This window comes from Pleurodeles waltl, chromosome 7, assembly GCF_031143425.1.
Source record: "Pleurodeles waltl isolate 20211129_DDA chromosome 7, aPleWal1.hap1.20221129, whole genome shotgun sequence".
NCBI lineage: Eukaryota > Metazoa > Chordata > Amphibia > Caudata > Salamandridae > Pleurodeles > Pleurodeles waltl.
In genome coordinates this window covers 55,164,094-55,236,182 of record NC_090446.1, presented here as the reverse complement: position 1 = coordinate 55,236,182, position 72,089 = coordinate 55,164,094, and the positions used below count along the sequence as shown (strand labels likewise).

The following is a 72,089-nucleotide window of genomic DNA, read 5'->3' as shown; positions in this document are numbered from 1 at the left end:
AGCTGCATCCCTTGCCTATTATTTGGGATACATTAACTCACAAGCCTAAGCGCATAAGCCTAACTTGAAATGCGTCACATTTTTGCGCCACTTTCATTTAAAAGGAAGGTTATGCAAAATTCCACCTGTGTTTAACTGGGAAAGTGCTGGCTGAATTGAACATTCCTATCAAATATACTGCAGCTGAAAAGTTTGCCTGTGAACATCTAATACAATGCATCTAAGAAAAATGCTGTAAATTAATTTATTTTTTTGCAAAAATAGATAATTTCGTTTTTTTTTGGGGCCCTATTTATATCTATTGAATGTGTTTTCTAATTTATTAAGCATTTAACTGCAGTTTTGTATATGTGCACAATTGCTCATTCTATAAATTAAAGAGCAACATATAGCTATGTTAGCACATCACAAGGTTCATTTCTGGATTTTTTTCTAAGTTTCTACTTAATATTAATTAACCAACATTTTACTTAACAAACTGAAAACATCAAGAAGACCCACAAACACACATTGAGCTCATTTCAGATATAAACAGAAAACACTCAGGACACACAATACAGCGCGCTTTAGCCATTTTTCATAAATAGCGCCGTCGCAATTTACTTACAGAACCGTTTGCAGATCCTAGTTGTAGGTCATATTCACAAGAAAAAAAAAGAAAACTTTTCTCAATTATTTCCAAGAATAGCGGACCCATACTTTATTAAACGTGATGGGGCCTACTCCGTGCTTCACATATAGTTCATAGGTTGGAGTTCCAATTGGAGGAACCGGACATGAGTCCTCCAACCGGGAGTCCCTTTTACAACCAAGACAAAACAAATTTCCAAGTCTGCTAAGACCAGGCATCTTCGCTCACTAGTCTAGCTTCAAACTTCAAAGGATTATCGTTTACGATAGTCTCGTGAATACACGAGTCCTTCGGCTTTGGTACTTGCAAGTTCCAAATCAAAGTGATCCCGAAGGGATACCAAACCAAATGTCCAACTAAGGACCAAACCAAGTGTCCAACTAAGGACTGGGAGACGCTCCACTTATACTTAACTGAAAATATCGATGACGTCACCAGAAGACTCGTCTTATTGTTTCGCTCTACCAAACATCAAGGGTCCAAATCAGGGCGATAGCCAGGGCAGCAGTCCTTCGTAGCCGTCGGGAAGCGGGGAACCTCGCAGCAAAGACTTTCGGACCACGTCGACATGCAGGGGTCGATGAAGTGGCGGCCTTCCTCCAGAATTTTCACACGAAGCTCCCCACGGACCTCAGGCTTGGACCGGTACCGCTGGTATCGCCCCACGTTGGGCGCCAACTGAGGTACTGGGTTTTTCAGAACCGGTACTGATCCGGTAACCCAGCGGTGCCAGGGTACACCCAAAGACCTCGGGTACTTTCCTGATTCAGACCACAGAAACTCAGAGTCTTTTAGGTGAAGTCAAAGATCGAATTTATTGGCTGCAACCAAATAACAAGCGTCCTAGAAGTACAACAGCACGGTTTGTATGTTCTCAGGAGACTGTGTTTCAATGCAAAGTCAGGTTTCCTTATATACAGTTTTTTAAGCTTCAGGCAAACATTCTTGACATTTTGGTTGGTCATTCACATGTTTTCACTACAAAGGAAAAAACAGTGTCATGATGAAACCTCATATTTCATGTCATCCAACCCATAATAAATTACCCCGCAAGGCCTAGTATTTTACATCAGATAAGTGTGGATGGACCCCCAATAAAAACGGGCACCTCCCCCTCGTAAAGTAAGAAGAAGAAAAGAGCAGGTGCAGGTGTGAGCAAGATTAGGCAGGGTGTGTGAGCGATAATAAGGGTTTTATGGCATGGTGTGCCTTGATGCTATCTGATTCGGCCACTGGGAGAGGGACTGACCAAACAGGTTTGGCCTGAGGCAATGGTTCCAGCTTGCCCAGGTCAGAGAAAAGTCAATCAAGGTGTACGTGTCCTTGGAATCAAATCTGACAGTATTATAAGCCTATGTGAGGGCAACTTTTAAAAATGGCTGCCGTGTATAAAATGGGAGCCACGAGTGCAGGACGAAAATGGCGATTTCGAGGTGAAAACGCTGCTGGAATTGAGCGAAAATGCTCATGCTTAGTGTACTAGTCATTATCGGTATTTTGATACTAAAATCGTACTGCTGTGGCAAAGTAAATTACATGGGTCCAGAATTTTTAGAACCACACCAGGGCCCCAGTGCTCTTAAGTGTGCCTGACTGTGTTACCTGTGTATATGACTAACTGTCTCACTGAGGCTCTGCTATCCAGAACCTCAGCGGTTATGCTCTCTCATTTCTTTCCAAATTGTCACTAACAGGCTAGTGACCAATTTTACCAATTCACATTGGCATACTGGAACACCCTTATAATTCCCTAGTATATGGTACTGAGGTACCCAGGGTATTGGGGTTCCAGAAGATCCCTATGGGCTGCAGCATTTCTTTTGCCACCCATAGGGAGCTCTGACAATTCTTACACAGGCCTGCCACTGCAGCCTGAGTGAAATAATGCACACATTATTTCACAGCCATTTTCACTGCACTTATGTAACTTATAAGTCACCTATATGTCTAACCTTTACCTATTAAAGGTGGGGTGCTAAGTTACTTAGTGTGTGGGCACCCTGGCACTAGCCAGAGTGCTCCCACATCGTTCAGGGCAAATTCCCCGGACTTTGTGAGTGCGGGGACACCATTACACGCGTGCACTACACATAGGTCACTACCTATGTGTAGCTTCACAATGGTAACTCCGAATATGGCCATGTAACATGTCTAAGATCATGGAATTGCCCCCTCTATGCCATCCTGGCATTGTTGGTACAATCCCATGATCCCACGGGTCTGTAGCTCAGACCCGGGTACTGCCAAACTGCCTTTTCAGGGGTTTCACTGCAGCTGCTGCTGCTGCCAACCCCTCAGACAGGTTTCTGCCCTCCTGGGGTCCAGCCAGGCTTGTCCCAGGATGGCAGAACAAAGGACTTCCCCTGAGAGAGGGTGTTACACCCTCTCCCTTTGGAAAATGGTGTGAAGGCAGGGGAGAAGTAGCCTCCCCCAGCCTCTGGAAATGCTTTCATGGGCACATTTGGTGCCCATTTCTGCATAAGCCAGTCTACACCGGTTCAGGGACCCCTTAGCCCTGCTCTGGCGCGAAACTGGACAAAGGAAAGGGTAGTGACCACTCCCCTGACCTGCACTTCCCCTGGGAGGTGTCCAGAGCTCCTCCAGTGTGCTCCAGACCTCTGCCATCTTGGAAACAGAGGTGCTGCTGGCACACTGGACTGCTCTGAGTGGCCAGTGCCACCAGGTGACGTCAGAGACTCCTTCTGATAGGCTCCTTCAGGTGTTGCTAGCCTATCCTCTCTCCTAGGTAGCCAAACCCTCTTTTCTGGCTATTTAGGGTCTCTGTCTCTTGGGAATCCTTAGATAACGAATGCAAGAGCTCATCAGAGTTCCTCTGCATCTCTCTCTTCACCTTCTGCCAAGGAATCGACTGCTGACCGCGTTGGAAGCCTGCAAAACTGCAACAAAGTAGCAAAGACGACTACTGCAACTCTGTAACGCTGATCCTGCCGCCTTCTCGACTGTTTTCCTGGTGGTGCATGCTGTGGGGGTAGTCTGCCTCCTCTCTGCACTAGAAGCTCCGAAGAAATCTCCCGTGGGTCGACGGAATCTTCCCCCTGCAACCGCAGGCACCAAAGAACTGCATTACCAGTACTCTGGGTCTCCTCTCAGCACGACGAGCGAGGTCCCTTGATTCCAGCAACTCTGTCCAAGTGACTCCCACAGTCCAGTGACTCTTCAGTCCAAGTTTGGTGGAGGTAAGTCCTTGCCTCCCTACGCCAGACTGCATTGCTGGGAACCGCGACTTTTGCAGCTACTCCGGCCTCTGTGCACTTCCGGCGGAAATCCTTTGTGCACAGCCAAGCCTGGGTTCACAGCACTCTAACCTGCATTGCACGACTTTCTAAGTTGTCCTCCGGCGGCGTGGGACTCCTTTGTGCAACTTCGGGTGAGCACCGTTTCACTCTTCTTCGAAGTGCCTGTTCCGGCACTTCTGCGTGTGCTGCCTGCTTCTGAGAGGGCTCCTTGTCTTGCTCGACGCCCCCTCTGTCCCCAGACGCAATTGGCGACATCCTGGTCCCTCCTGGGCCACAGCAGCACGCAAAAACCCTTACCGTACGATTTGCAGCTAGCAAGGCCTGTTGGCTGTATTTCCACAGGAAAACACTTCTGCACGACTCTCCACGGCGTGCTGGATCCATCCTCCAAAGGAGAAGTTTCTAGCCCTTGTCATTCCTGCAGAATCCTAAGCTTCTACTGTCCAGTAGCAGCTTCTTTGCACCCACCGTTGGCATTTCTTGGGCATCTGCCCATCTCCGACTTGCTTGTGACTTTTGGACTTGGTCCCCTTGTTCCACAGGTACCCTTGTTTGGAAATCCATTGTTGTTGCATTGCTGGTTTGTGTCTTTCCTGCAGAATTCCCCTATCACGACTTCTTTGTCCTTTGGGGAACTTTAGTGCACTTTGCACTCATCTTGGGGTGGGCTATTTTTCTAACCCTAACTATTTTCTAATAGTCCCAGCGACCCTCTACAAGGTCACATAGGTTTGGGGTCCATTCGTGGTTCGCATTCCACTTTTGGAGTATATGGTTTGTGTTGCCCCTATCCCTATGTGTCCCCATTGCATCCTATTGTAACTATACATTGTTTGCACTGTTTTCTAAGACTATACTGCATATTTTTGGTATTGTGTACATATATCTTGTGTATATTTGCTATCCTCATACTGAGGGTACACTCTGAGATACTTTGGCATATTGTCATAAAAATAAAGTACCTTTATTTTGAGTATATCTGTGTATTGTGTTTTCTTATGATATTGTGCAAGTGACACTAGTGGTACTGTAGGAGCTTCACTCGTCTCCTAGTTCAGCCTAAGCTGCTCTGCTAAGCTACCATTATCTATCAGCCTATGCTGCTAGACACCCTATACACTAATAAGGGATAACTGGGCCTGGTGCAAGGTGCAAGTACCCCTTGGTACTCACTACAAGCCAGTCCAGCCTCCTACAGGTGTCATGGTGGAACTGCCGGCTTTCGGCAAAGTATCAGGGTTTAACTAACCTTACTAAATCTTCCATATTGAATCTTACCACTCCGGAGGCTGAGAGGATCTCCCTAGAGGCCGCCCTCCCCTTCATGTGGGCTACACAAGGGATCACATACTTGGTTTACGTATCCTCCCCACAATAGCGGCCACAATAGACAGTAACTACAACTAGATATTAGACACTACCCTTTCCAACTTAACAAAATGGAAGTCACATGGCCTCTCTTGGATGAGGCGTCTAGCAGCAGTAAAGATGACACTCCTGCCTAAGATACTCTACCTCATGCAGACCCTACCACTGCATCCATCCCCTGACCTCCTAGACAAAATGCAAACACTCATCTGGGAATTCATCTGGGGCGGAAAGAGGGCCAGAATGTCAAGACCTCAAGCATATCTACCCCAGTCTGAAGGCGTGCTGGGAGTTCCACACCTATTGAGATACTAACAAGCTGCACTGCTGCCCTATATGGTTGAATGGCACCGACCCATGACAGAGAAATACTGGTGCTTTATTGACCAAGTGGTGGCAGGGGTCCACATCTAGAAGGTGCCATGGTTGCAGAAGAAACACAGACCACCTGGGGTATATGTCTCACCGATTCTGAGGGCCACGATGAATGCATGGGACAGGGTGCAGGTTATGAAAAAAATCTCCACACCAGTGTCCCCACAGACACTGATCAATGGCAACCCGGACATCCCCCCAGCACTTGACGAACCTGCCTTCTTGCGAATTGCAAAGAGGATAGGCGACCTCTTTGCTGAGGACAGTGTCATGGACTTCAACAGCCTCCAAAAGGGGTACGGCCTTCGATCTCTGCCTACTGGCAATTCGTGGCCATTCATCACTGGGTGACCTCGCCCACGATACGTCCACATGCCGGCCGATCCCTTACGAGATTTGAGCAATGGTTACTGACAAGCAGCTCTTGTCTGACATTCATACCTTCTTGACTACAACACCCACACTCTCCATGACACCGGCAAGACGTAGATGGGAGAGAGAATGCGAGCACACTTTTACGGATCAGGAGTGATGAGATGTCCTTCAGTGAGCGTTGGTCACAGCACAAGCTATGAACACCACAGAAATGTTTCTGAAAATAGCCCACTACATGTTCTACACACCCGCATGGGTGGCCCAGTGGAGGGCACACAGTGATTGTGAGTGCTGGCGTCAGTGTGGACAGAAAGGTACACTCACCCATATATTATGGCATTGCCCAGGGATCGCGTCCTTTTGGCAATCCGTCCTCACCGCAATTAATGACATGTATAACACAGCCATACCGCGCTTTCCAAGTTATGTATTGCTGGGCCTTCCCAATCCTCAAACATACCCACTCCGCACACCTAAGGGTAGAGCTATTACCCTGGTGCTGGGGGCTGCTAAACAACTACTGCTTTCCCATTGGGGTACTGCGACCATTCCCACTCACAACGACTGGCTGCATAGGCTATGGGCTCTTATGGGCATTGGAAAAACTGACAGCCGCAGTGACCGGCTCGCTGCCCCCCTTTGATGAAACATGGGGACCATGTACACAGTACCTGCCAGACGAATTTCGGGAACTAACCTGCCCTTCCTAGCTGCGCATCCTTCGACTGACAATCTCTCCCCAGGGCTCCCACTAACTAGGCTGACTGTTGAGACTCTAGGTATTTTTCATCCGCATTGAACGTCTTGAGTCTGTACACTGAGTGCGGTACCTTCTGCAATATAGGTTCAACACTCCTCCCCCCCACCTCCCCTCTTTCTCCTGTTATGTTTCCCCCCCCCCCACTGGCCAGTGGTTGTAGGTGGGCGTACTGTATTGTTCTTGCCTTACAAAATCAATAAATCAATAAAAGAGATTTAAACCATAATATGAATCAGATGCAAAATTTCCAGCAGATCCAGCAAATGCAAGTGCCTAGGACACAGATAACACAGTTACAACCAGTGCAACCGCAGGTTCCTATGCTACCAAGACAGCAAATGCAGATACTTCAAGCCCCGATGGAACAGCAACAGATAATACTTCCTCCACAGGCCACAGGTCAGAGACAAGACTGAAATAGTGGCACAGTACACCAGTTCCCGTTACACAGTGAGAATGAAATAAACGGAAAATGGATGAGTGATAGTTCAGATGAGGAGACATGCGTGCTTGCAGCTTCCTTAGAAGTAGATCAGCGAGGTCTGTATGTGAAGGGAAAAGTAATGGGCTACAAGGTTTTATTCTTAGTGGATACAGGAGCTACATGATCAACTGTCAAAAGTGCCGAATTTACCTCTTTCAGGAAGGACGGCCCAGGTGATAAGGGTAGCAAATAAGCAACTGATCAATCTAATTACAGATCCAGTACAAGTTGAAATTGGCAATTTCCAGGAATTACACAAGTTCGTGATTTGTGACCCGAGTCCGTAATCCCTACTGGGAAGGGACTTTTTGTGTAAAACACGGTGTTCAATTTCCTGTTCAACGGATGGAATTGAAATTCAGACAAATAGTGAGGATGAGGAAGACAGAACTCCTGAAACGGATTGTGAAATTACAAATGAAGAGTATCCATTAATTGAGTTTTTCCCCATGTTCACAGTGAAAGAACTACATGCAGACTTACAGGGAACAGTGCAGGAAAATGTGTGGGATCTGACAGGTGAGGAAGTGGGTTTGATCAAGGAGTAGAGCCGATTAAAATCACTCTGAAGTCAAATGTAGTGTTCCTGCAGCTTCTCCAGTACAACATGACACAAGATGTTATGATGAAAGAGGCACAGATAATGGGAGACTTCATAAAGCAGGGAGTTTTAAAAGAAGTGTTGAGCAGCCCATGTATTTCACCGATAATGGGTTTAAAGAAGCCATGTGGGAAAGTCTGAATTGTTCAGGACTTGAGGAAAGTGAATGACATGGTGGTCAAGTGCTGTCCCATAGTGCCAAATCCAGCAGTAACAATGTTTCAAATACCATGCGATGCAGAGTGGTTCACAGTGATTGCTTTGTCACAAGCTTTTTTTTCTGTGCCTCTTCACAAGGATAGTCAGTTTCTTTTCAGTTTCAAATTCCTAGACAGTCTACAGTTGGTGCAGGCTTCCTCAAGGGTACACAGAGTTACCATCCTTGTTTAATCAGATCCTGAAAAAGAATCTGGAGTCATTGGAATTACCATATCAATCAACCCTGGTACAATATATTGATGATTTATTGATTGCTTCAAAGACAAGGGACGAGTGTAAGTACGACTCGATTGCCCTGTTGAATCATATGGGAAAGTTTGGCCATAAGGTGTCACCATTGAAATTGTAGTACTGTCAGAAAATGGTAAAATACTTGGGTCACCAGATTGAGAAGGGGTCAAGGAACAAATCCAGAGAGAGGATTACAATGATACTGCAGAGAACTCCTCCGACTTCACAAAGAAATGTCAGGATGTTCCAGGAAATGGTAGGTTACTGTCGACAGTGGATTCCAAATTTTGCTGAAATCTCAAAGCCATTGCAGAAGTTGACACACAAGGATGTTACTGATCCCATAACCTTAGATGAACAGATGAGAGCTTTCACTGATTCGAGAGAGAGTATGTGCAGAGCTCCGGCTTTAGGTATGCCTGATTACACAAAGCCATTCATATTGTTTTGTCATGAGCATGATGCATGTTCTTTGTCTGTTCTGACTCTGGTCCATGGAGGTGCTCATCGCCCAGTAGCATATTTTTCAGATACCTTGTACCCGGTTGCAGCAGCCTTACCAGGTTGTTTGCGTCCAGTAGCCGCAGTTGGTCAAAGCCTTTCACAATGTGAGGGAGTAGTGATGGGACATCCCCTTACGGTAATGGTCCCTCACTCAATAGAGATTTTACTGACAAGGACGAAAATGCAGTTCTTGACTGGTGCCAGACTGACAAGGTATGAGACAAGCATTTTAGGTGGTCTAAATGTAACATTGAAAAGATGTACAGTTTTGAACCCGTCAACTTTACTTCCAAGTGATACTGCTGAAATTGAAAAAGAGGAAGACATTGATCATAATTGTCTTGAGGTGACTGAGTTGTTGTTTTAAACCGAGACCTGACATTAGAGATACTCGATTGGAAGAAAATGACCAAATTGTCTTTGTTGATGGTTCTTGTCTCAGGGATGGTACAGGAACTTTGAGAGCAGAATATGCCGTGTGCACAATTACAGGGACTTTAGAAGCCTCCTGGTTTCGAGGAGTGTATTCTGCACAAGTAGAGTTGGTAGCTCTTACTAGAGCATGCCATGTTTCTGCGAGGCTGAGAGTCACAATCTATACTGATAGCCAATATGGATTTGGAATTGTTCATGATTTTGGTCAATTGTGGTCACAGAGAGGTTTCCTGACCTCTACTGGTTTGTCAGTAAGAAATGGTGAGAAAAATAAAAGAGTTGCTGTATGCAATACAGTTGCCTGAAGAAATTGCCATGGTGAAATGCAGTGCACATCTAAAATCACAGGACTACATCTCACTGGGAAATGGATATGCGGATCAAGTCACAACGTTTTGCACACTGAACTGTATAACATTCAAGGACAAGTGGGAACTAATGCTGGAAGAAGATAATAGATGTACAAGTTTTGCATTGAGAGTGATCGATACTCTAGAAGAGTTGAAAACCTTTCAGAGTAATGTCGACAAGGAAGAGAAACGACTCTGGTCTGAATTAAAATGTGTTCAAAGGCCAGATGAGATATGGGTATCCGAAGAGGGTCAGATGGTTCTGCCAAATAGTTTACTGTCGCAAATGGCAAGGTACTACCATGGTCAGACACACATTGGGAGGGGATGCCATGGTTCGGTTATTCAAAATTGACTGGTTCAATCCTAAATTCAGGCAGGCAGCAGAAGCAGTATGCCATCGCTGTGTAATTTGTCAGCAGCTTAATGCAGGAAAAGACTGTGGTGAATTTGAGCCACGTTGGAAAAGTAGTAGGACCATTCAGCAGAATGCAATTGGATTTCATTGAAATGCCTGTGCGTGGAGATTTGAAGTATGTGTTGGTGATTGTGTGCATTTTTAGTCACTGGATTGAGGCGTACCCTACACAAAGAAATGATAGTCTCATAGTAGCAAAGCTGTTGCTTAGAGAGTTGATACAACTTTTCAGATTTCTGATCGCTTTAGAATCAGGTAGGCGAACGCACTTCATTAACGAGGTGATCAAACTTTTGTGTGCAGCGCTAAACATTGAGCAGAAGTTGCATTGTAGCTACTGCCCTGAAGCATCAGGACTAGTGGAGCAGATGAATGGTAGTTTAAAATCAATAATTGCCACGAGGTGTGCAGCAACGAATCTGAAATGGCCAAATGCATTGACTTTGGTGTTGATGCCAATGAGAAATACACCTGACAGGAAGACAGGATTGTCTCCCCATGAAATTCTTATGGGCAGAGCAATGAGATTGCCAGCAGTTCCAGCCAATGCACTTGTAAATATTACGGATGATATGGTGTTTGACTACTGCAAGGGTCTAGCTGATGTGGTTCGCTCTTTCTCTCAGCAGGTGGAAGCCACCACACTGCCACCAATTCACTATCCAGGACAACCTGAGAGCCGGCGACTGGATCGTCATCTGAAAACATGTTCGCAAGACCTGTTTAGAGCCACTTTGGAGAGGGCCATATCAGGTGATTCTAACAACTACGACAGCTGTGAATTGTGCGGGAATCCCGAATTGGATTAATGCCAGTCATACAAAGAAAGTGGCATGTCCACTGGATCATGAAGAAGCATTATTGAGGGCTCCAGTGATTGTGAAGCAAATTGCAGCTCCAGAACCAGAGATGGAACAAAGAGAGCCTGAAGTCGAACCAGAGCAGGTGGAAGAGGGTTCTATCAACCTTGTAAGAGGCAAAAGTGAAGAGCTACAGGAGGGTTCTGGAGAACCTATCACGACTGACACAGCAGGAGAATCCCTCATAGCTGACCCAGCTGGATAGCCTAGCTCAGTGGGAGCTCTCCCAGAAGCAGAAGGATCCAAGAAACGGGCAGAACAAGGAGTAGACCCAGAGGGTGAAGGAATTGAGGTGGATCAAAGTCAAAGTGATTCAACTCTTCCTGAACCTATTGCAGGTCCATCAAGAGAAAACACCATAGACAAAGAAGGGGAGAAGAGTCCAATCCTGAAAAAAATATTGTCTGAAGGAACAAGAAAAGGAGACAAGTGGCCAGAATCACAAATAGGGAAAAAGAAAGAGCTAGTTATAAATAAGACAATAGAGGAAGAAGTAGACACAACCAGAAAAGAAGAACTGGGTGAAGGAGAATTAAGTGGTGATCGCAAGTTGAAAAGAAAGAAAATAGCAAATTGCAGATATGCAGGTCCTGAATGGGCGTACACAAATGAATGGCAACACGAGTTTATGTCTTTTTGCTTCGATAGGGATGTTCCGAGTCAGTATTTTGATGTAACATGAGCATTGGTTTGCCAAGTATGTGTGAGATTTTGTTTATTGTGGTGATTGTGGGAATGTCTGTTCTTGATATGAAAGGAGCCAACCATAATATTACTTCGGAGACTACTACAATGTCTGCCTTAGAGAATTTTAAACTCGATGAAAAGTATTTCCATGATTATGCTAATGCTCAAGGAGAACTTTCTTCTAACGTTTTCTATCGCTTGCTGAGTATGTTGAGACAATGGATGCGAAAGATTGTCTTGTGTACACGCAAATTCCTTCATCAGTGGAAGAAGAAGTTACTTACCATAGCTTGCCTCTAACTTATGGGATCATTTGTAGTCTGCTACTAACAAGGTTTTATGATCAGGAACATATACAGTATTTTTATTCTAATCATGACGTGGTGTTTTCATTTGTTCCTATTATTAGGTATTTGAGTAGAGTAACCATGAATCATGACAGAGTACTGGTTAGAGGATTCTTTGAGCCCACACTAAAGTTTTGGGACTGCTTCTGCAGTGGTGGGTGATATATTTGGTGCGGTGATTCCTTCACTGGGAGTCATCCTGCATTCGATCATGATTCAAAAGTTGTCTACTATTGTGGATAACATGCTGACACATTTTACAGGGGCAATACTCCTGATTGATACTGAATTAGCTGCGGATAGAGATGTAGACATCCTTCTAGTGAAGGGGCGACAGGGTCTGTAAAATGATTAACTCTAGGCATTGCTGTTTGTATATACCTTACAATAGTAAAGAGATAAGAGACTTCCTTACTAACCTGACTAACATGAGTAGTGATTTGAAGGAATTGAAGGAACCAGGGGTTTTGGAAAAGGTTGGAAAGGGATTTGCTTCAGTGGGAAATTGGCTTAGTCAAATATGGAATGGGGTATTATTAAAAATTATACAGGGAATATTGCTTGTAATTGCTTGTTTATTAGGCTTATGGGGATTATGCAAATTGTGTCAAAAGATAAAATTAAAGAGGTCTAAAAATAATCAGAGGAGGGAAGAACGAAATAGGGAAAGAATTTACAGAGAAGATCTGAGAAGAAGACAAAATGCTGAGGAAATAGATTTATAAAACTAACAGGGCAAAAGTAGTGTGATGACATATTTAATCATCAGAGGAGGGATTGTTGGAACAAATTTATTAAATTGAAATATTAATGAGTGGTTAAAATGAAATGAGTAGAAAAATGAATAACGTAGCAAATAATGTGCACGTTTGAAATTGTGACGAAGGGGAGTGGCCGTCAATGTTGACAAAAATATTAAAAAGAAGACTAATGTATAAGTAAATGATGAAAATATAACCAAAATATGTAGTAATGTGACATATTGAAAGATATAAGCTATGCTTTATTAATTATGTGCCTTAACTTAGCAATTGTCTGGGCCTAGTCTTACCAGGCCTCATCGCAGAAGCTGTTTTTCTAATGGTAAAAAGTAAAACGTTGGTGAAAGCTGAACTAACCATGAACTGCCTATTGTTTAACAAAATCTGCTTATCAAGGGGCCTTCTTGTGAACCGACGGACAGGAGCTGGTAGAGGTAGAATTGTAGCAAATGTTGTGTAAGTCGCACAAGGTGTACTTTCCCAGGACTTGAACAATGGAGACACTGACTGGAGAAGACGATGCAACATTTTCGATACCTGATGAGCCGGATGATGAGGACATCGCAAGAAGAACCAATCAACAGTCTGAGAATCATGAAATACTAGAATCTATAGATTTGGTGTGTTTTATCCATTGGCTATTTAAATAACATGTGGCTAATTGACCAATTAGGAATTAGGGGACAGGGTGACTTTGATATAGCATTGTGACAGAGGGAAAAGACTTCAGATGGATAGGGAGAGGGGAGCAGATTCTATCGCATTTGCAGCAGTGACTCGAGATTCTGTCATTGGGCTCGACTCTCTGACTGAGAGCCTGATGTGATGCTGATCGACTGATGACCGGAGGACGAAGACTGACTGTTGCTGACCCATACTGAGGATAGGTAGACATGACAATGTGACTCTATTGGATTGATTTTCCTTTCTAGGTACTAACTGCGCTGTCTATCTAGCATTCCTTAGTTAGATGTTTTATTCAAATTTGAGTTCTAAATTGTTTTCGCATGACACCCCACATGCTAATGCTGATCTGATTTAGTTAAGGTTTCTCTATATGACGATACTGGACATGACGTTTGAGAATTGATTGACGGGCAAATTCTGCTGAATGTATGCCACTAACTGGGTTGTTGGGATTGATCTTCTTGTTGAACTATGCTGCGAATGCTCTAGAATGTATCTTGATGCAAGTTTTGATTAGATTATGATCATGGCATCTTTTGATTGATTAGTCGTGTTTTATTGAGTTGAATAAAGTTTGAATTAACTTCATGACTTAGAATTGTAACCAAAGGGCAATAAAACTACTAAACGTATATTTTGAGGTGTGGTTATTCATGACTGCAAGGTCATAGTGCATCAATTAATTGGTATTTTCGATTAATTTGTTAATGCTTGGATTAATGTTATTGAGACTGCGCATTGATTATTGAGTACACTTGTCACAGTGTGGCTAGGATACTCCATGCGAATCAAAAGGTTCATCGACCTAAACGCGTCACCTTGTAAGTTTACGTATTAAGGACCGACGCGCTAACAACACCCTAAGTCAACACATATCATAAATATCATCAAAATAAACAATGAAAACTCCTTGGAATCAGTACCTTCCACACATCATGACCCATTTGGTCATGAATGACCACACCTTTAGTATAGGTTAGAAAATGTGTTTCTCTAGATTACTGATGCTAGTATCACGTAAATTAGTCTCAAAACCACATGGGGGGATGTGTGTGTGTTTTTATATATATATATATATATATATATATATATATATATATATATATATATATATATATATATATATATATATAAAAACAACACTGGTTGAGCAAATCTTCTAAAGATTTTCAAATTGATTCAAGCATTAACAACTAACCCCTCTAAACCCAGAGTACAAATCAACAATAGTAGTAATAGTGCAATGGAAATGACATACATTTGAATTTCAGCAACTGAGTAACATCAATAACAGATTAGTTTGATGGAAGAAGCCTCACTATCTTCAGATTAGAATCATCATATTTGGGCTTCATGCAAAACGTTTAGTCAACATGAATTGGGAAAATATCAAACTATGGCTCTATCAAAAGCAGCTGTTTGTACCTAAAAACAAAAGACAAATTAACAACAAAAACATTAGCGTTTGTTACACCTGTCCTCATGGAACAGCAAGATGTAATTATCTTCGTCAGACGGACATCAGTTCGATTAACATCAGCAACAGGACAGTGAAAGGGAAATGGTTAAGAATCGGGGACTCTAAGCTCGCTGAACCATTAGAAAGCAACGTCTAAGGAAAAACAGCATTTAGCATCAGAAGTCTAAGCAAATTAAAGTTAAAGATCAAAATTCTCTAATTAAGAGAATCAAAGGCGAGTAACCTCATCAGCAGTGTAGGAAATTGAGAATGGGCAAATAATAAGCTCACACCTCTCAGTGCGGTCAAGTTAAATTAAAGTTGTCTCATTGTCATTGGTCAAGTAAATGTACGATAGCCATTAGTCCAATAAAATGAGTATTTAGAAACTAAGATATAACTTAACAGTCTTTTAAATGTTGATGATTAGCGCCTCTTCTGCGCACATCATCCGACTCATCAGGAAACATTTTAGTATCCATCCGTCGTTCCGTCAGTGCATCCATTGTTAGTTCCTGGGAACATCACTTTCTCACACTTCAAGTTAACATTTATAACAGTTTAAAACATCAGATTTCTACAAGCACTTCCTCAATGAGAAAACATTTGTTACTGTTAAGATTTGGTCAACCTTCAATTAGAACAATACGTCTTTATTTTTCTCTAAACATGAGATCATACGTTTATTCTGACATTGCATTTTAAAATAAGGCTATGCAATATTCAGGCCCAGCCCTTGGAAACTTAAGGCCTATAGTTAATTTAAGCACATACGTAGCATTTAAATGTAAATATGACACACTACTGCAAATTTTACATTCATATACTTTCTGAATAAACATTAATATGCTTTTTGTAAAATATTACATATTAGATGGCGGCCATATTTTCAAGTCGCACATTATTTTCTATAATTCCTTTTCTATGCAGATTCAAAATACAGAAAAATATGAAATATTTCTTAGTAATAAATTCAGAGCTCACACTGTCATAACTCTAAGGGCCATATGTACGAAAGCTTTTTCCCATAGACACAGAATGGGTAAAATCCTTTCGTACATCTGGCCCTAAGTTCTTTAAGAGCCTCAGAACTGTGCTTTGAGCACAGAATACAAAGGCAGAATTAACCAACAATAGAATCAAATGTTGCATTTGACATTTGAATTTCACAGGTCAGCATCTTATTCGATTCTGTGTTCCTGGTGCACACGGCTTCTCACAGCCCCATGTGCTGCTAGGAGCAGTATTAGGAATGGGCAGTTTTTGTCTTTTTGTCTGTTAATCACCAGCTGCAGCAAAGAAAAAGCAGATTTAATTTCAGAATTGGAGGATGTGGGCTCTGGTGCACCTGTAACTCCCCGACAAGCAGTTTAAAGTTCACAGCAAAGTGGTACAGGCCTGCTCTTGAGTTCAGTACATCTGCATGCTTAACAAAGGCCCCAGGGTGATGCAGAAGTCCAGCCACACATGGCTCAAGACAACAACTGTGTTGCTGAGAATGAAGTTTTCACATAGCAAATGGAGGGGATTGCAGCACAACAGGGGTCTTAATCTGGCATCAATGCCACTCGCGAGGGAAACCTCTGTTCAGGGTGGCCCACACTTTGCAGGCTTCCAGTTAGAGTTCACTGAATAACTTCCGTCCTCGTCAAGACAACACTCAAATATAAAATGTGCACTGGGCTGTAGAAGGCTGATCCTCCAGAAAGCTGTCCTGCTCCTGATCTATTCCAGCTGCAGTAGCAAAGGACGTCATGCAGCCCTGGGAGTAATTCATTCAGTCCACAAAGACAGGTACCCAAAGATTTACCTCTGGCTCCAGCCTTCATCTACTTTGGGGTACACAGCATCTTGAAGCAAAAAGGTGAACACTAAGTAAACTAAGTGGTCAGCTCAGAACAGGGATTGTGAGAGTTATATTCCAATTTACCACTCACATTCAAAGCTGGCCCCAAACTTTAATGCAGGCCCAATTGTGGGATTGTATTATCTTTTAGGGGAGCCACATCTTCAGGACAAAGAGCCACAGGGGGGTCATCACATTCAGATGTGTTAGTCTCTTTCATGCAACCTTGGGCAAATCAGGTGCTGCGTCAATATTCTCATCCCAGTAGAGCATGAAAAAGGATGCAGGGGATGGGTAGACAACCCCATCGAGTGTAGGGAATGTCCGCAGTGCTTTGGCAATATTCTCAGACCACAAGATGATTTACCCCTGGGGGCTTCACTCAGTACCAATGACCACATAAGGGCCTTCCTTTTCCACTTACTGGATGTAAATCCAAACCCCGGTATACACATTTGGTTTTTACGAAAATTCCACATGGAGAGGGGAGCCATACGCAACCACATGGAGAGGGGAGCAAAGATGACAGAGTGAGTATTGTCGTGAGTAGACAAGCAGATGCCAGCAAAATATTTCCTCATTCAGAATTTTGGTTTTGACACTGGAAAAATGGTGATCCCAAAAAAAGAATACATCAAACTAAAGGTTTTGCTATTACACCATTGATCAGCAGTTCTTAACCTTTTGACTTCTGTAGACCCCCACTTGCACATTATTAGAATCCGGGGACCACCAGAGAGTGATCATTGGAATCCCGTGACCCCACTGTGTCCTCACTAGAAGCTGGGGACCCCGGTCTAAGCAATTTAGGTGATTTAAACTGTAAAAATACTGAAACAAGCATTCAAACACATGCACAAATAATGGAATATTCAATTTAATTCACAAATATAAAAAAAAAAATCCCAATTTTTATTTGATTGTAATGGGAAGTTTGGGGCTTTTCTAACCTTAATTGAGGCCACAAATTGTCCTTACTATATTCTAGTTGAGGGACTTGCACAGCTCCAATAACTCAATCAGGACTGAGGGAACCAACCTACATTTTAACCTCCAATTTCAAATTCCTTCACACTTACAGCGTGTTTTAAAATTTTGCAGTTTATATTTTGCCTCCTTATTTATCTGAACTTTAATAACCTTTATTATTTAACTTTCAAGCAGTTGTGGGACTAGCATGAGAGTTCCAGAGGTGGTTTCAGACTGCAGGTTTGGAATCACTGCCCTTACTAGATTAAACAATCTTTTAAGTTAAGGTGTATGCAAATTTTGTTAGGGGTACATTTTTAATATGCTTGAATTATCAAAATGTCAGGGCACAATCCCATTATTGTTTACAAAACTTGTGTTTAAAAATGTTTTTGGTAAAAACCTAGAATAATTAAAACAGAAACAAAATTAAACAGAAAAAAATATATATATATCTTTATTGAAACATTGGAATGTTGGGAGCTCCACTGAAGACGATGAAGTGCCTAGGGCTTATAATAGTTGGCAGAAGCCGTATGCTCCAACACCCCAGTGTTTGTCTTTATGTTTCTCCCTCTTTAATTTAGATCATTCCACCCTCAGTGAGATGAATGTTCTGATAGCCTTACAGTCCCTATGCCTCAGGCTATACCGGTCGACAAAGGACCTCTCTGAGGCCATATATCTTTGATTCAGGGCATTCAACAACTGCTGTAGCCCTCAGTAGTGGACTATAAGGGTACTTTATGGGCTTAAATAATAGAGAAACTGTAACCTCTGAAATTCATCCTTACCAATTCCTGGGATTTCCTGTGAAAGTGATGGAAAGCACACAGGTTTGATACGTTGAGTGACTCTTTATTTGAAAATATAACATGTAAACAAGAGAAACAGCACACTTATTTCGACTTTATTGAGTCTCATCAGAACAGTGCAACTTGTGAGAAATCAAACTGCTCTCCAAAGGAAGCTTCTGGGATGGAGAGAGTCACAAATAACTGCAGATAAGTGTGTGTTATATATTCTCTCAATGACACTAACGAAAGGGCTGTAAGATTAAGGATCTTTTGTTGCGCTTTCGTCCATATGCGGACACTTGGGTGCAGATCCACTTGCGTTTGCCATAACATTCTGCACTCTTGACTCTCCCGTGATTCAGGTAGGCGCATTCCGAGTAGTCTTCCACCACAAACCTACACTATAAAGAAAACAATCTGGATTTTCTGCAACTTTCCATTTGGTACATATGCGATGCTGCGTGAAGGCTTAGACACTGATACACATTTGATATACAATATAATACAGAAAAAAACAATATACAAGCGCAAAGAATGGGAGCCTGGCAGGACAGGCACTGGTCAGTGATGGAGAGAACTGGATGTACTGCTGGGTAATATAAGTGACGTGATCTTCAAGGGAACAAGGTCTCAGCCTAGTGAGCCTCCAGCCCCTCTTATGTAACACTGTGCAGCAGTGGGCAAGAACTGCACGGCTACTTAATGGAGCAAGCGTTGGCAAAGCCAACAGGTCTTGCCTACGCGAGCTGTTGTCTTTGGTAATGATTTCTAGCCAGGTTGTAATGCAGAGTGCATAAAAAATAATAAAAGTGGAAGAGGCTGTGGCCACTGAGCGACAACGGAGTCTGGGTGTAAGGGAATGGTGCAGCAAGTGGACAACAGAACACAGGCAGATGGATGGGAGAGAAAGTGAAAGAAGGGCAGGCAGGATGGGCTAGGGAAGTAAACTGACAACATGTGGAACGGGAGGAGCTAGGGAAGCCAGCTGTCAATGGAGGAAAGGCATGGCTGAGGCAGCAAGATGACAAAGGAGGGTGGACCTGGAAAGCCAGGTCACAAAGAAGGGTGGGCGGAAGGGATTGGAAAGCAAACAGACAAGAGGATCATTAGGAACCAAGAATTTCAACTGAGAAGGGGCAAGAAAGAGGAAATTGGGTGAGATCTTAAAAAATATATAAAATTTTAACCATGGCAACTTGTGAACCCAGATAAGTGAAAACTAAATGAAAAAAAATGGGTGTCAGGTTTAAAATCATGCTGTTAAGTAGACAACAAGCATCATTTAGGTTCAAAACTTTTAGATTAAAACACAAATCCCTGACTCGGGACAGTCTTAGCTTCAATTTTGCCACTCACCTGTCACAAAGTGATGAGGATGAGAACGGATTATGGGGCCCATTAGGAGTCTGGCAGATAGAAAAACCCGTCAGTCAAATTCCAGATGGAGTGGTTGCCGTCCTGCTGGTGTCCTCACGCTGGCCCCATTGCGACTTTCTGACTGGAAGAAACCAAGGTTTCCGACGGTCAGCCCAGTGGGACAGGTGCGGCAGCATTGTCGCAGACTCATAACTGAGCTGGCAGCAATGCTGCCACATGCAGGGGGGCACCAGCACCCTTAAAAAGCGCACTATCTGCACAGCAATCAGTGCACGTTTCAAGGGTGCTGGGCAGGGGGACCCTGCAGGGGCCCCCCTGAGGTCCCTGCACCTGTTCTCTGACAGCCTTTTTACGGCATGGCAGAGAACAGGATTGTAATCAGCAGGGCAGTGCTGCGTTCAGCATTGCCCTGGCTGATTACAACCTGCACTGCTGTCAGCCCGTCTGGATCCCCGAGATCCTGGTGGGGACGCGGTAGGTGGGGGGGGTGGCTGCCCGCCAACCTCATAATGAGGAGGTCAGACACCCACAGCCACGGTGGTCGGTCCCTAGTAATAAGCCCCTGTGTTACATTTCTACGTGTATGGAAACCTGTTTCATAGCAGTCAGACGTGAAACCTTTCCATACGTGTACGAAACCTCAGTATTGGGATTCAATCTGCAAAGGATTTATGTCAATATGGATCTCTGGTAATCCTCCCAATCAGGGATTTAAATGGGCCGGGTCCGGCTGGTGCTAAGCCCCCACAGTTCTAAAAAGTAGGTGCTGAGACGGGTCCCTATCAGGCTCTACAATTTGACCTCACCCTCATAGAGAAAAAAAATCTTAACTCTGCAGCAGTATCACCCTTCAGCGCCTTTGATGCAACTTCAAAGAGACTTGGTATAGTTCTTTCACAATCTCATCATTTCAGAACGGATACATTTTCAATGCCATATACAATAACGCATTTATTGCTTTTTTATCTTATGCAACCAACAACTGTTGACAAAACTAGCTAAGATTCCAATGTTGAATTTTTGATGTTATTGATTAAATTGTTTTATTGATGAGATGTTTTGTGACCAAACCCTTTCTCGTTATCCAAGTCCAAAGACGCATATGACCTCTTGAAGGTAATGGTTGTTTACCTTAACCTGTCCCCTTATAAAATTTAGGATGGTTTTAACTTCTAGGAGGGTTTTAGTCTTCTCCTGGTAGGGGGTAGGTTTTGCCATCTGGAAATTTTTAAATTTGGTTTTGAACTGTTCGATTGGAGATGTTATCAGCGTTCCTAGAGTGATTTTGTGATTGGATTAGGGTCTGCGCTTGCACAGCTTAAGCAAATTGCAGGTGAATTGTGATAATTGCGGAGTTGGTATACTCCAATGTAGTTTGTATGGGAGTGTGCGTATTCCAGAGGGTGTGTGTAGAGAAGTCGTTGAACGTCAATTGTGTGTGGTGCTTTGTGGTAAATAATTCCCCACGTGGTTGTTGATATACGGACCCTGCGAAGTATAAGACTCCAGAGTATTGGTACAAGTATGTGATATACTTGGTTGTTGTTGTAAATTGTCTGTTTTAGTGGGTCAATTGGGCATGGTTGACAAAATTGATAGAGTGTGTGTTAAAAGGAGTGTTAGTTTGAACAAGGAGGATCTAGTATTAGTCAAGGGTAAAATTTGCTGGTCGAATTTTACATGAGTCAGAGAAAGCTGAAGAATAAGTAGTTGTTAGAGCTAAATGCCGCAATCGAAAATTCTGTGAGACTTCTGAAGTGATTGTGTTCCCTACTTATAGCAAGAAGACAAATTGGTGTGCTGATTTTTTCATTAGTGCCCACAATACTTTGCATTAGTTTTGTGAGATTTTTAGTTACGGGAGGATAAGCCACAAGACTTTGACAGCCTGTATGTGAGAGTGTGAAGTCACATAGGTCCGCGCCAGGATAGGTCGGTTGGTGAAAGGGAGCCGCGAATGGATTGGTGATCAACTGTAAAGGGCAATTGGTCAAGAGAAGCATGCAAAATGGATTTTGGGATTGAATTACTTCCCGTTTTAAATGTAAATCGCAGTTTTGACTCAGATTTGAGTAAAAATGAACTTTTTCAAAGCGTTAAAGAGTGATTAGATTATAGCGTTAAGAGAGCTGATTATATTCCAGCTAGAGTAGGAGAAATTTGCCCGCCTGAAAGTACTCCAGCATATATGCTTATTGATGAGAGAGGTACCGGGCATGTATTTGGTTAAAACACTGGTGCAAAATTACAGAAAAGGAAGAAAGTTCAGCATTTCCTGTCCATGGAACTTGTAACATAATAATTTTAGAGAATTTGAGAAAAGTGCTGTATGATTTAAAACATCCTCCAAGACCAGGACAATTTCAAGCTTTTGGATATTAGTGGACAGACAGCAAGAGAAATTAAAATTTGAGAGTAGAAATAGAAAGGCAGAGAAGACATTAGCAGAAGATAGATGGGACAATGAGTTAAAATTTTAGAGAACTGAAACTTTACAGGGAATTAAAATGTTTCCAGCAATTACACAAGAGAAGGAGAGCAGTGTCAAACAAAAGATTAAAAGGAAAAATAAAGACTCTTCTGAAGATGAGTCGAAGTCAGCTGAAGCGAAAAAATCATTGACTTATGATGAAGAATCAGATGATGAGAAATTCATACTACAATTATTGAGAAGTCATCCTCCACCATATGCAGCACAGGAGCCTATTCCAAGTACTAGTGCCAGTCCAAGTGCCCCAATACCAGTTGCAATTACACAGAAGTACAGGTCGCAACTAATGTTCCTGCTGTCACAGTTACACAAACACCCATGATTCAGACAGTCGAACAGCCTGGGATTTATCCTACTATTCCTGTTGTGTTTTCCTCACCGAGTGTTACAGTACCTGTGGTACAACCACAAGTCTATCAGAAACCAGTGATGGTCTAAATGGAGTCTACACCTAGCCTGGTGTCTCCAGTACAGGTTCAGAATATTCAGGGGTACACACCTGTTATGAGTTTACAGTTAAATTCTTCAATGGTGACTGGTCAGAATTCAGGAGTAATTTACTAGAAAAATCAAAATGTTCTGACAAGTCCAGAAGCTTTAACAGTACTGTTACTATTAGTCCTGTTGTTCCGTTGATTATCGAGGGAAATATTGAGAATAGTGGGCAGAATATTTTCAATTCAAATGCAGAAATGGAGAGACTAAGGCCCTCATTTCAACCTCAGGGTCCTTTTCAAAGACCGCCGAGGTTCTGCCAGGCCAAAGACCGCCAGTGTTGGTGGTCTTCCGCCAACCATATTATGACTGCTGGCGACCCTCCGTCCTTTTTTGGACGGAGAGCCACCAGCAGCCATATGGGCGGTCGGCAGTGTAGTGGAGGCTGCGCCACGGTCACCGCCACATCATCAGAACACCGCCCACCGAATTACATCCCAGTATTTGGCGTGGCGGTGTTCTGGCGACGGGGTGCTGGCAGTGGAGCAGCCCGATGGATCCCTTTCCCTTCCAGAGGATCACCAAAACAGGTAAGGTGATCGTCCATTAGGGGTGGGGGTGTTGTGTGGTGTGTGCGTGCATGGGGGTGTGCATGTGAGTGTGTAGAGGGGGTGTGTGTGAGTGCGTGTATGTATGCAGGAGGTGTAGTGTGTAGGGGAAATGCTCTGTGTATTATATGTGCGTGTGTGCATGTATGTGTGCGTGTATGTGTGTGAATGGTGTGAGCGTGCATGAAGGGGATGTGGTGGGTATGTTTGGGGGGATCTATGGGAGTTGGGGGGTCCTACTACCTTTGGGGGGGTGGTAGGGGGTCGTGGGTGTTGGGGTGGACTCAGGGGAGGGAGAGGGAGAGACCCCAATCAGTGCCAGAGAACAATTTCTCTGGCACTGATGGTGCCTACTGCCATGGATTTCATGGCGGTTCAAAACCCCACAAAGTCCATGGCGGTATGCGGGGTCCTGATACCGCTGGTGGACTAGTGACGGCCGCCAGGCTGGAGACCTTTGTCTCCAGCCTGGCAGATGTTACCGCCGTGGCGGACGGTGTGGTATATTGGTGGTTTGGCATATGCCAAACAGCCAATGTCATAATGGGCGGTAATGACCGCCAGCCTGTTTGCGGTCCTACCGCCATCATTGCACCGTCCGCCAGGGTCGTAATGAGAGCCTAAATGTTCATACTGGAGTTATGTCTCCAAATAACCTGTCGTTTAACAAGACGGGTCCACTGATTGATTTCAGTCATTCCAGGACTTCACAGACTTCAGAAACATCAAAAATCACACCACAGAACATGTACAGTGTAAATAATAATAATGTTTCATTACAAGGTTTGACTGCTCAGCAGTTAACGGATTAGTTAGAAAAGATGAGTTGAACGAAGACAAATACAAATACTGAGAGGGGGAACTCTTTGAACATGGCAATGCTTAAATTAGAAATAAATGAAATGAATGAAGGAGTAATTGATGTACAAAGAATTGACTTGTATAATGAAGAGGAGTTATGCTTTACATGTAAAATAGTTACACACAGAGCAGGACTGATTCCCCAGAAATTAGCAGATCTTGCAAAGAAGTTCAAATTAGACATTGAGAAAATAAAGCAGCTGAGGAGAAATACAAATTAGAATTTGATTCAAAAGATTTTGAGAACATAAGAATACCAGGAATGAAAATTCACATTAGGGAATTCATTCAAAGTGTCCAATTATGGGGAGCATTAGATACATGGGAAGGCAAATGGGTGAAGAAAAGAGATCACATGAAAAAGGAGCCTATGCATATGAATACAAATTCGAAAGCAAATGTGCAGCAGACTGATGGTAGTTCAGTAAAAGTATTTCCAATGAGAGATTCCTGGAGGGATTTTGTACATGTCCCTTGGAGCAGAAGTAATATTTTATCATTTACAAATGATTACCGGAGATTGAAAGAGAAACCAGTGGAATGGTACCAGCAAATAGATAGGTTTGTGAAGCTTGCAAAATGACTGTGGGAGGACTTAAATACTTTGTTAGAAACAGTGGTTCCAGCTCATTAATGGACTGAATGCAAAAGAAGTGTAGACTGGCCAATGAGAGAGCCTCCACGAGATCCAGTCACAAGTGCACTGTCTCCTAAAGTAATGAAAATCAATTATAAAGTGATTGAGTTCCTGAAAGCAAGCATTTCCCCTAAAAGTATTGATTGGCAGAGAATTGATAGAACAGCACAGGAAGTGAAATAATCAATACACGCATACTTTGAGAGATTGCTTCAGGCGTTCAAACATTGCTATGGGACTGAAGCAATTGAGCCGAAAGGCACGATTCATTTTGTGTTCACATTTGTCAAAGGTTTGAGACCTGAAATTGGACAGATGGTTAAGAGTAATTTGATTTGCTGGCAAGCAAAATCGGTTGATGAGGTGCTTCAATTTGCTAAATATTGTAGTGACGAGATTGAAATGAAGCAGAAGAAATTGAAGGAAAAGGCAATGGTGATGCAGATTAAATGTGGCATAATCAGGGATGCGGGGAACTTTTCCTCTGCAACAGGGAATCTTTCCACAGCAGCAGGGAAACATGTTGTTTCAAAATCAGGCAAGAGGTAGAGGTTGTGGTAACCGCTTTGATTTGAATATGGTGTCATAATCCAGGTGATATGCAGGCAATGAAAAGGATGTTACCTTGTCACAACTGTGGGAATTTCGGGCATTGGAAGCGGGAATGTCCGATGATGATGCAGGAGGGCATGGTTAAACAGATGAATGAAAACAATCTTTTCCCAAATTCAAAAGGTCCAAGAATGAGGGGTCCTAATCTAAATGTCCAAAATATTCAGATGCAGATTCCTCAACATATGCAAAGTGCCCAACCAATGCAATAAATGCAAATGCCACATTTTCAGATGCCACAGACACAGTTAATGCAGCCTTAGGTACAAATGGTACTGAAGCAGCAACAAATGCAAATAACTCAAGCTCCAATGGTCCAGCAGCAGATGATGCTTCCTCAGCAGAACATGGGTCAAAAGTTAAATCACAATAATCATACAGTACAACAGTTTACACTTCACAGTGAGGATGAGTAGAATTATGAAATGATGAGTGAGAGTTCTGATGGAGAAGAATGTGTGTTGGCAGCTTCATTAGAGGTGGATCAGAAAGGTCTTTATGTAAATGGTAAAGTAACGAGTCATAATGTCTCATTTCTAGTCGATACAGGAGCTAGACACTCTACAATAAGAACAGCAGATGTCCCGAATGTACCACTTTCTGGGAAAGCAGTCCAGATTGTAGGAGTTGCAAATTAGTACCTGACAGAACCAATTACTGAACCAGTTCCTATTAAAATTGGAAACTTTGAAGGACTACACAAATTCATAATTTGTGACTCAAGTCCAGTTTTCTTGCTAGGAAGAGATCTATTGTGCAAGACAAAATTTTTGATTACCTGTACAAATTATGGAATTGCTATTCCGATGAATAGTGAGGATGACGATGATGATTCAGGCATATAAACTGAACATTAATGAAGAATATCCTCTGGTTAGTTTCTACCCTACATTCACAATACAAGACCTGCCAACTGATTTACAGGGCACAGCTAATTTGAAAGTTTGGGACTTATCAGGAAAAGATACTGGTCTGATCAAAGGAGTTGAACCGGTCAAAGTCACAATAAAGGCCAGTGTAGATTTTCCACAGACACAGCAATATCACATGGCACCAGATACAATTGAAGGAGTCACTCCTGTAATTGCAGATTTTGTGAAGCAGGGAGTTTTAAAAGAAGTGCTGAGCAGCCCGTGTAATTCGCCTATTATGGATTTGTGAACACCAAGTGGGAAATTTAGAATTGTCCTGGATTTGAGACAAATCAATGAAATAGTGGTGAAATGTTGTCCAGTGGTACCAAATCCAGCAGTGATTTTGTTTCAGATCCCATGTAATGCAGAATGGTTCACGGTGGTGGATCTTTCACAAACATTTTTTACTGTGTCTCTTCACGAGGATAGTCATTCTTTTCTGTTTTAAATTTTGTAATAAAGTCTACAGTTGGTGCAAAATTCCACGAGGTTTTTCAGAATCACCATCAATCTTTAACCAGGTGTTGAAAAAGAACTTGGAATCATTGGTAATGCCTTTCCAAACCACATTAGTTCAGTACATTGATGATCTTGTGGTTGCTTCAAAGACAAGGGAAGCATGCAGGCAAGACACGATTGCTTTGTTGAATCATTTGGGAGAGAATGAACATAAAGTGTCCCCAGCAAATTACAGAACTATCAGAAAGAAGTGAAATATTAGGGACACCAAATAGAGAAAGGTGCGAGAGGGTTACAGCTATTTTGCAGATGAATCCTCTAGTCATACAAAGATGTCAGGATGTTTCTGGAAACTGTGAGCTATTGTCGCCAGTGGATTCCAAATTTTTCAGTAATTTCAAAGCCATTGCAGAGACTGACCCACAAGGACGTTACAGAACCTGTCCCTTTTGATGAAGCTTGCATGAAAGCTTTTACTGAGTTGAGAGAAAGTTTGTGCAGAGCACCAGCTTTGGGAATGCCTAACTACACAAAACCATTTATGTTGTTCTGTGATGAGTGATTTCTGTGCTCTTTCTGTCTTGACACAGGTAGAAGGTGGTGTTAATTGCCCTGTAGAAAATGTTCCTGTTACTTTGGAGCCAGTCACACAGCTCTACCTGGCTGGTTGTGAGCTGTGTCAGAGGTTGGTTTATCACTAGCTCAATGTGAAGCCACTGTGATGGGATATCCTTTAACTGTTTAAGTCCTTCACTCTGTTGAAGTTTTGTTGACCTGTACAAAAACGCAATACCTGACAAATGCGAGATTGACACGTTATGAAACTCTAATTTTGGGTTCTCCAAATGTTACCCTGAAAAGATGTACAGTGCTTAACTCAGCAACCTTATTCCCAATATCGAAATTGAAAAATTGAAAGAAGTTGAACATGATTGTCTAGAGGTTTCTTGAATTGTGCACGAAACCCAGACCCGATATTCAAGATACTGCGTTAGAGGAAAATAACCAGATTGTTTTTGTTGATGGTTCCGGTTTAAGAGCTAACACGGGAACACTGAAAGCTGGATATGCTGTGTGCACAATTACTGGTATACTCGAAGCTTTATGGCTTCAAAGAGTATTTTCTGCTCAAGTTGCTGAATTAGTTGCCCTCACTAGAGCCTGCCGGATTAGTGTACAGCTTAAAGTCACAATGTTTACAGACAGTCAATACAGATTTGGAATTGTCCATGACTTTGGCCAGCTGTTGTCACAGAGAGGTTTCATGACCTCTTCTGGTTCACCAATCAGAAATGGTGAAAGAATTCATGATTTGTTACAAGCCCTACAATTACCTGAGAAAATTGCTGTGGTTAAATGCAGTGCAGATCAGAGATTCAATTATTTAGTTTCAAGAGGAAATGCTTATGCACACCAAGTCGCAAGATATTGCGCATTGAATTGTATCACAATTAATGAAGAATGTCAGAAAGTTGAAATTGATTAAACAAATTCAAATTACTTGTTACCTGCTGTTGATACATGGGATGAGATCAAATATCTGCAAGGGAATGTATCTGACAAAGAGAAGAAAACCTGGGAGAAATCTAAATGTGTTCAAAGAGATGTAGATGATCTTTGGGTCTCAACTGAAGGACAGGTATTGCCAAACTGTCTACTGACACAAATGGCGAGACATTAACATGGTCAAGCACACATTGGCAGGGATGCAATGATTCGAACATTTAAACAGTTCTGGGTTAATCCAAAATTTAGGCAGGTTGCCAAAGCAATTTGTCACAGGTGTATTACATGCCAACAAAATAATGTGGGAAAAAACAGCTGTCAATTTGAGTCACATTGGAAGAGCAAGAGGGCAGTTCAGCAGAATGAAAATGGATTTCATTGAGATGCCTGTGTGTGGTGGTTTGAGATATGTGCTGGTGATTGTTTGTATTTTCAGTCACTGGATTGACGGTTACCCTACACGTAGAAATGATAGTCTCACAGTAGCAGAGCTCCTACTTAGAGAGTTGATAACACAGTTTGGAATCGCAGCCTCTGTAGAATCAGATAGAGGAAGTAACTTCAATAACAAAGTAATAAAATTATGTTCAGCATTAAGCATTGAGCAGAATCTGCACTGTAGCTATCGGCAAGAAGCATCTGGATTGCGAGAGCAAACGAATGGTACTTTGAAAGCACAACTGGCAAAAATGTGTGCATCTACGAATTTGAAATGGCCAGATGCCTTGCCTTTGGTTTTGATGAGCATGAGAAACACACCTGATAGAAAGACAGGACTTTCTCCCAATGGAAACCTCATGGGCAGAGCAATGAGATTACCAGCTGTTACTGCAAATGCTCTTGTGAATATAAGAGATGTATGGTGCTGGATTACTGCAAGAATCTAGCTGAGGTGGTTCGCTCTATTGCTCACCAGGTGGAAGCGACAAGCGTGCCACCATCCCAAGACCCGTGCCACAGTCTGCAGGCTGGTGATTGAGTGATGATCAAGAAGCACATCAGAAAAATGTGTCTGGAACCTAGGGGGAAGGGTCCCCACCAAGCGGTGCTCGTCACGCCAACTGCTGTGAAGTGCACTGGGATCCCGAACTGGATTCATGCCAGCCACATGGGGAAAAAGCCCTATCCGCTGGTAGAAAATGAGGATGAGTTGTTGAGAGTACTGACAACTAATATGCAGTCTCAAGAAGCAAGAAGAGAGACTGTAGAGGTAGAAGCAGAAGCAGAGACGGTGCAAACTGTTAAAGATCCAGGTACACCTCAGAGAGATGAGATAGAGTTTCCTGAGGGTGCTCATGCATCAGCAAATGAAACAGGAGATGTTAAGTCTAAGGAGAACTCTCCCAGAAGCAGATGAGTGGGAAGATCAGTTAAAACTAGTTATGTTTCCGGAAGTGGCAGCTGATGAAGGAGTTGAGTTGAATAGAAGTCATGCAGATTTGACTTCTCCTGATTTGACGAGTGGTGCAGGAACATCAAGTCAATGTGAAAATCCTGCTGAGAAGAAAGACCCATTTTGCAAAATTTGTCCAAAAAAAAAAACCTCTGAAAGGAGAGAAATGCCCTAAATTTCAGGCAAAATGAAAGGTTCCATTTGTACTGCAGACAATAACTGAAGAGCCAGACACCACAACAAGAGCAGTCACAGATGACGATCTGAGTGAATGAGAAATAATTGCAAATCAGAGAACGAAAGGAAAACAAATTGCAAGTCGGAGATACTCTGGTCCTGAATGGGCGTACTGTAAGGCAAATGAGTGGCAACGTGAATCTGTGTCTTTTGTTTTGATTGTGGTCTTCCAGATCAATATTATGGAACTTGAACTTTCTTTTGAAGTAAAGCTTGAGATTAAAGTACCAGTTGATAAAGAGGGGCATTACATTCTACAAGTGCAAATGAAAACTGATGTTTAAGAGACTGTGATTAACTGTAAGAGACTTTGAAATCTGATTTTTGACAAGGTGAACCTGATTTTGACAAGCTGCTAAAGCGATTTTGACAACAAGTTCTGTAGAAGAGACTGAAAGCTGAAAATATATTGCAAATAAGATTATTTTTATTTTTGCTGCATAGTATAATAATTTTTCTTTTTCTTATTACTTCTACTTTCTCATTCTTTACAGGATGGATAGCAATCATAATAGAGCACAACCCAATAGGTGCGGTAAGTGCATATGTATTGCTTTGGGAATTGTGTGTTAGTGTGTTTGTTAAAGATTAGAAGTATGAGTGTTTATCACACACCCGATAATAGCTATATTAGTCCTTTAGATACTACTACACTTTCAAAGCTGGAAAAGTTTAACAGGGATGAAAAATACTTACACTTAGACAACTCACAAGGAGATCTTTCCTTTAATGTTTCTATTGCATGCTGTCTGAATATGTTGAAACAATGAATGTAAGAAAGTGTTATGTTTGTACGCAAATTCCTTCATCAGTGCAAGAAGGAGTACCTTATCACAGCTTACCACTAACATATGGAATTAGTTGCAGTCTTTTACTAACAATGCTTTATAACCAGGAATACATCTAATATTTTTACTCAAATGTGGATGTTGTGTTTTCTTTTGTTCCAATTAACCAGCACTTGAGTAACATTGGAAAAGAAAGAAACATTGATATTGTGGGAGGTTTCTATGCAGGAATAACCTGACATGCTTGCTTCCACCAGCAGAAAAGTCCTTCTTAGATCAAAATGATAACAGGAGAAAAGCATTGAAGGAGAAGATGGAGAAAGGGTTAGGGAAAAGGACATACAAGAATGATTACGCTTTTAGTGAAACTAAAACACAAGGGAAGCTTGCTCTAGATGCCACATATGTAGCAGAGCTGTGTGTGTATAGACCATAAGCTAAGTCTGACACTAACTTTGTGGGAACTAGTTAATGCAGACGTATTTATTTTCAGGAATACGTCAGACTTTATGCTGAATAGCAAGGATCCCACGATTACTGGAATTTATTACACCTGTGGAAAGAATGCTTATCATTGTCTCACAAGGGGATGGTATGTGACTTATTTGGGAGTTGTATTCCTGAAAATATACCAAGTTGACAAAAGATGACACACCAAATTGGAATGAATTGTTGAAACCAAGATCAAAAAGAGAAACATATACTAAAATAACTGGGGATATATTTGGGGCAATTATTCCTTCTGTAGTAGTTGTCCTGAATGCTCTGAAAATTAGAAAGTTGTCTAATATTGTGGATAACATGTTAACTGATTTTTCTGAAGCTGTATTATTTATGGATACTGAAATGGCTGCGGTACGTTTAATGGTTCTTCAGAAACTCCTTGTGTTAGACATCCTTTCAGCAAAGGAAGGTGGAGTCTGTCAAATGTTAAAATCAAGGCATTGCTGTACTTTCATACCAGATAATAGTAAAGGATTTAGAAATGTCATCAAGAACCTGACCAATTTGAATTCAGGTTTAAAAGATCTGAAAAAGCCAATGGTTTGGGAAAATGTTTGCAAAGGTGTTGCAAAAGTGAAACATTGGCTGGGTAGTCTTGGAAATGAGATTGTGGGATAAGTGCTCAAACCATTAATAATCATAATTGCTTGTGTCATCTGTACTATCGGACTTTACTAACTGTATAAACTGATTAAAAGAAAATGGATGAAACATGACCAGGGGAGGGAGGAGATTAGGCTTGGGAAACTGAGAAGCAGACATTTTTGTGATCTCAGATAAACTGATAAATGGAAAAATAAAAAATAGATTTATTAGGGAAACTAAATTTTGAACTAATGAGAATGAATACAAGTATTAATTATTATATTTTGCGATGACACATAGCCAGAGAAGGGATTGATAGAGAATAATTATTACAAATGAATTGAGTGCCTAATCAAAGAAATAATGTGCGTTTAAAAGCACTTAGACATATACTTTTGAAAATGTGGCCTTCTTTAGAGTGAATTATGAATGTAACTTAAAAGTAATAATAAATGACTGTCTAACGAGATAATTACACTTTGCTAATTAAGAACAACAAAGAAATAATGATTTTATGTAATAAAGATGTTTTGTTTAAGTTTTATGAAATGTTGTACATTGCATATTTTATTAATGTGTGTTTTTGAACAAGGCCTATGTCAAGCTAGCTAATTCACAAAATACAATGCTTAGAAATTGCTGATGTTTAAGGAAAATTACTGTCTTGTCCTTTCCTGAAGCATCCTGTTAACACCAGGGGAAATGTTGCAACACTGCAATAAAGTTTGTAGCTTCCTGGGAGACAGAGAGCTAGGTAGAGAACAATGGGGTTTTAATCTGCATTCATACTTTGCTACTGTTAGCACCCTGCAATGGAACTGGTGAAAAGGAAGTTGAAAACAGATACAAGATGGAACATGCTTCAGTTTTAATTGGTTCTAACCATAACCACCCCACTTACTGACCAATGGCAATCTTCCTAGTTACTTTTTGGGATTTTAATTATGTAATGTTAGCTCAGTCTTGCTCAGAACTCTTTTTGCTGCGGTCGTTGTTAAACCTACTCTGATGGTGTTCAGGCTCTTTAATAAATGTCTTTAGTTTTCTGTCATTGACAGATCAGATGCATTAAGGCCAAACTTTACTGAACTGTATCCCTTATGTCACTGTCCTCTCAAGCGGACCATAAAGATGCTCAACTGATGAAGAACTTTGCTGCCTGCTGAATATATTAAGGAGAGGTATAAATGTGTGCATTTGTGTTTTTTGCAGTTTTTTTATGTTTTTCTCTTCTAGAAACTAAACTGCTGATTTTTGTAAGCTCTTTAACAAGATGTCTACCAAACTAATTTTTGTCTTTTTCTTTTTGCATGACGTCCAACATGCTTAATCTAATTAGGGCATTGGCTAGAATGTCACATACTGAATTTGACTGCTCCATGAACTGATTGTGAATAATTTGTCTGCAATAACTCAATGTATACTATCTCAATCATACACCTGCTATTGTTATCCTACATAGTAATTCTCAGGTGTCTAATAATTCATTTTCTGTCAAAGCTGAGATTCTTTAGAAGATTCAGTCAACCAGTGTTATTCTTATATATGTATCACTTTGTTTAGCGTTTGATTTACGAGATCTTAGCCTTTTTAATCTAAGGGCAATAAATGTTTAAACTTTAGTAAACTGGTGAGGTGATTCATGGCCACATAGGTCATGGTGTCTTCAATTACTGACTCCAATGTTGAATTAATGATGTTATTGATTAAATGTGTTTATTGATGAGTTGTTTGTGACCAAACCCTTTCTCGTTATCTAAGTCCAAAGATCCACATGACCTCTTGATGGTAATGGTTGGATACATTAATGTGTCCCCTTATAAAAAAAACTATCAAAGAAAATATAAGGTTTAAAGGACGTGCCCACAGATGCAGTGACAGAAAGAAACAGCACTATGATAAGCACCCATTTTTTTAGCTTCCGTATTTTAAGCCCTTAATTACATCAACTACGCCCCCTTCAGAGACCCCACAGTTTTTCATCCCACTTTAAGCCTGGCTCCCTATCGCCCCAGAGAATCCCGCTGCGGCTCAATTCTGTGAATGAAAGCAATAGTGTGGAAACACTTGACTCCAGCTGTCTGAGAGGCGTCCTCTATATACTCCTTAACAAGATCTTCAGTGCTTAACTATTATGGAACATTATTTAAGTCTACTAACTCACCGCAGAAAGCCAACCAGAGCTGGAGTGAGTAAATGGGGTACAAAAGGATCCATAAGAGATCTCCCATCCTTTCCCAGCTTCCAACTCCCCCGCCGCAGCACCTTAGCGAATGGATACAAGAATACAGGCAAAGGCAGCATACATCAGCAGATTCTACACGAGCACTGGAATGGAAAACTGAAAACAATACGGATACTATGGCCTCAGAAACACACCTTCTTCTATCTCCAGCACCTTAGTGAACATTATCTTTTCAATAATTTTCAGCTGTTCTAATGGAGCATCAGTTTGGTCACAGGTACACATCAAGGAAACACAAACATTGGCATAACTAATAGGTTTTATCTTTGTGAACTATTGGCTTTGTCAATGTTTTTTAGCCATGCTGCACAGATCCCCAGGCTGTGCAGAATGGCTAAAGTTAAAGGGGAAAAAAAAAAACTGTTGACACCTCTTCCCGTGTCATTTTGTAGCCATGTGCATCACGCAAGAAAAAAGTAAAACCTGTTAAAATTTAAAGATCTAGTTTGCTATTATATCTGGCAAAGGCGAACCAAGCAGCTCACCATCACTCCTCAGCTGGAATAAATCTGGGTATTTTTGAAGCAAGCTTTGAAGATCCATCCACCTGTGGAGGAAGTCCTATGAGAGCCTGAACACACCCATCTGTCCCAATACTCAGCTGAACAGACGGCCTGGGCTCTGAAGTTTACGATTATTTCGGGAGGTCACATTTATGAAATCCGACAACTCAGGGTGGGTTTTCATAATAGTAAATAGTTTAAAACTCAAGTCTTGAAAAGAGAGGCAAATAATGCATACATGTACATAAATGAGACACTATAACAGAAATGAACACAATGAAGGAGACTACATTACTAGGCTTAAGATGGCTATTGTAATTAACTAATCACAGCAAAGAGCTGGGAAGGCAGGAGTAAAGTTACAAAATATGTGCACAAAAACAGATTGGTTAATACACAGAACAGGGTCACAACAAAACGGACTAAAACGTAAAAGAGTAAATTAAATGGACAGATCACCTGTTCATCCAAGGAACAGCTAGAGACTATTATGGGGCTTATATCAAGGGAAGGCAGGAATTTAGCAGAAGTGCCAAAGAATTCCAGATCTTCTTTTTGTCAGAGCTTCCTTACTGATTCCTGAACCTTCTAGATACTGAAATATAATGAGGTAACCCTGTGTCTCTCAGAACCTGTGTACTAGATCCTATGACCCTACGATGGGACCACTCTGCTAAAGGAAATATTGCATGCTTTATCTGTATAACTCAGACATAAATAAATGATCCCCAAACACACAACAGTCTACCGTTGTATAACACCAGTCATATAGTGAGGGTTACAGAAAAATAATTTCAGCAAGACTATTTTAAGAGTGACATAAAGTTCTCACACTGTGCTTTTGCCTGTGGGCAAGGGCATTTGCTCCATGGATCTACATAGATTAACGTAGTAGGCAAGAGTTTTGTTGATTCACCCAAACAAACTGCAGATAGAAGATATGTACCACAGATATGTACGTTAAGCTCTCTTAAGAGAGATAGTATTTTGCTTTGCTAACTGTAATTTTTTATACACTTGCAATTGTATGACTGTACCTGAGGGTTCCCTTGAGAGAAGCTTACACTACTAAACGGGGCTTCAGATGGGCATGGAGACAAGTCTATGAGAATAACTACATATCTGATTGTTTATTAACAAAAAGTTATGATAAATGCAGATGGCCTGTCATACTTGTGTGTGAAAAACGTATGTATGTTGAAATCAAAAGGCATTTTAGTGTGAATTAGGTTTACTCTAAATTAAACCCTACAGATAGTTTTTTTGTTAAGTGGAATCTCAGATTACACCTACTGCAGATTTTGGAGTTTGTTACTCCCTCTGACAAACCATGATTATAAAAGGTTTGCGCCAACTGTAAATTTGTTACCATTTGCAATTTTATAGCCGAACTCCTGATGGTTGCCTTGTGGGAAAGCATACACGCAGTACAGGAGGCCTGAGTTGGTTATGGTGACAAGGTAATGATAACAGCTATAGGCTTGACTGGTGTGCAGGGAAATGTTATGCCTGTTGCCATAGGGCTGGCCTGTTTATTATGAAAAGTGATACCCAAGGTAGTAGGCCAGGCCTGTTTATTGTGAAAAGCATATGGTGATGCAAATAGGACTCTAACAGTGGACTATTGCCATGTTACATTAAAGGCCCTAGGAAGGTATTTGGTTACATGTAATCTCACAGATTGCCATTATACGTGAGGCTGTGATGTTGGTCACTCCCTCTGACAAACCCTGGGAGCAGAATGTCACTGTGATGATTCATGTTAGGCCCTAATGAGAGGGGCTGGATTTTGTTTTGCCAACTGTAACTTTGTACATAGTCATAATTGTATTAATGTATGCCAGATGGTTGCCAGCATCTGCGCACTTCAGTAGGCCTGGGTTGGATATAGGATCAAGCCAGTGGTAAAGGTTACCGGCCCAGTAAGTTCAATAGGAAACGTTAGGTTGGATTCCTTAGGTGTGATCTGTGTATAATTTCAAAAATTACCAAAGCAACTAGGCCTTTCTTATGAAAAGCATGTGTTAAAGCCAATAGGCATTTAGTGATGGATTGTTATTACACTGTGCAAAAGCATGTAGGCAGGTGGTCTGATACATGGAATCCCTCAGATTACTGTAATAGGCACAGGTTTTGGTGACCCACCTGAATGAACCATGTGGTAAACTATTTGAACAATTGTAATCCTTATTATTATGCTCTATTGGTAGGGACTTTATATTGTTTCTGAGAACAGTGTTTAGTACATATTTGTAATATTCTTACGGTATACCTGATGGCTGCCTTGTGAGAATGTTTATGACCAAACACAGTAGGTCTGACTTGGTTATGGTGGCAAGTCAGTGAAAAGCTCATAGGGCTGATTGGTTATAAAGAATAGTTATAGTAATACCATATTTGTGAAAAGTATTTGTTAAAGTCAATGGGCATTTATTGTTCTAATCTGTTTCAAGTTTACAGAGCAGGAGTAATACAAACAGTAAGCCCCTGATTAACGTGTTGCTCGAGGGGTCAGTTGTGCAATGATAAGCATTTGAGAAATAACAATTACAGTAAATTACAGTAAATAAACAATAACCCGATATTCTGCTCCCTCCCTATAACTCCCCCATCCTTGTAGGTTCTCTAGTAATGTGCACCTGACATTCCCTTCCCTGGTTGACCACTAGTCCCTCCTGATGTGCCAGTGTCAGCTGCGTGGATATCAGCGGTCGGGGCAGTCAGGTGCACCTGACGGAAGAATTTAGGGCACATTGTTTGCGAAACGCTGCGGAGAGCAGTATTATGTATGTGGCCAACAACTTCCTGTATGCTTCTGACTTAAGTGTTGACGTCACAGTTATCTTTTCCATACTCAGGATGCGCCAGAGTCTATGCAGCCAAACTGTGGCGTAGATACCTTGTCTGGGCTGCAGGACGGGGATCATCTGGAGTGCCGTGCCAAGTGCCAGACTGATGTGCTGACCTTGTCTGGATTTCAGAGGAAAAGCTAGAGGATTGGGGAGCCCCAAAATATAGGCTGGGTGGCACAGGACTTGCGTGCCGGGATAGGCGTCTATGTCTGACAGTGCTATGTCCTAAGATTGCATCAGTTCTGGACAAGCCAACGATGGGTGGAGCAGTGTCCCAGGTGCACCACAACCCTTCCAGCAGCCTTCGGTGTGAGCGGGTTTGCCCCTGTGGAGCCTGAAGGGGGTGAGATACCAGTAAGTTGCTATCTTGGTGGCGGTTTCCACACACTCTGTGTTACAAGGCGCATGGTGAGCCCTGTGGTAAATGTCCTCCAATTCTTTGTGTACCAGTGGACGTCCCAGCTCCTGTTCCCACCTTTTCTGACCTGGGGTCTTCTCCTCAGTGTGAGGTTGGAGCCGCAGGGCATATAATTCAGTGATGATACGCTTTTCTTGGTCCTTGATGAGGAGCCATTTCTGAAAGGGGGTGAGTACTCTGCACACCAGGGAGGGTAACCCAGTGCTTGAACTGTAGATACCGGAGGCATTCCTTGTCAGGAACCCCGTAGTCAGTTTTCAAGTGGTCGAATAGGGAGGGCCAGTCCATGTAAAAAAAGTGTTTGATGAACCTGCATCTGGCTTGATGACACTCAAAAAAACTGTGGGATGAAGGCCTGGAGCAAAGTCTGGTTTACCCAATATGGGCGTAAGCAGTGAGGAGTAGGGAGATCAGCCTATTCCGAATGGCCAGTCTATCGCAGACCACCAGTGAGGTTCTAGTTACTGGGGAGGAGTAGAAGCCCCAGGCCCTATGCTTCTGCTGAATATATGGATTTTTCCTGGGCTAGTAGTAGCAATCTGCACTCCGAGGTACATTATCGAGGAAGCAGCCCATGTTAAAGGGCATTAGGCAGCCAGCTGCTCCTGCAAGGAAGGTGCGAGTGGCAAGCTGAAAGCCTGTGACTTCTGGAGGTTAATGCGCAAACTGGATGCCTTCATGAATTGCTTCAATTCGCCCAGGAATGCTGGCAGTAAGTGCAAGGGGTCTTCTAGTGCAACAAGATCATCCAAGTAGAGGTTGATGGTATGTACGTCCCCTCAAACCGCAACCCTGTGATCATCTGTTTCTTTGTACCTTGGGGTCCATCGAGAGATACTGGTGTCCACATGGACAGTGTTAGAATACAGATCTTCTGAAGAGTGTGTTATCTAGTGTGTACTGTATTTTGCTTCGTGCGTGTGCATTAATTCTATTTGTTATAAAGGCAAATATTTGGTTGCACATTCAATTATTGAGGTTACTAAACGTATGTTAAATTGTGAGCCTGTGTTCACCCTAAACCTACCTCCTCCTCAAGAAGCCTTGAACCGCTCGACCGCACTACCATTGACAATCAAGTGCTGAAGAGGTACTTAGCCCAGTAGCTCAGAACCCATAATTAGTCCCGGGGCTCGACATTATGAATAAAAGGTCCCAAACATCACGGTTGGGCCCTGGAACTTCTGCTTTCCCAGTGGCCCTCTGAAAGGGGTTCTGGCAATGACACAAGATGTACATGATTTTGCCATATGCTAATTGGTCTTGGGCACTAGGTGACACAAAAGGGTGCTTCGGGGCACAAGGGTCACTGATTACCTCTGCCTTCTCCCCAGTCTTTATTAAGTCAATTTTGGAAACAAATGGAACCCTAGTCTCTTAATTCTAGACTGCTACCGGTCTCTTTCTTGCAGAGAGTCCACCTATAACTGGTGACCCCGCCATCAGAAAGCTTGTGATTTGAGTTCTCTAATAGCCCAACAAAAATATGTTTCTGTGATAAATTCATCGTGTGGATTAGTGACAAACATGTCAGCAGTGAGTTAAGGAAAAGAATATGGACTTGCCAGTTGCTAAATTTGGTGCCATTGACCCATTTCCATTGTTGATCAGTTTCCCTCTGCAGACCAATCCAGTGATCGCGCATCCCTTTGTAGCGAAACATGAAATCCTGGAAACACAACAAAGTAAAGGGACATTCAGAAATGCACAGATTAGGGTTGCGCACAAGGGTTCGTGGAGCTGCAGAGTGCGGACTGACAGATTTCCAAAATGCAATAAGAATATATTTAGGAGATAGCTGTGACCAACAAAGATAAAAACAAGAATGCAATCTGAAGTAGAACATTCATTGTTTGATGCACTCATTTGGCCAACTTGTTAATTTGTTGCTGAAAAACTAGCTCACTTGATTCACATAAGTGTTCTACTTTCTTCTGCAAAAGACTGATCATATCATTTGAAATACATTTGCAATAAGAGAACTGTGGAGAGCAGAGGGTAAATATCAAAGTTAATTTCTACAAAACTGTCGGACAGCCACTTTGTTACGTAGAGGTAGCAACTTATTACCACAAACAAACATTTGCAGTTCAATAGGTCTCACATTTGGGAGAGTTAGAGCCATTGGTGTTATAAATGCTTGCGCTCTGCCTTGCTTGACCTTAAAAAGTAAAGGGCTGTGTAAAAAAATATTGGCGATTCATGCTGCAGCCGCCACCCACCAAAAGAAAGTGTCCTAGATTGAAGTATTTAAAAAAAAACAGTACCCGATATCCATCACCCCACCATTAATCACCATAGATTAATCTAGAAGTGAATAATGCTTCTATCAAAAGCGCTTGGAACCAGATCAGGCTGTCAACAGTTCCAGCTTCACTGTGAACTACAAAACCTGCACCTCGAATTCCTTGTTCTAGTGGGTAGTGTTGATGGCATTATTGTAATGGGAACGGCGCAGATGTTTAGCCTGGATCTCACCTGTGAGCTGTGTCTGAGAAGTGAAGAAACCCTGAGGTGTCCCCCCTTGAGCCCAGGGCTCACATTCCCTATGAGGGGGGCCTGTCTTCTGCCCAGTGCCAGTGTGTGCAGAGTGTAACGCCCTCCCCCACGGCGGTGTCAAGGGGTCCTGCCTTCTGTCCAGTGCCAGTGTGTGCAGAGTGTAACGCCCTCCCCCGCGGCGGTGTCAAGGGGGCCTGCCTTCTGCCCCAGTGCCAGTGTGTGCAAAGTGTAACGCCCTCCCCCGCGGCGGTGTCAAGAGTGGTACAATGTTCATGAGGATGATTCCTGTGCCATTTAACTCTCGCCATGCGTTTTCTGTGGCAGCGCTAGTTTGGCATCTACTGGCAAGAAAGGGTGCCCCGTGAAGTAAAAAAGATGCAAAATTCCTCTCAGAAGTAGATGACCACTTTCCATATTTGGAGGTGCTACGCATCCTACTTTTTCAACTTTTCTTTCTCTGTCATGAAATATTCCGGCCCCAAAGCGAGTGATGGGTACAGAATGCTCGCGTTGCTTCCAGCCCACCATCGCCTGCTAGGATGTTCCTGTATCATGCTGACCTGTTGGCAGCGTATCAGATGAACAAGTGCCAAGAATTAGGAGAGCCTTTGGAGGGATACCAACGGCTACAGTGCCTCCTTTCAAACCAACACAGTTAAGTGTGAACTTTTAAGTGAAAACAATATGTTAATTAATTACAACTTGAAGGTTGGGACCACATCCCATACAGTGCTTTGAAGACTTTGAAAAAGCTTTCTGTGAACATGACTACAGAAATAAATTAGCAAGGTATTAAGAATAAACACGCAAGCTTCCAGTTGTGGCAAAAGGCTGAGAAAAGCCCAACTTAAATGAAAATACCTCCAATCGAGTGTGCGCTATATGAAACTTGAAGGCGTCATGGCCGCCATGGAGAGTGAAGGGGACAGTCAAAAGGAAAAAGTAGTGCGCCCACACTAAAGTATATGGCCGATCGTGCAATAACCCGTGTAACATGGTAAGTCTGCACAGTGTAAACAAACAGCCTAAAGGTGGGACAAACGTAAAGCATTTACCAACTAAATGAAAGGATTTTTGAAAGGCAGGGCCAGGAACGTATGAAAGTGTTGGGCGTGAGATGGGCGTGGTTAAAGCCCACAGAATAGATTACAATATGTTGAAAAGAGCAGCTCTTGTGAACTGATATGTTTGACCTAAAAAATTATGCGAATGGAATCCTAGAAAGAAGCCACCAGGGGCTTTTATATGATCACTGCATCACTGTGCTGTCTGGACTGATTTTTTTTTTTTTTTTTTTAAACAGGAAAAAAAAATAAAAAAAAGCTGTAGTTATCTAAGGTAGAGACCTCAAATAGAGTTAGTCTGACCAGCATTTCGTTTTTATTTTATTTATGAAGGTGACAATTTCGGGGTAATTAAATTAAACAATAAAAATCAAAAATGAAGTGAGGCTTACAGGCTAGGATTACAGAAAATTAAAATATACACTAAAAGCATGTAGTAAAAAAAAAAACCAGCATTTGCAATGCAATGGGTCTTGCGTTTGCCGAGCTAGAGCTATTATTGTTGTAAATTAGTAACTGGACTTTTCTTGCCACATAAACTGACAATTAAAAGTAAAACAGTTGTCAGAAGCGAGTCGATTCAAAGATTCAAAGCACCATCGCCGCCATGAGCGCGAGAGTTATTGGCTCTCTGCGTGAATGTCTACAAAGGATTGTGGCTGGGATGGAAGGCAAATCGAACCCGGAGAAGGGGCCATCACACGCTGAAACAGGACGAAGCGTGATGTAGTATGATGGCCAAAATTAAAATGTTCACTTAGCTAAAACGCCTGAGAAAGGAACTCGCACACAAAGGAGGGGCATTTCGTAAACTTCACCAATAAAAATGAAGCATCTAAGACAAGCACAACAAAGAATGAATAGCAAGAGTGGGCGTGGTTAAAAGCCCATGGAGAGAATACAGCAGGCCAGAGCGCTTGTGCGCTCAACCCTAAAAAGAGGGGTGGTACAATGGGGAAATCCCCTGTTAACTACACTAAATTGGATAGATAGAAAACCAAGAGCTGTGAAATGCAACATTGAAGGAAAAAACACAGGCAGGGAAATGAAGAAGGTTACTCCCATGAAGTAATTAAATAAAAAAATGAATACAACTAAAGTATGTTGTGCACCACAATGAACTAGCATTGGCTAAGCCAACAGATCTTTCTGGCGTGCATTCATGATTGTAAGCCAAACCTGCTGTGCTCACCAAGGCTTGTGGAAAAGGCCTACGTGAGCGCACTTGTGAAAGTAAAACAAACAGCACCTTACATGGACAGAAAGGAAAACGAATGAGCAATGGTGATCAGGTAACAGCACTAAAAGTATAAATCAGCAGTTTAAATGTCAACCTGTCAGGAAAAGAAACAGATTTAGGAACCGACAGCGACTCTCAAGTCGGTTCCAAGCTACATGCCATGCCACATCAGTAGCCTAACAAAAGGCCTATCTGGAGCTGCATCACCAAAAATTAATACAACTAAAATATGTTGTGCACCACATTGAACTAGCATTGGCTAGGCCAGCAGATCTTGTTGTAAACCCTCCATGCCGCTCTGGTTGATGCGATGAAGCTGTGATTTAGTGGCAGGACCAGAGTTGGTAGAGATTTGATTTCCCCGCAGGGCCTACTATACCGGAGGAGGCCTTCAGAAGAGGAATTGACTGTTCAAACTATGATTGACAGAGAAGATGTTTTTGTTTTCTAGACCCGAAAGTTCATGTTGGCTTTCTTCAGAAGTGTGTGTATTGCAGTCACAAATCGTATCAACATCCAGCATCTTCTAATAACACTTAAAACTGGAGCTCCATTAATGGTTGTTGTTTACAAGGGGAATGCGAGATAGGACAGAAGCCTGCTATTCTGCATTGTTTCGATGCCTGCCTTAATTCGTTATCACACGCGTCTATCAACAAGGAAAGCATCTCTGGTTTCAGCAGGTGATCTGAATACTTCCTTTGAACCATCAAATGACTATAGAATGGTCAGAGAAGAAAAGTATCTGGCATCAGGTGTCCCTGGCTTACAAGAGAAGGATATCACACACTAAGCAAGAGGGATCCAGCTGGCTAATTTAACCCTAGAACATGGCCCATGAGCCTGCACTGGCAGAATGAAATCAGACCCCACTAGTCATTACACCTTTGATAGTGGTCTCTGTAAGAGGATCATAGATTAGATCCTGATTGATCTTTCTAGTTGGCACCTTGGTGTTGATAGGACAGTGTCAGGGCGCTCAGGAACCTACCATCACCATTTAGTTCTCCAGCTGTTACTCCAAGCTTTTACCTTGCTTTCCGGGAAACCCGAGGGTCAGACATATATACGGAACTGGAGAAAAATAAAATGGGGCCAGGAATCTATCGCCAATCCAATAAACGCATGATCTCTAATACTATGGGATCAGGATTCCTGCCTCTACCTAACCCTGAGCAAAGTTTGAAACTCATTAATCTGTTTTCAATAACATATATGATCAATTCTCTAAACCCATTGTTCATTGCTCGACCGCCAGTAGTGGATGACAGGCTTGGTGTTACAAAGACTGCAAACATGCAAATGAATCTTTACTTATGGTCTTAACAAAAGCTAAGGTAGATCAGGAACTGTAGATATCAGATCTAGCTTTACGGATTGATTGAATGGCAACAATCGGCATGGGATCATTCCACACGGCAATATCTCGAGGAGGCCGACTCGAATGCTATGCAAACATTTTTGCACATTATTGCCCATCGCAGAAAACCATTTGGAAAAGCCCGAAGTTCAGAGCTCTAAAGACTGCAGGTTTGGTAACTTTGCAGGGCTCAACCTTGATTGGGCAGCAACTCCAGGGAAGGGGCTGTACCCTGGAGCTGTTTTGGAGAGGTCTGTAAAAATTGACCCTTTAACACTCAAAGAAATACTGGCAGCAATTAATAAACAAGACAAGGCTCTATGTTTCAAACAATTCCAGCTGATTTATGTAAATCAAATCTCATCTTCTTTTTGTTAAATTCCATATTAACGGGGGCTCCAATATCACCATCCTAGATTGGTGCCGAAATAGAACAACTCATTTAAGTAGAGAGATAGATGTGATCCCATTAATTACTGTATTAATAGTCTTCTGGATATTCTACACAAAAAAAATGTGCCTCTCTACTATTGTCCACACTCTGGCTGTGTGTGTTGAGTCCAGCTCTATCCTGTCAATAAACTGGGCAAGTTTCAGGAAAAAGATAGGAACCATTGTGTCTTCTGGATGCATTTAATTTTGGAATTAGTTTGTAAACTGAAAATAGTTGCTTTATGTGTCATTTTTGTGATTCTTCGAACCACTTTTTATAGCACCCTGAGACACTATTATGAAACTCTATAGGAGAGAGTCACCCCCACAGACATTTTAAACAGCTCGATTTGCCTACATGAAAGGAATTTGGATACAGTTAGACCATGAACCGCAAGGGGAATTACACACTCCGTTCTGGTGACTAAACGCTGCTTACTGGTTCCCCCACCCCCCCCCTTTTCCTTGTACATAAAACAAGTGGTTCAGTTTAGCCGGTGTATTAATGATGCTCCCAGCCACGATGGAGCAAAGATCACCACTTCATTATTTGCTGGTGACATTCTCTTGGTTTCCAGGTGCCCTAATGGCTTAGGTTCTTTTCAACATAAACTGCAGATTTCTGTAGCACAAAAGGTCCACTAGTTAATATCAACAAAACGAAACTAAAGATCTTCACACCAGGAGTAAGAAACAATTTCGCCCTGATAATTCCAGCCTGGTACAGGTCAATGTGTTCCCCTGACTAGGGATTAACAGATCATCCCTTTATTTCCTGCCACATCTCTCCAGAATGTTGAACGCATTGGGCACAGAGGGCAGGAGCCATGGCCCGCTTCACAACAGTAACCCATGGACCCCTGCCTTTGAAGAATACAAAGCACAGTGAGAGAATGCTTCTTTTGATAGAGCAAAACTTTGGGGTCATTCAAACCTTGCCAGATTGTCTATCTGCGAGATAATGTTTTTAATGTTCGAGGAGACTTCTCTTTAGTTCACCAACACGTCTCTTGCATTTAGATTTGGGGAATCACCAATACAACCTTCCAGGACCAAACTAAGACCCACCCAATATTGGTTAAAAGTTGGGGGCACACCAGAGCTCAGCCATGTCAAGGTTGCGCTTGATTGTGTAGTGGGTTACTAAGACAGTATAGTCTTGGGGTGTCTCAGATATATTAAGAACATGTTAGGATAAATTGGTCTTGGACATCATTGGGACTGCCCCAATATAGACTGTACACCAGATGGGCTCGACAATATTCCAGGGAGTACTTTTGATTTTCACCTGCTGGGATTTGACAGTAAAAATACCTCAGAACACCTAGGTGTCCCTTTATTACAGGTGTTCCTGTTATGATTAAAAGTGATCCTCCAAAGGGAGTGTCTATGGAGATAATGATCCTACACCCTATATAAAAGTAGACATGTTTCGGCCCTAAAGTGGGATGGTCATAAGGTCCGGGGCTTTCATCAGGGCTAGATCCCCCATCGGCGAGGAGTTGGAGCCCCCAAGTAAGTGCAACAGGAGACCTGACACCCTTGATTAATGTGTGACTATAGGGGCTTGTCTACCACTTCTCTCATGTAGCATATCTGTCCCAACAGTACAGGGATCCAGAAAAGATGGTCATTTGAGAAAGAAAGCCTCTCTATTCATTGCTAAAATGTATCCAATCGCCTTCCCAGATACCCCACATGAACTGAAATGTTCTACCCTTTTTATTTAACCCACTTTAAGACATCACTACCCTCTTGGATCATGGCGGGGCTCATACATAAAGTCAGATGGATCACCTATCCTACTCCAGAAATGCTTTGTTCTTTAGAGTGGTTGATGCTCTGGCTGTCTGGTACCTCCTCACTCTAGAGCCCTGACGGTTCCACTTTCCTCTGGTTCTCCATCACCATGACTGTTGCAGGTTCTGCAGGCTCGTTGGCTTCTCCCTCATTCTCCTGTTCAAGTCTGTTTTCCTAGCTGTCTCTGGTTTCCTGGTGGGCATCTTCTGTTTTCATATTGCCTCTTGTGTCACCTTCCTACGTGCCTTCATTTCCATTTTCCTACTCTAATGCCCTCTTTCTCTTAACAAGTGCCATGACAGTTCATGATGGATGCAGATGTCTTCTGGAACTGTCGTACTCCGGTAAGTAAGGGTCCTTCATGCAACATACCTCCTCATCTAGTTTCTTCCATTTTTAAAATTTGTTTAAATGGAACCGTGATAAAAAAGCCCATACTTCCTTGCTCTTTTCCTTTTTAGTTTCAAAACTAAGATTGCAGTAAAAAGGAACCACCAACTTGAATACAGAAATGTGTACCCTAGTTCAGAGCCAACCATGATATGGGTATGAGGTCTGTATGTAGAATTAACCACCTTCCTTACAAATAATAGTTGAATTTGTCAATGGTGCATCTGATTGCCGAGCATTACTTTTGTATTACTGCTTATCTTTCCTCTCCAGGAAACAGTTATCTGCTAATGAACCGGACAGGTACATCTTCCCAATTTTTGTTGATCTTAGACAATAGAGCACCAATATATAGGTTTGAAGCATCATTTTACAAGATTAAGGGCCTATCAAGTTTCAGTGATTGTATTATTAGTTTAGAAGCCAATTACATCTCAATATTTTTAATTACTCTACTGCCAGATCTTTGGGGTCCTTTCACACCTAACGTGAAGAACTCTGCCTTAGCAAATCAGTCAGTTGGAGAATCAATTTGTGAGTAGTCTGGGATACATTTCCTATAATAGCTCAGTGTTCTCAAAATGTATTATATGTATGTAAATTGCGTTTGGTGACTGGAAAGGGTATAGCTTGAATTTCTTCAATCTTTCCTTCTTGTTGCTGTATTGTCATATCTCCTAATCAAAACTCAAGTCATTTAATTTGCTCAGTGGCAAGTTTATTTTATTTTGTGGACTGATGTGCAACCCTGCTTTTCCTGAGTGAGTTAGTGCAGCCATTAGATGTTTTGGTTTTCAGTCCAGGACATACCAAAAGACAACAATGTTACTGCCGAATGGGGGAAACAAAAGGTGGTTTTAGGGCGTCACTGGTTCTGTATGTCTTTGATGATACAGTAACTCTGTTCTATCTCAGGATTCTGAAAACAGATGAGAGAAACAGAAAGAACAGTCATCAATTCCTACCTTTCTTCCGTGAACTAACTCCTTAACTACTATTTTGTTTAAGGTAGAGACGGGCTTCTCCATTAGGTGGGCAGCCAGTACGTTCTGGGGAACCAAACCTTCCCCTTTTTCAGATGATTTACATGGAAGATTTCTTCTTCCTTTTTCTTTAACACCTTGATCCAATAGGTAATTTAATTAAACGTCTCTAAAAGTAAGGTAAGGCCCATGACAGAGAGATAACAGTTTTCAGTGATTACCAGCTAAGAACAGTAACACCCGGACTCCCTTCTGATTTTCCTTTACATTAGTGACCCTGTGGTATTGCCTCTTTCTTATGCTCTGGCAAATATCTTACCCATTAAATGTTACTGTTTCCCAATTCAGGACCTTAACAGTGTAACATAACCTAAATAGGGGTTTCTTTTGAGTCTCAATCCTAGCGTCCTCAATCAATCCATCATGTTGTATTTGGAGAGCGTTGCTTGTTACACACGAGGGTATCCAGGTGCTTGCTGCAGATGTCAGTCGAAGAGCCAGGTCTTGAGCCCTTTCCTGAAGTGGGACAGTGGGGGTGCGTGTGGAGGTGGGGTAGGAGGGCGCTCCAGGCTTTGGCAGCGAGGTGGGAGAAGGAGAGTCCCATGGCGCGGCAGCGGCGTATGCGCGGTATCTGTGCAAGAGCATGGTGTGAGGAACGGAGGCTCCTGGGAGGTCGGTGGAAGTGCAGACGGTGGTTCAAGTAGACGGGTCCTTGGTCGTGGAGGGCTTTGTTGGCTTGGTTCAGGAGTTTGAAATGGCATCTTTTCTGGAGGGGGAGCCAGTGGAGGTCCTTCAAGATCTGGGTGATGTTGTTTCTCTTGGGCAGGCTGAGGACCAATCTGGCAGCTGCATTGTTGATCGTCTGGAGTCTTTGCAAGTGTTCGGTGGTGATGGCTGTAGAGTGTGTTGCTGTAGTCCAGTCGGCTGGTGATAAGGGCCTGCGTCACTGTCTTCCTGATGCAGATGGGGAGCCACTTGAAAACTCTGCGGAGCATGTGGAAGCAGACTGAGGAGACAGCATTGATCTGACATTTCATGGAGAGTTCGATGTCGAGGATGATGCCGAGATTGCAGGTGTGATCTTTTGGCGTCTGGGTAGGTCCAAGTTCTGGCAGCCACCAGGAGTCATTCCAGAGGGCTGTGTGTGTGCAAAGATCAGAACTTTAGTCTTCTCTGTTTTAAGCCACTGGCAGTTGTCCCTCCTACGGGCTGATATGTTCTTCATGCAGTTTTGGAATTTGGTCTCCATCAAGGTGGGGTCTGCTGAGAGTGAGAGGACGAGCTGCGTGTCATCGGAGATGTTGCTGTTGTGCAATCTGGTGATGTCTGCTAGTGGTGTCAGGTAGATGTTGAAGAGGGATGGGCTCGGGAAGAGCCGTGGGGGATTCAGCAGATGGTGTGTTTGGCCTGCAAGGTGAAGCCTACTCTAGTCATTTCCAGCAGTATCTTGGGTTCCTTTTTGCACAAAAGTTTAAGGGGTGAAAAGCAATGGCTTTCTTGGACCCAACCCCAGATGGTACAAAAGGCTAAAATCAATAGCTTATCCAAATACCGGCCTTCATTGCCCAGCATTATGTTCATTAAAGGGAGCTTCAATGTGCCAATATAGTGTTTTTGGATGCAGTCTGTCTGGGGGGGATAGGCTGATGTTCTCTATTGTTGGATCCTTAATTGAAAACAAAGTTGAACCATTTATTTAGAAATAAAAGGTGCTCCTTTAGGATTTCATTTGGAAAACCTGCCTATGAAAATATATCCACCATGGCAGAGGCTATTTGATATATCTTGATCTCGAAGGGGTATTGCCTCCAGGTATTTATACCGGCTACTGGTAAAGGTCCCTCTATATCCATGCCCACCCCTTGAACTGGGACCCCTACTAAGGGAATGCTCTGCAGGAGGAATTGGTGGTACAGGGATTGTATGTATTTTTAGTTTGCCATACGTGGCATTCCCAACAATCTCTTTACCTGGATATAAATTCTGGGACAAAAAAAAAAACCCTACTCAAGAATCCTCCGACTCTATTTTTCCTGCTCCAAAGTGCCCCCCTCTCCCCCCAGTAGATAACTATGAGGTAAAACAGGCTTGCTGTTTAGCGGGTTCTAGAACTAACTGAGGCTGTTACCCTCTCCCTCCCACTACACAATAACGTGTTCGGATAAAGTACTGAGGACCTACCCAGGTTTCCAGTTTCCCTTTTAAACTTGTTTCCAGGCATTTTGCAGAGTAGGGCCTTCTGACTGTAAGGCTATGAGGTTTCTGCCCCCTTTGCCATATTTCATGGGAGACTAAATCAGGTTTCAGGGTCAACCCTATGCTGGTCTCCTGTTTATGTGCTCTTGTTATGTATAACCTTCATAAACCTAAATCAGGAATCCTTTAAGTAAAAAGGGGGTTTTAGCTAACTATCCCTTTGACTTCATTCAGGGACCTTTCGCTAAAGAAACGTAAGCCATAGGATATTCTTTCTGATACCCATGGAAATTTTTAATGGGAACTATCTCTGGAAGGACTTGTGGGGCTGTTCAAGATTTTGATGAATAACTGACCGCGTATACTCCGAACCTAAAACTCACCTGTACAGGTCAAGAAGGGTGTCCCTGAATATGTGTTATAATATCGTGGTCTTTGAACATACCTGAAATCCATGGCTTCCTCTTCTTTCCTACAGGCATAATCTTGCCATGTGTCCCAGCTTTCTATATTCAAAGCATTGGGTTTTTATTGCCTACATCAGGGTTGGGAATGGACGTGAGCGTTAAAGGCCCTACCTTGATAGAACTCGATCTCTGATAGGAGTGGGCAGGAATCAGATCACTGGGGTATAGCTTGAGACCTGTGGCACAGTGAACATGGGGCCCATGTCTGGGCATAGCAGCTGTACTTGGGTCATTGACTGCAACAATAGTAAAATGGGACCTCAATATAGTATTCACCCGAAAAAGAGTTTCCACCTAAAATATTTGGATTAAAGCCAGGGATGTTCAGTATGTGAAAATAATGTCTCTCGATTTCACATATCCTGAGCATCCCTGAGTTTAGTCTCACTTCATGTACTTGTTTTGGACATTAAAAAAACTTGAAGCATTAGTGTCTATTTCTCTATGGTATATGTTATAAAGCACAAGAGGCCTGTAATGGACATCATAGTTCAAGGTTCATTGACATAAGCCCAAGTGACTGGCAGTAGGAGGATCCATAGGAAGAGACAGCAGCAAGGCTACAGGATGTGACATGAGGAGCTGTAGCTGTACACTCAGCATGTGACAGAAGCATCACAGAGTGTATCACACCGACAGGAGGCACAACAGAAAGTGTGCAGACATCTGACTAGACAGAAGCGCTGACAAACTGACTCACTAACCCACCTCTATACACAACTCCGGAGGCTCAAGCACCTGCTCCAGTGAGCTGTGTATCCTACATGCCGCTCATACTGTGACTGTACGTGTTCTGTGAGTGGCTGAAGCTTGCACTTCCACTCCTGCAGTGGTGATCTGTTCTGCAGGGAAGAGAAGCTTGCACTGCAGTTACCTGTCCGTGTGAGAGGAAAGCTTGGTTTGCTGCTGCCATTCTATAAAGACTGGGCTATTCCACTGCTGTTTCCTTGTCAGGTGAGGGGGAAGCTTGCACTGCTGCTCCTCATGCTGTACCAATGTAGTTATATAAAGAAGTAACCTTTTCCGTTTCCTCACCTTCGGTGCCTGTTATGAGGGAGAGATGTGTGCACTGTGTGCCCTCCAGTTGTGCATATTCTGTAAGGAGAGGAAGCTTGCACTGCTGCTCCCCAAGCTGTCCCCCTTTGGTGAGAGAGGGATGCTTGAACTGCTGTACATGTTAGATAAAGAAGTAACCTATTCCCTGCCATCGCCTTCGGTGCCTGTTATGAGGGAGAGATGTGTCACTGTATATGGTCCAGTTGTGCATATACTGTAAGGAAAGGAAGCTTGCACTGTTCCTACATGTTCTGGGTGTAAAAAACGTGAGCCGCTCCTCTTGCTGCTCACACCTATTATTTATTTAATGTTAGTGTCCTGTGTACTATTGAAGATCGTGGTAAAATGTTTCGGTTAACAAATAAACAAAAAAAAAAAAGCGAAAATGATTGGCATTGCAGGGGCTTGTTTAATGCATGACAATATGCGAACCAAGCTTACTTCAGGTTTTGCGGGGGAAACCAGCAGATTTTTTCCAGTGGGCTAGAGAACGTGTAAAATTTCAAAGCAGGGCTACCTAGAGTCATGTGTGACACCTTCAGCCAGTTCTAGGAAAGACCGACCACAAGTCCAACACAGCCACTTGCTTTTGCAAAAAAGCCAAGTTGGGCTGGTGGCCTCGGGTCATGGAGCAGCTTGGCACCCTAGAGAAAAGGGAAATAAACTTCAGTTGTGAATTGCTGCATTTATTTCTAGTAGGCAATGAAGGGTTAAACAGCCCAGTGGGGGAGAGGGCAGAGGTTGTGTTTCGAGTGCAGATGAGAACATCCACTGCCAATGGGCTGCGAGTAACACTGTCTAGAAACGGAGGGGGAGAGAAACAGTCTAAATGGGTACAAGGAAGTGACGTGTGCAATACGCATAGATCCCTTTTCCGTAACTGTGGGAAGCTTGCAAAAATATATCGGGCGCTATTTTAATTTCCTGCTTCCATCATTTTGGATTTAATGCATTTCATTTTTTTTGCTAGATTTCTCTTGAAAATAAACACGAGCCACACAGATCTTGTGTCACTCGCTCGGAGTAGGCGATGCCCCACTCCCCTCACCCATGTTCTGTTCTCCATCCTGTCCCTGCTGCCCCTCTATGCCTCTTCCCCTTCACAACCGCACAGTACCCTGGATACACTCCAATGGACGCACATTACCTGCTCTTCCCACTCCCACCAGCCGCCTCCAAAAAACTCCTTCCACCAAGTTAACAATGGATTACTGGATAAAAGAAAGTATAAGAGACATTGAGAGTTTTGCAACTCTTACCAGTTCCTCCTGGGTGTCAATCAGAGCCAGGGAGGAGTTCAGAGCAGCACAGGAGTCTCTGGCCTCTGTCCAGTCTCCGTAGCCTTCAGAGAAATAGAAACACTTATTCCAGTACCAGATCCAGCTATCACCACAAGGGGGCAGCACGCGACCGTCCTTTCCAATATCTGCAGCGCGGCTCTGTGCAGACTCCTTCATGATTTGAGGCTCAGAAAACTGACGTTTCTTTAGAACTGGTAAAGCGGGTATGGAACGAAAAAAAGAAAAAACAATGTTCCTTGGGCAATTTGTGATTACATTTATAATTTTCGTGCTAAAAAAAATAAACATTATTTGCAACAAGCTTAAATCCACACAGTCTTCCAGACCTTGCAAAACACTTATAAAGCATCTTTACAAGTTTAAAACTTGCTCTGACCTGTTGTAATCTTTATGGGCATTTAACCACACACACATCACTCACTATCACTGGTTCATGGGCTTGCCTGACAAACACCCTTTGCTTTCATTGGTAAATGCTTTACGTTTGTCCCTCCTTGGGCTGGTTTTGTTACGCCTTGCACACTGTCCCTGTTACATGGATAATTGCACATTTGCCTATTTGTTTGACTGCGAGCGAACTTCTTTTTCTTTTTGTGTCTCACCTTTGGGCTCATGCTTAAGGTGGCCATGGCACGTTGAATCGGCTCGCTTATGTGAACTGTTATCCTTTTCATTTGCAATTTAAGTGTCAAGGAAAGTCCGGTTAGATAGTTACAACGCTAATAGCTCTAACTCGAGCAAACCCGAGACCCGTTGCATTGTAAATGCTTGTTTGACTGTACGATTGGCTAATAGTGGACACTGATTGTGATCACCGGAACTGTTTTCCTTCCGAGTACGACCATGGATATATGAGAAAGTCTTTCACCTCGTGTAGCTGCGCTGGGTGAAAACAGAAGGGACAGGCTGCTTCTGGGTCACACCTGGGCAAGGATGGCTCGCTTCCGGGGTGGTACTCTAAGGACAGAAGCGTAGGCCGATACCACACCTGAGCAGGGTACCACAGGGAGGTTCTCCCTCTCTGGACATAAAGGCAGGCTAGTGCTATGTGACAGAACACAGGGGCAGGCACTAGGGGGTGGGGGTGTAATCTCTCATGGCAAGGGCAAGCACTGGGGGTAATATCTCACAACACAAGGCACGCTCTGCTTGGGTAATCTATCATGACACAAGGGCAGGCTCTGTGGGGATAATCTCTCACACAGGCAGGCACATAGGTGGCAGGAGGGGAGGATAAATCTCCCTTGACCCATGGGCCGAGTTTTCCAGGTTAATCTCTCATGACACAAGGAAGGGGTAATCTCATGGCCCATGGGCAAGCCACACACACTCATGCATCAAGTGGAGGGCAGTGAAACAAGTAGGTAGCTGGACAGGGTGCATTAGCAAGGGTCCAGTCACAGGTATACATTTAATTTCAGGACGTGAACTTTTCCCAAACGCAGCAGATAAGAGAGTTCAGGGAGATGGGCTCCTAAACCAAAGATGTTTGGAGATTGCATGAAGCATTAGACTCAAAGCTGGCACAGTATTCAGGCCTTTCAAGTCTGCTAAAATAGGTGCTTTGAATCGTCTCGCTTACGGCAACTGTTTCACTTTTCATTTTCAATTTATGTGGCAAGGACATTCCAGTAATTAATTAACAACTCTAATAGCTCTAACTCGAGCAAACGCGAGACCCATTGCATTGCAAATGCTTGTTTAAGTTACTATGGCCCATATTTATGGAGAGTTAGTGTCACCTTAACGTCGAAAATTTTGACGCTAAAGCAATGCTAACTTAATTCCATATTTATATTTTTACGCTAGACCCGTCTAGCGTCAAACTATTGGAGTTAGCGCCATTCCTAGGAAGTGCCAACCCACCTTGCGTCAATGAGCTGCATGGTAGGCGTTCCCTTCCTAAAAATGGCGCTAGGCCCCCAGCACCATATTTAACACCCAACGCTGAAACGACGCACAAGTGGGAGGCGGACCTAAATAATGGCGCTTAGCACCATTATTTAACGCCTGGTCAGGCCAGGCATTAATGTGCAGGTAGGCTCATTTCCATGGTGAAATACCATGGAATGGGCACAAAGATGCCCACCCCAACCCCCAGGATCACCACCACCCACACCACAGGGACACTACAAGGGTAGGGAGCCCATCCCAGGTAAGTGTATGTGTATGTGTGCCACTGGGGGCCCCTTACATGGGGCCCCCTGGCTGGCATTAGGTGTTTTGGGCTTGCCCTGGGGACACTGGTCCCCTGTGGTGGGGTGGTGGGAAGGACTCCTGTCTATACTTAGACAGTAGTCATTTTTTGGCTTCTTGTGCATCAAAAAATGAAGCTATGCTGAGTAGCAGCAGATTTTGTTCAGCTAACCAGCCTAACGTCATTTTTTACTCACTAGCGCCATTTCCCCCAACACCATCCCTCACCGGCTAGAGTGTTTTTTTGATGACGTTAGCCGTTCCTTAGCACCATTGTGCATCATTTCTTAAATATGGCGCATGGTTGGCCTTAGGGAATGACGTTAGGTCGTGTTAAAAAAAAAAATTACACACAACTGTGCTAGCACAGTTGTGAGCAATTTTTCATACATATGGGCCTATTTGTTCAAACAACAATATTTTTCGAATTATCTGAATGGTTGACTCCAGAGGCAGCCCAACAAAATTGGGTTTGATGCACAAACCAGAGCTGTCACCATATCTGCGGCAGGGGTGTGACGCACACATCTGCTGGGGCAGGAATCCGTCAGGGGGCCCCAAACCCTTCAGAGGGGACCCATTCAAACCAATGCTAATGAATATCTGTGAGACATTGGAGACCTAGGGGCTCCTCTACACATTCTGAGGTGGTGGAGGGGCATCATTCTGCGTTACGTCACTGATCCGCAGTTATGGCCGCGGTCATGTTTTAAATTGTATGTCAGGACCGGAGGGTCTGATTATGCTTCTGTTTCTATGCTTTATTTTTTACAGTAGCCAATTAGAAATAACTTTTTAAAAATACTACATAACCCATGAACCCATGTATATCACATGACCAACCATAGAAACAAGCCCTATAAAACCCGAGGATAACAACATACTTCCTCTTCCTTTGCTGCTTCTCAGCCAGTTAAGGGCTTTCGTTTTCATGATTGTCTAATTACGTGTTTGTTTCGGCATTGTGTTCGTGTGGCGAGCGCATTTGTGGTTGAGACATTGCCTGTGGGAACGTTTTTATACCTCCCGGGGGCAGCCGGTCGGCTCGCTTCCCCTGTCAGTGGAGTGGGAGCAGGGGAGTGGGGACGCGCGGCGCTGCCGCACAGTCCTCTTTTTATTGCCACAGCTTTTACTCAGTGAGTATGCGCAAAGCTGAATGCTTCTGAACACGCTGAGCCACATGTGTTTAATCTCCTCACCTTTGCTGGCTGTGTTCTCTCCGATTTACACCCCAAGTGCGATATTCTTGGGGTTGCAATAATTTTTATACAGGCTGGGCCTGTTTTCTGTTTGGGCAAAGCTCCCTCCACATCCTAACTAATTATATATATATATATATATATATATATATATATATACACCCTTTTCAGGGCTGATATTCTGCCCCATTTGGTCCAAATAACCTATTTTTTAATTGTTCTGCTCCTCTGGAGTCTTGTATCTTATCAGCATGGATGCTTATGATGACCAAGGAGGTGATGAATGTTATGTGGATGATCCTGCTGGATCTTTTGAGCATGACCTTGTCTACGCTTTAGATGCTGGGGTGCATCATACAGTCAATCAAGCCTTGGCTCAGGCTATCAGGCCCATTAACCACCACCTTATTGGTTTTGCCTAGCAGCAAGGATGGGTGGCTCCCTCAGGGGCTCAGGCGCTCAGAGAGCCTTCCTTGTCTGGCAGTTCACAAGCCCCCAAGCAGGGTGACAATCCGCAGGCGGCGGATATTGAGAGCCTTATCAGGTCAATGGCCAGGGATCATGACTATAATGCTGCTTCCTCCCAGAAGTGTAAGTCCAAGGAAGATTTAGCTTCTTTCTCATCGGACCACTCCTCTGATCAAGGGGATGATCCCTCCCTGAAAGCGCAAAAAGAAGCCATGCCACCAGGTAGAGCCTATTCCTGCACCAAAAGTCCTTACTTTTGAACCAGAGGACATTGTTCATCCTCGATCTTCCTTATGGTTGCCTCCAGCTGAAGTGGCAGACTATGTGGAATCCCATATTAGGCATGGATTTGAGAAGGAGGTTCGCTCCAGATTGCATTCTGAATGTCTGAGACCTGATTTTCCCTCTAAAGTGACTGAAACCCCTGAACGGGATCCTACTCTAGTCACTTATTTTAAAAAGTTTTCTAAAGACCCGAAGAAGGGCATAGATCGTACCTGGTGTGGTTGCCAGGACAAGCTTTTGGACGCAACTGGCCCCTTGACCAAGATTTTGGAGTTGGGTTTTCAGGCCAAGGATTCTGGTGAGACCATTCACCCCGATGTTCTGGTGGGTTGGGCTCAAAGGGCACTGTGCTTTCTGGGGAACGCTAATTGTGTCATTTCCAATTAACGTCGTTGTTCCTTTTTGATCAAGAAGGATCCTAAATTGGCGGACCTTGCTTCATCTGAGTAAGGTCCTTTGGCTCAGTGCTTGCTTTTTAGCTTTTCTTTCCTTAAGGAACTTTCAAAATTTGCAGCAACTTATGCCAATTTAGACAAGGCCCAAGGGTCTATCAAAAGAGTTCTTCGTCCACTTGTTTGTGGGGCCGTACGCTACAGAGGGTGTGCTTTCGGCCATTTCAGCCCACAAGGCCCTCAACGGGGTTACTATCATCAAGGAAGAGGTGGCTTCCAAGACTACGACTCCTCCACCTCACCCTTCTACCCCTCCTGTCCCAGAGCAGGCCATTCCAGGTTCCGCAGAGGGAGATCTAGAGGTTCACAATCCTACTCCCAGGAACTACAGGGGAGCCTGCTTGTGAGTTCAGAGGTTGTTTGGGGGGCAGGACAGAGGGTTTTCTGCAAGCGTGGCACAAGATCACTTGTGATGCTTGGGTCCTGAAGACCATTCAGGGCTTTAAGCTCGAATTTTATGAGTCCCCCTCTCAGTCGTTACCTCCCCATCTGACATATTTTTCCCTTCAAGAGCGCAGTTTCATTTCCGCAGAAATATCATCGCTTTTGAAAAAAAGCGCTATTGTTGAGGTTTTAAAGCATCCTGTACGATTTCTCAGCTCAGTGTTTTTAGTGGACAAGAAAGGGGGTGGTTCCCGTCTTGTTTTGAATCTCAAAGAGTTCAACGGATGCTTGCTTTATTGTCATTTCAAGGGGGAAGGCATCCACTTATTGAGGGATATTCTTAAGGAAGGAGACTGGATGGTTTGTGGAGATTTAAAGGATGCTTATCTGACCATTCCTATATTCCCTCCCCACCGTCATTTCCTCCAATTTCAGTGGGACGGTCTTTGTTATGAATACAAGGTTCTTCCTTTTGGCCTCTCTTCGGCCCCCTGGTGCTTCACGAAGGTGATGCAGCCGGTAGTCGAGTCCCTCCATGTGCGAGGGGTGCGTCTAATGATTTACCTCGACAACATTCTTATCATGGCTCAATGTCCCAGTCTAGTCCTCTCCCATCTGGAGAGGTCCATTTTCCTTCTTCAGGGTCTGGGGTTCATAATCAATGCCCAAACGTCAGTCTTAATTCCGTCTCAGCAGATGGATTTTCTGGGCTTTCGGATAGATTCCATTCTAGCTCAGTTGATCCTTCCCCCTTAGAAGATTCATCTAATCAAGAGAGAACTGAGGTTACTTTTGTCCAGACAGACTGTATCATTGAGGGCAATTGCCCACACGATGGGCCTGCTCTTTTCCTCCATCCAGATTATATTTTTGGGGCCTCTACATTACGGAGCTCTGCAGAGGTTGAACGTTTCTCATCTTCAGAGAGGCCTAAGTTATGGGGACCAGGTTCCTCTTTCAGAGGAGGCTCAGTCAGAGATGAGGTGGTGGTTGGACCACATGGAGGCTTGGAATGACAGAGCCATCTTCAGTACCTCCCCGGACATTGTGATAGGGTCCGATGTCAGTCTTTGGAGGTGGGGGGCCCGTTGCGGGTCGATTTCCACAGGGGGTCGTTGGTCCAAAGCAGAACTAGACCTTCATATCAATTATCTGGACCTTCTTGCGGGTTTGTTTGCAATCAGGAGCTTGTCCCCTCTCAAGGCGAATTGTTGTATACTTCTTCGAATGGACAAAATCTCAGCAGTGAGATATTTCAACAAATTGGGGGAGACAGATCTTGCATTCTGGCAGAGATTGCCAAGGATTTTTGGCACTTCTGCCTTCAGCACTGGATCTCGTCCTTAATAAAATTGAAAAATTTGTAACACGAATGCTAGAATTATTTTTTATTGTGGAGTCTGTACTCCAGGTCTGATGTGAACTGAATGCCAGGAGATCAGGTATGTGCTACAATGAGACCATTTGTTTGTTTTTTTAGAGATGGGGAGCGACCCATTAGGCAAGGGTCGCTCCCCTGGGGGGCAAATTGTATTTAGACCATGGGCAGATTGGCCGATTTTAGGTCAATCTGCCCCCAAGGGGGCAGAAACCACTAGGCACCGGGGATTTGTTTTTTGGCGCCAATGTCACGCAGGGGGAGCGACCCCGTAGGCAAGGGTCTCTCCTGGGGGGGGAGTTGGGGGGGAGGGGGCAAATTTATTTTAGGCCATTTCTGCCCCCCCTGGGGCAGATCGGCCTAATGTTATTAGGCCGACCTGCCCCCAGGGGGGGCAGAAACCTCTAGGCGCCAGGGCAAATTTTTTTTTTGTGTTTTTTTTTTGTTTGTTTTTTTAGAGATGGGGAGCGACCCATTAGGCAAGGGTCGCTCCCCTGGGGGGCAAATTGTATTTAGACCATGGGCAGATTGGCCGATTTTAGGTCAATCTGCCCCCAAGGGGGCAGAAACCACTAGGCACCAGGGATTTTTTTTTGTTGGTGCCAATGTCACGCAGGGGGAGCGACCCCATAGGCAAGGGTCGCTCCCTGGTGGGGGGGGGGGGGCGGGGTGTCGTGCGGTCGGAAGTCAAATTTATTTTAAGCCATTTCTGAACCCTCCCGGGGCCGGCTGAGCTAGAGGCCAAAATCCACAGGTAGGCACTTTGCAAAAAACACCTCTGTTTTCTGTGAAATGTGTTGTGACCACGTTGTGTTTTGGGCAATTTCCTTTCGGGGGAGCTAGGACTACCTACAGAAGTGAGGTACCATTTTTATCGAGAGACTTAGGGGAACGCTGGGTGGAAGGAAATTTGTGGCTCCTCTCAGATTCCAGAACTTTCAGTCACCGAAATGAGAGGAAAACATGTTTTTTGGGCCACATTTTGATGTTTGCAAAGGATTCTGGGTAACAGAATCTGGTCAGAGCCCCGCAAGTCACCCCATCTTGGATTCCCCTGGGTTTCTAGTTTTCAAAAATGAGCTGGTTTGCTAGGTTTCTGCCAAAATCCACAGATAGGCACTGTTTTCTGTGAAAAAATGTGATGTGTCCACGTTGTGTTTTGGGCCATTTCCTTTCGTGGGCACTAGTCCTACCCACACAAGTGAGGTATAATTGTTATCGGGAGACTTGGGGGAACGCTGGGTGGAAGGAAATTTCTGGCTCCTCTCTGATTCCAGAACTTTCTGTCACCAAAATGTGAGGAAAATGTGTTTTTTTAGCCAAATTTTGAGGTTTGCAAAGGATTCTGGGTAACAGAACGTGGTCAGAGCCCCACAAGTCACCCCATCTTGGATTCCCCTAGGTCTCTAGTTTTAAAAAATGCACAGGTTTGGTAGGTTTCCCTAGGTGCCGGCTGAGCTAGAGACCAAAATCTACAGGTAGGCACTTTGCAAAAAACACCTCTGTTTTCTTTAAAAAAATGTGATGTGTCCACATTGCGTTTTGGGGCATTTCCTGTCGCGGGCGCTAGGCCTACCCACACAAGTGAGGTATCATTTTTATCGGGAGACTTGGGGGAACACTAGGTGGAGGGAAATTTGTGGCTCCTCTTTGATTCCAGAACTTTCTGTCACCAAAATGTGAGGAAAATGTGTTTTTGTAGCCAAATTTTGAGGTTTGCAAAGGAATCTGGGTAACAGAACCTGGTCAGAGCCCCACAAGTCACCCCATCTTGGATTCCCCTAGGTCTCTAGTTTTCAAAAATGCAAAGGTTTGGTAGGTTTCCCTAGGTGCCGGCTGAGCTAGTGGCCAAAATCTACAGGTAGGCACTTTGCAAAAAACACCTCTGTTTTCTTTAAAAAAATGTGATGTGTCCACATTGCGTTTTGGGGCATTTCCTGTCGCGGGCGCTAGGCCTACCCACACAAGTGAGGTATCATTTTTATCGGGAGACTTGGGGAAACGCTGGGTGGAAGGAAATTTGTGGCTCCTCTCTGATTCCAGAACTTTCTGTCACCAAAATGTGAGGAAAATGTGTTTTTTTAGCCAAATTGTGAGGTTTGCAAAGGATTCTGGGTAACAGAACCTGGTCAGAGCCCCACAAGTCACCCCATCTTGGATTCCCCTAGGTCTCTAGTTTTAAAAAATGCCCAGGTTTGGTAGGTTTCCCTAGGTGCCAGCTGAGCTAGTGGCCAAAATCTACAGGTAGGCACTTTGCAAAAAACACCTCCGTTTTCTTTCAAAAAATGTGATGTGTCCACATTGCGTTTTGGGGCATTTCCTGTCACGGGCGCTAGGCCTACCCACATAAGTGGGGTATCATTTTTATCGGGAGACTTGGGGAAACGCTGGGTGGAGGGAAATTTGTGGCTCCTCTCTGATTCCAGAACTTTCTGTCACCAAAATGTGAGGAAAATGTGTTTTTTTAGCCAAATTTTGAGGTTTGCAAAGGATTCTGGGTAACAGAACCTGGTCAGAGCCCCACAAGTCACCCCATCTTGGATTCCCCTAGGTGTCTAGTTTTAAAAAATGCACAGGTTTGGTAGGTTTCCCTAGGTGCCGGCTGAGCTAGAGGCCAAAATCTACAGGTAGGCACTTTGCAAAAAACAGCTCTGTTTTCTTTAAAAAAATGGGATGTGTCCACGTTGTGCTTTGGGGCATTTCCTGTCGCGGGCGCTAGCCTACCCACACATGTGAGGTATCATTTTTATCGGGAGACTTGGGGGAACACAGATTAGCAAAAGAAATTTTATTGCCCCTTGTCTTTCTCTACATTTTTTCCTTCCAAATATGGGAGAGTGTGTAAAAAAGACATCTATTTGAGAAATGCCCTCTAATTCACATGCTAGTATGGTCACCCGGGAATTCAGAGATGTGCAAATAACCACTGCTCCTCAACACCTTATCTTCTGCCCTTTTTGTAAATACAAAGGTTTTCTTGATAGCTATTTTTTACTCTTTATATTTCAGCAAATGAATTGCTGTGTACCCGGTATAGAATGAAAACACACTGCAGGGTGCAGCTCATTTATTGGCTCTGGGTACCTAGGGTTCTTGATGAACCTACAAGCCCTATATATCCCCGCAACCAGAGGAGTCAAGCAGACGTAACGGTATATTGCTTTCGAAAATCTGACATTGCAGGAAAAAGTTACAGAGTAAAACGTAGAGAAAAATGTATGTTTTTTTCACCTCAATTTCAATATTTTTCTTTTTTAGTTGTTATTTTCTGTAGGATATCCTTGTAGGATCTACACAAATGACCCCTTGCTGAATTCAGAATTGTGTCTACTTTTCAGAAATGTTTAGGTTTCTGGGATCCAGCATTGGTTTCATGCCCATTTCTGTCACTGACTGGAAGGAGGCTGAAAGCACAATTTTTTTTAAAAATGGGGTATGTCCCAGTAAAATGCCAAATTTGTGTTGAAAAATTGGGTTTTCTGATTCAAGTCTGCCTGTTCCTGAAAGCTGGGAAGCTGGTGAGTTTAGCACCGCAAACCCTTTGTTGATGCCATTTTCAGGAGAAAAACCACAAGCCTTCTTCTGCAGCCACTTTTTCAATTTTTTTTGAAAAAAACGAAATTTTCACTGTATTTTGGCTAATTTCTTGGCCTCCTTCAGGGGAACCCACAAAGTCTGGGTACCTCTAGAATTCCTCGGATGTTGGAAAAAAAGGACACAAATTTGGCTTGGTTAGCTTATGTGGACAAAAAGTTATGAGGGCCTAAGCGCGAACTGCCCCAAATAGGCAAAAAAAGGCCTGGCACAGGAGTGGGAAAAGGCCTGGCAGCGAAGGGGTTAAATATCTGGAAATATTGTCCGGGTACAATGTTTATTAAAGGCTTGCATTCCATAAATTGAAAGCAGAGCCAGCCACGGCCGCTGGGTGTCGCGCGTCCTCCATGAACAAGGTCTGCTTACCAGGGGTGAACCACGGACTGAAATGATCGGTACTCACCCATGATGTACAGTGAGAGCCCCACTACAGTGATGAATAGAGCAGCCGCCAGGCCCAGCACAACACGGAGTCTGGTCTGTGGATTCAGCACATTTATCACACGGCGAACAGGCTCGTGATCTACAAAAAAAAACAGATGTTCTTCCAGCTACATTTTGAGTTTTTTCAGCCATCTTAGGTGACGTTAAAGAGAGCGTCAAGTGTCGCGCTGGTATTATGCTACATTGTGTTAAATGGGTCTCCACCTGAAGATACCCTCACAAGCGAGCCTTACTGGGACCTGAAGGACGCAGATGTGTAGGACATTCCTTCTGACTCTTTCAGAGTGCTGCACACATATACCCTGTACCCGATGAATGCGTCCTTGTGTAATGTAGCTGGTGTTCATGTACAGTGCTCAAATACATGTGGGTCGACATTGCGCTACATAAAAACTGTGAAAAAACAAAGATGTGGCATTACAACAGTTGAAGCCTCCGTCAGACCAGGAACAAAACCAGAGACTAACCACCCCTTAGAGTTTAAAGAAAGACAATGTATTTACATGCACGGAGACTGATGGCTTGAGAGGCCAAGTCCAACCAGTCGGAATTGCGGAACTCCAGTACAATCTTTTATGCATGAAGACCAAAAAATGTGAAAATACATCATCCAATCAGAACAACAGAGAGGTGATTTCTTCAAGTACATGGTGTGATGTTGATCAGGTGATGCATGGTGTTACACATATATTAGGCATCTATCCAATCACAGTAGAACATAATTTTATGATGGCAGCGTGATACAGGATGACCACAAGCGTGACCTGCACATTTCTCAGACGGTTGGGACTTTCTAAGGTGTCACCAAACCAGTTTCTTCATAACCTTTCCTCAGACCTATGTGGACATCCAGATGTCTGTCTGAAGCTGGCGAATGAAGCAATGCATGTTACGGGAGGTGTCTCTTGAAGCAAGCCTTGCATTACAAGCTGCCTGTCAGGGCTAATTTAGTAAAGGTCAATCAACCTTTTGCATGTGTTTTTCAGGCCTCTTCAGCATTGAGTATCACAGGATGAAGTCAGGCCTGGAGAAATAATAAAATGGATTCTTCAGTCAGTTTCCACACAACCAGAGCTGTCTACTTCGCAACTGGGAAACCATGTTCAAGTCTCGGCCTCAGCTCAACATCCTGTGATTCTGGGCAAATCACTTAATGACAGTATGTTTTGTTTTTGCATAGCTCAAACTCAACCAAAATTTACTGCTGGCCTTTAAATGGGGACCATATACATTACACAAGGTCACATTCATCTTTATGGTCGAGTCTGCAAGGGCATGAGCTACCACATGGGTCTTGCTGGCAACACACTGTTGTTTACAAAAAGGGTTTGAGCCCGCCCATTGCTTACCATTTGTTGTGTAGTCACTCTTCTTGTGTTTGAGGTACTATTTATCCCCCCCTGCTTTTTTGCTTGCTTTTTTCTTCTTTCCTGGAGTACTCTGTGTCATGGGTCACTTTTCCTGACCGTCAATCATGTTATTATACTTGCCACTTGAGGGGCTTGTCTCAGCTTTGAAAGGAGCTTCCCCTTAATTTCCTTCTGAATTTGCAAATGATTTCGGGGCGATGACACTAACATGGCTTATTCCCCGACATCTCTTTCGTGTTAGCATGCAGATTTGCCAAACTGTGCATCAGTTATCAACAGCCACGGAGTACATTATTGCACTGGTCAGAAATGGTGCAACTGCATTGATTTCTCGTGCTTGCTTCAGGAATGTCACAGGTTTGTGCTAAATTGGTAAAGACTAGCATGTTTTCGTGTGGAATACGATTGCATTCGAAGGCATAAAAATAAATAGTAAATCACATCTTTCATGTAATCCACTAAAATCTAATCCACTCCAACACACACTCCACTCTAATCCACTACAATCTACTCCACTGTAATCCACTGGAGTAATCTAATCCACTCGGATGTGCTCCACTCAAACACACTTAAACATACTCCACTTCATCAACTTTTTGCGATGCTGACCAGTAGCCACACTGGTGCACAACATGGCTAAAGCACATTACCAGAGCCAATAGCTTTCCCATAGGCAAGACCTATTGGCTTTGTCAATGCTTGGTATTTTATGGGTTGAAAAACCACCAGTCCTGCTTCCATTCTCACCAAAAGCCACGCCCACTTCTCCAGGTCCGTCCGGCTTTAAGACCCAGTAGAAATTTAAAAAGAGCATTGAAATTGGGCCCTATATTCATGCCCTTAACTTTGTAACCAAAAACACTGACTAACTCCTGATAAATGAATGTTAAAAATGTTATCAGCGATTCAGTTCTTTCTCGCATTCCACGTTTTCCTTAATCTCTAATACCTCGGAGTGTTTTGTAATTCCAGGATGGTGTGTTTCTGTATGTTTTTGCCATGCAGCATATTACTCTTGTATAGTGCCTACTCGGAACCGAGTCCCTCTAGGTGCTTATAATGGATAAATCATGTTTCTTCCATTGCCTGTCAGGGGTGAGAAAGGTGTTCACAATGCATGGCCATCCGGTCCTTGGCCTCTCTGCACAGAGCTCAGAACAGTGGTCAGGTATTGTATTGTATTGTAATCGTATTTATATAGCGCTTACTACCCCTGACGAGGCGTTGAAGCGCTTTTCGAAGAGTAGCGCGCTACTCCGGAACCCAACAAGAATTAGTGATGGATTAGTATTGGGATTTAATGAGTACAGTTTTAGTATTATTATGAGTTAATTTGAGCCGCGGAAATGAGAGTTTGTTAGTTGAGTGTAGTGCTCTCAAGGCAGGGGAGATGTGGGCTTGCAGCTTTACATGTAATAGTAGCCTGGCTGCGGAATTCTGGATACGTTGTAGTTTTTTCATAACAGATAGAGATGATCCATGGTAGAGGCCATTGGCATAATCCAGTTTGGATAGTACAAGCGAGATAGTAGCTTGCACCTTGTGTGGAAATCCGAGGTAGGGGAAGATTCGTTGTAAAGTCTTCAAGGTGATGAAGCTTGTTCGTGCTAATTTGTCCACTTGGGCATTCATAGTTAGCTTGGAATCCATGGTGATTCCTAGGTTTTTAACTTCCTTGGATAATTGAGGAGGTGGTGGTCCGAGATCTTCAGGCTAGACGCACAGAGGGTCATAATTTTTCCAGTCACCACATGTGAGTATTTCTGTTTTGGAGGTATTTAGTTTCAGATGGCTCCAGGTCATCCACTGATCAACCGCTCTGAGGCAACTGAAGATTTGAGAGTTTTCAATGTTTTTGGGGCATTCTAATTTAAGTAGTATTTGTGTGTCATCTGCATAGTTGTAACATGTGAGATGGAAATCATTGATCAGTTCTGGTAAAGATATCATGTAGATGTTAAAAAGCAAAGGTGAGATGATTGATCCTTGGGGGACCCCTGCTTTTGTGAGGTAGGGTTCGGACAAGAAGGGGGACGAGTGGATGATATTAGATCTTTTTTGAAGATAGAAAGTAATCCAGTCGGGAGCAATCCCTTGTATGCCGGCTTTGTGGAGTCTTTGAGTTAGGGTGTCATGGTCAACCGTATCAAAGGCAGCTGAGAGGTCCAAGAGAAGTAGTGCAGCAACTCCATTTCGGTCGACTGTGTTTTTAAGATCGTCCCAGATTGCTATGAGTGCCGATTCGGTGCTTCTTCCTGGGTGGAATCCAGTTTGGAAGTCTGAAAGTATAGAATTGTCTTCAATGAATTGTGACATCTGGGCAAATGCTGCTCTTTCTATCAATTTGCCCAGGAAAGGTCCATTTGTGATTGGTCTGTAGTTGTTGGGGTCTTGCGGGCCTAGGTTTGTTTTCTTTAATAAAGGTCGTATGTATGCCTTTTTCAGGTCTACAGGAAAAGTTCCTGAAGTTAAAGAGTTGTTGATGATTCTTCTTACAGGTGTGGCAGCCGAAGTAGATAGAAGAATGTTCTTGAAGATTTGTGGTGGGCAAGGGTCAGAAGGGCAACCAGAAGGTCTGCTTGCTTTGACCAAATCAAAATATCCTGGGATATTTGTTTGAAGGACTGTAGAGGTTGGGTTGGTTTATTCTTAAAGGGTATTTTAGGAAAGGGGTTGGTGCTGATGTTTTTCTTCTGTTATAAATAGGAATCCAATGTGTCTGCCTTGGTTGTGTAGTGAGTTGCCAATTTGTTTATGAAATCTTGAGTAGTGGGATGACTTCCTTCCATGCATGTAGGTTTTCGAAATTCATTGAGAATTTTATAAAATTCCTTGGTTGTAGATTTTGCATTTTGAATTCTGTCTGAGTAGTATCTTTTTTTAGCTTTTTTGATTGATGATTTGTATATCCTGTTAAGTTTGTGTAGCTGCAGTTTGTCTTGACTGTTGTTTGTTTTGAGCCAGGTCCGCTGCAACTTTCTGATTTGTTGCTTTATCTTTTTAAGTTCTGTGTTTCTCCAAGGTGTTGGTTTTCTTTTGTTGTGTTTAGTTTTTCTGAGTGGTATTAGGATATCAAAAGCTTCCTGTAGCCACTCATAATATTTTGGCACAGAATTAATTGTATCTAGATCTGTGTTTGCTGTTAGTTGTGCTTCTAAGTGATCCAAATTGAGTTTGTTCCATGGTCGATAGGTGTATGTATGTAAGTAGTTGTGGGGTGCGTTGATTTGTGGAGTTATATGTCGGAAAGTTATCATATAGTGGTCTGACCTAGTGATTGGTGTGATGCTATGAATAGTAACTAGTTCAGACTTGGCAAAAATGACATCTAGGATGTGACCAGCGATGTGTGTTGGATTGTGTACAATCTGATGTAGGTTCAATGCGACTAGGCCAGTGGTGATAGCTTTTGGATGGGGCATATTGGGTTTGTCAAACCAAATGTTTAGATCCCCAAGAATGCATAGGTTGGAGTATAGTGTAATAAGGTTTGAGACTGTGTCTAGAAAAGCATCTGGGAAAGTGGAGTTGTTAGGTGGAGGTCTGTAAAGGAGGAGAAAGTTACAGGAGGAAGTTGGAGTAGGGTGGCATCTGGTAAGGAGGGCTTCACAACCTTGTATGGAGATGTCTGTTTTACTAAGGTTCATTGCCTGTTTGAATATAATAGCTAGTCCACCTCCTCTCTTGCCTATACGGTTTTGAGTGATGGTTTGATAGCCCGGAGGAACAGCTTAGTGTAACACTGGTGCCATGTCATCTCCCAACCAGGATTCCATAATGAATAGTAAGTCAGGTTGTGTGTCTGTGAGCAGGTCGTAGATGTGGTGCTTGTTTATTGAGAGTGATCGAGCATTTATGAGCTGGCAGTTTAGAAAAGGTGTGTTAGTGGTAGTGTAGTTTTGTTTAGGAGAAGGGTAAGTAGTATAATGTGAGCAGGAGTGTTGCTGGTTGTGATAACTGTTTGAGGCTCACAATAGTCTTGCTTTTCAATATAGTGTTCCTCTTATAGCAGGTTAAGGAGGCATTTTGTTGGGTCTGTGTGTGTGGGTGGTGGACTTGGTGGCTGAGAGAGCCACGAGGAGTGTACTGTTTTTTGTAGGGTAGTTTTATTATGTAGCAGACAAGGGGATGTGAGGTTGCTATACAAGGTACTCCCAGTTGCAGCTCTAATCCTAAGTGTGTGTGAAGGAGGGAAACAGCTGTTGAGGTGAAAGGAAAAGACAATGCAGCGCTTCCGGGGAGCGGGGGCGGGGGGCGTTCAGAAGAAGTGAAATGGGGGCTGAAGAGGAGAGAGATGAGGTGTAAGCTGTGCAGAAGGAGTAAATATGGTGTTAGTGTCCCGCAGAGTGAATATAACAGGAGTGATAGACACTGAATACCACTACCCCTCCCCCCGCCCCAAGTAAACTTTAAATCAATGTCAGAATAAAAAAGCAGCTGTAATATCATTATTTACAACAAAATATTTGTTACTCGTTTATGTCAAACAGCTAAGAAGCAATGCCAAAGCCAATAGTCCTGGCAGGCTTTAGGTGTTTTGATACACATCTGGATGCAATAAGAAAGCTTAGAGACACCAAAATACCGATCCGGTGGCATAATATGGAAATCACAAACATTTAGTTTACATGCTTAGGCCACACTCTCAATAACAAAGGCCACGCCCCTTTTAGATAACGCCCCCTTTAGCCCCAACATCACCTGTAAATCCCACTTCGAGCCGTGCACTGGCCCCCCTCTGAAGCTCCTTTGGAGGTCCGTCTGTAATATTGAATGGCCACCCATTTAAAGCGGTGACTCTGTGAAAAGAAGTGTCCTGGTTCAAGGGGTGCTGTGGGTCTGCGCACGGGTGCATGAGGGTGAAAGGTTGGTACTGAGTAGTGCCCGGGGGTGAGGGGGTCATTTGCTCGCCTGGCCCAACGTAGAGAGCTCTTTTACATTGTGTCCCCTCAGTGCCCCCCCTTTTCACAAGCTCCGGGGGTTCAGAGGGTGGGTATTCTTCGGGGGCCCCCATGGCCGGGAAGAGAGAGGGACTCACTATTCACAAGTGCACCCGAGGGAGCGGCGTTTGATGTGTGAAGGACTGAAGCCCCCGCTCCTGGTTACACCTGCGCTCTTAAGAGGCAACAAGATACATCCTTTTACTGGGTGAAGCGGGGGCTCCGATCTGTGCCGGACCCACGGGTGCAAAGTGTGCACAGAGGAGGCGGGTCGGTGTGTTGCTCCGTGGAAAGTGTGCACAAAGGGGGCATCTGGTTTGCCGCTCCGTGGAAAGTGTGCACAGAGGGGGTGGTCGGTGTGCTGCTCCGTGGAAAGTGTGCACAGAGGGGGAGGGTCGGTGTGCTGCTCCGTGAAAAGTGTGCACAGAGGGGGCGGGTCGGTGTGCTGCTCTGTGGAAAGTGTGCACAGAGGGGGAAAGTGTGCACAGAGGGTGTTAGTCGGTGTGCTGCTCCGTGGAAAGTGTGCACAGAGGAGGTGGTCGGTGTGCTGCAAGCCCCTCTCCCCACAGCACCCCATCCAGCGCAAACTCCGCAAACACCAGACCGTGCCTCAGGTCTTGGACGCCGTTTATATATGTGTAAGTGGCCTCCCCCTGGAAACTGTCACTCTGTGTACAAGTGAGTCACACACTGGGGAGCAGCCCCAGCCCGGCCCCCCGGGGCAACAGGGTTTCACTTTTTTTTTACCTGTCATCGCTCAGGAGAGCGCGTCTCCCTTAGTCACTGATTATAGGTTGGAGCTCAGTCTGAGAACTGTCACTCGGTGACATCATTATCGCTCAGAAGAGCGCGTCTGCCCCTAGCGGACACTTATAATTGTAAATGGCCGAACCTTCCAGTACAACACACACACAATTAATGTGCACCTTGTGAAGCTGCTCACACACGGGGAACTATTTCCGGAGTATTTCAGGGACTCTCCTGCCGGGTGTGTGTGCGTGAAGGGTGCGGGTACACAAGTGCAGGGGCGTAGGAGACACTAAATTTCTGGGGGGGACAGGGACAACCTTGAGGTGGGCCCCCTGCACAAAGTTTGCACCCAGAAGGGTTGCCGTGGTGGGGGGAGATGGGGAAGGCGGTCGCTTCCAGTCGAGTCCTGTGTGGCCTGCAATTCCCTGTCTGCTGGGCCCTTTGCTGCCTGTTAGGCAGCGACAGGCTCTGTGATGCTGTTCGCCTGTGTGAAGTCCTAAGAGGCCTGTACTGCCTGCTGGGCGCAGTGCTTCCTGTCGATTCCTGTGCTGCCTGCCAGGCACTGTGCTGCCTGTTGGGAGCTTTCTTACTAGTCAGGCTGTATAAGTCTCTGGGCCTCCGCCTGCCTATGAAGGCCAGTAAGGCCTATGATTGCTGCTAGGTCCTTGTCTGACTGTCAAGTGGCAGTCTCTGTGCTGCCGCGTTCCTGTGAACTGCTGTGCTGTCTGATAGGGCCGTCCTTAGTGCTGGTGGCGCCCAGTGTGACATTGTTTGTTGGCGCCCCCCAGTGACCACCTCTGCCACGGATTCCCTCACTACTATCCATCACCACTCTCTCTCAGATGCATTTCATTTGTTTTATAGCACCACTCATACCGGGAAATATCCCTTACAATGCATTGACCATGCTGCCATTACCACAAATATGGGTCTAGCACACATACCTTTGCCACACATATCTTTACCACACATATGCGTGATTACAGCATAGATAGCGGTCTAGCTGTCCGGGTGGAACAGGAAGAAGCAGAGGAGAGAGAGGTAAGTAGGGCTGTGGCCGGGTTTAGAGTGGGAGGTTGGGGTAATTTTTAGGGCAGGGTAGGGTCGGGGTAGTTTTTAGGACAGGGTGGGGTAGGTTTTAGGGGTCAGGAGGAGTGCATGGAGTTCAAGTAGTTTTAGGACAGTGTGGGGTAGGTTTTAGGGTACAGGGTGGGGGTCATGTAGTATTTAGGACAGAGCAGGGTAGGTTTTAGGGTTCAGGGTGGGGGCAGGGGCATCAAGGTAGTTTTTAGAGCAGTTCAGGGTAGGTTTTAGGGTTCAGAGTGGGGGTCGGGGTAGTTTTTAGGACAGGGCAGGGTTACTTTTAGGGCTCAGGGCAGGGGGGTTTAGGGCTCAGGGCAGGGGCAGTTTTAAGTGCTTGGATGGGTGGAGTATGGTATCAGGTGTAAGGGGGCAGGGTAGGGAGAATTTACCACGCATGTTCCTTTACCAAACATGCTTTTACAATGAAATTCGTTGTAAAGGCATGCGTAGTAAAGACACGGTCATTGTTGAGACCGCGATGTTACGGCATGCACGATATACGCATGTGTTGTTCTATCATTCATCCCTCATACCAGTCTAGGGTGTCAAAGCACTTTACATCACACAGACATTACGCAGAGACAATCATCATATATGTGTAAATCAGTGTATAGGAAATGTTACATAAGACAGAGGACTACAAGGTGTAGGTGTCACAGGTCATCCATACTGGTAGCAGGTATAGTTTCAGAGTGCTTTATCTGGAGAAGCGCAAACTCAGAATTTAAAACATAACACCATGGTTGGGGGCTCTCTTTAATAATAAGAACTGCACTCAAATCAACTTGTTTTGCAACATTAAGTTAATCAAAAAGTGGGGGGAAATCATGACGCTCTAATCTATACCTTGATGTTTGCATGCAGCTCTTTGATGAGTTCATTGCTCACTGTTCTATATTCAGTTTTCATTTA

The 72,089-nt window shown here is 43.5% G+C and overlaps 1 protein-coding gene across 2 annotated transcripts; it reads right to left on the bottom strand.

The window, feature by feature from the left end:
* Positions 1-15,506: 15,506 nt before the first annotated feature.
* LOC138303616 (C-type lectin domain family 2 member E-like) lies at positions 15,507-69,934 on the bottom strand. 2 transcript variants are annotated; one of them, XM_069242907.1, is made up of 5 exons: positions 69,106-69,934; positions 62,994-63,113; positions 52,593-52,825; positions 39,412-39,515; positions 15,507-18,817 (listed from the first exon to the last, which is right to left on the bottom strand). In XM_069242907.1, the coding sequence occupies exons 1-5, from the start codon at positions 69,416-69,418 to the stop codon at positions 18,661-18,663; spliced, it is 927 nt and encodes a 308-aa protein (XP_069099008.1). In that variant the 5' UTR covers positions 69,419-69,934; the 3' UTR covers positions 15,507-18,660. The 2 variants fall into 2 exon arrangements, with proteins under 2 accessions (XP_069099008.1, XP_069099007.1); XM_069242906.1 differs by lacking the exon at positions 15,507-18,817 and having other exon boundaries at positions 36,971-39,515.
* Positions 69,935-72,089: the final 2,155 nt, after the last annotated feature.

Excerpts from the sequence above, each read along its gene's own strand:
- LOC138303616 (XM_069242906.1), bottom strand. The coding sequence starts at position 69,418 with ATGGGGGCCCCCGAAGAATACCCACCCTCTGAACCCCCGGAGCTTGTG. Across the intron at positions 63,114-69,105 it reads GCTCGAAGTGGGATTTACAG|ATCACGAGCCTGTTCGCCGT; the intron begins GTGATGTTGGGG and ends TTTTTTTTGTAG. Across the intron at positions 52,826-62,993 it reads GCTCTCACTGTACATCATGG|TTCTAAAGAAACGTCAGTTT; the intron begins GTGAGTACCGAT and ends CCGCTTTACCAG.